The following is a 72089-nucleotide window of genomic DNA, read 5'->3' on the forward strand; positions in this document are numbered from 1 at the left end:
TTACCATGTGCCAGACCCTGTTCTAAACATCTTACACATATGGACACTTTAAACTTCGCAGCTACCCTATAACCAACCTGTTACTGTTTGGATTTTACAAGCCAGGACACAGGCAGACAGAGGGACGGAGGAATATGAAATACAGCCAGCATTTGATGTGGTGTCTGACTCAAGAGTCCATATTCTTTAACAACTCTATGGGTTAAATCATCTATGCTCCACCCATACTGAGGCATTCAATGCAACTGTTTAAAATGATGGTGTGGGGACGCCTGGGTGACTCCGTTGGTTAAGCAACAGACTCTTGATTTTGGCTCAGGTCACAAGTCATCTCAGGGTCATGAGATCAAGCCTTGTGTCTGGCTCTGAGCTGAGCGTGGAGCCCGCTTAAGATTCTCTACCCCCCTATCCGGCTCACATGTTCTGTCTCTAAAAAAATAAAATAAAATAAAATGATGCTGTAGACTAGGGATTTTTTGGTGGGGGTGGGGAGGATGGGCCCCCGAAATTACATACAAATTATGTGCTCATACACATTACTGGGAAGAAAACAGCTTTACCAGATTCTCAAAGATGTCTAAGAACTAGGGTTGTAGAATAATTTTTCTACATAAACAGATTCATGTGAATATAGCCCACACATGGGCTGTCAATATTGTTTTTAGCAGTCTTTCAAAAAAATTCTTTTTAGCTTCCCTCCTTCCACATAAGCTTTGTCTTTCTTGCCTCCAAACCATGTTAGCAATCTTGAATGTCACCAAGGAAGAATCTTGAATGACTTGTGAAGATCTTTGTGATATATACTTAACTGCAAAAGGCAGGTTTCTAAAAAGGGTATACATTATGACCACATTTTCATAACAATTTGTGCGTACATATATGCATACTAAAAGGACTCAAACAGATCATATGTTAACAGTTGTCATTTCTGGGTAATGGAATTATGAGTGTTTTAAAATTTATTTTCTGGTCTTGTTTATATTCTGTATAGTTTTTAGAAGAATATGAGTTATTTTTGTAATTAAGGAGATTTTTTTTAAAGGAAAAGACAGCTTTTGGGAAGATAATTGGGTAGTAGGTAACCAACGTTTTAGGAGTACACACCTTTTGAGCAATTCCATTTCCAGGAACGTACTCTATAGAAATCTTTGTGAGGCACCTAGGTGGCTCAGTGGTTGAGTGTCTGCCTATGGCTCAGGTTGTGATCCTGGGGCCCTGGGATAGAGTCCTGCCTATGTCTCTGCTTCTCTCTCTGTGTCTATCATTAATAAATAAAAATAAAATCTTTAAAATTTTTTTAAAAAAGAAAAAATTTGAAAGAAAAGGAAAAAAAAAGATATCTTTGCATGTGAGTCTGAATTCAGGTCCAGTGAAATTCACTACGCTGTTGTGAAAATTTCTTTTTTTTCTAATTTGAAGATTTTTTTTAAAGATTTATTTATTTATTCATGAGAGAAACAGATTGAGAGAGAGGCAGAGACATAGGCAGAGGGAGAGGCAGGCTCCATGTAGGAACTCTGATGTGAGACTCCATCCCGGGACTCTGGGATCATGTCCTGGGCTGAAAGTAGGTACCCAATCGCTGAGCCACCCAGGCGTCCCTGAAGATTTAATTAATTTATTTGATATATATATATATAGAGAGAGAGAGAGCACAAGCAGGGGGAGTGGTAGAGGGAGAAGCAGGGTCCCCGCTGAGCAGGGGGCCCATGTGGGGATCAGTTCCAAGACCCTGAGATGATGACCCGAGCTGAAGGCAGACGCTTAGCAGACCAATCCACCCAGATGCCCCTGTTGTGGTAATTTCTAAAAGCTTTCAGGGAAGGTGAGTGGTTAAATAAAATATGATTATTTTCATACTATAAAAGCTGCATAGCAGTTACAGAGAAAGGAAAAAAAGCCTAAGTCGACAGATCCCTGGAGGGAAGTAGTGGAACAGGATGTATAACGAGGTCCCCCCTAGATCGGGGCTGGGCAAGCAGCGTCAGGGTGCTGCCAAGGGCCTGGCAGGAAGCCAGCCGTTGGTTGGTGCGGGTGTCTCTGGGGAGGCCCCGGGCGCTGGCTGGGGGGTGGGAGCTGGTGGAGGAGGGGGCTCTGTTTTGTTCTGGATGATTTGAATCTTTCCCGAGTCCATATATGCACCAACGCGTATTATTTATGTAAAAAGCACACGGTGCTTTGACAAACTATGACATCGTTTTAAAATTTAAAAAGCTTCCAAGCCCCAAGATGCCTCACCACTGGCTGCTCCAGAGCTCCATTTCCCAGCTGACAGTCTCAGGAAGGGCTTGGGATCTTGGTTCCGCTCAGGACCAGAAACAGGCTCAGTCACCAGCAAGGGCAAGCGGTTTTATAAAAGGTGGGACGGGGGAGGCGGGGCGGAGACTGAGTGACAGGAGTCTAGTGAGACCCCGCAAGGCCCGGCGGCACGCAAGGCCCCGGAGAAGGGCGGAGGTGATCTAACACCTGTGGGACTAGAACCCTGCAGTGCCTCTGCTTGCAAAAGTAGGGAACTCCATGACTATTTGGGTTCAAAACCCCATTAATTTGTTTCTATCAGAGCAATCAAGGTGTCAGGCCTGATGCTCTGCATTGCTGTGGACAAGGCACTTTTTTTTTTTTTTTAAGTGAAGCTGTTCTATTTACAGGCAGAGCACTTTCTTTCCTAAAGGAGCCTTGTGGGGGCACCGGGGTGGCTCCGTCAGTTGGGTGTCTGCTTTTGGCTCACGTTCTGATTTCACGGTCCTGGGATTGAGACTTGCGTAGGGCTCCCTGCTCCACGGAGAGTCTGCTTCCCTCTCTCCCTCTGCCTGCTGCTCACCCTGCTTGTGCTCTCGCTTTGCTAAATAAATAAATAAATAAAAATTTTAAAAAATAAAAAAATAAAGGCCTCTTGGGGCTGAAGTCTTGGGCTGGTTCTTAACCCCATGATGGGTTTTCTTAGCAGGTAATCTGGCAACATTGGCTGCAGCTGGTCTTGAGCTGAGCTTGAACATAACATCATTTCCCTTCTGCCTTTTTTTTTTCCTTTTGCTTGATTTTTGTAACTTGAAACTGGTTAAGGGCTTCCAACCACCAGCAGCAAATGTTCATTCCTTTCACACCTCGTAAAAGTTTAAGCACCACCCCAGAGCCCCAGGAGGCCAAGTGTGAAGTTTCACTTGGCTATAGAGATGCATTTCTGTCTCTACCTTTGCACCTTGAAATCAGCTATACCCACATGAGCCCGACAGTGTCCTCCTTCCATGCAGGATGGGTGAGACCCGCTGGTGCACCGTGCCCACTGCACTTCTGTGTCTTAACACCGGAGCACCTTCTGGAACTGGACGGCTTGCAAGTCGGCCATTCAATAACAGAGCACTTACTGGGTGCAAGGTTCTGTGCTTCGTGTTCTGGGGGATCCGGTGGGTCTAGGGTAGGGCCTGAGAATTTTCATTTCCAGTGAATTCACAGGTGGTGCCAATCCTCTTAGTCAGGAACCACACTTTGAGAACCACTGCTAGGATTTTGCTTAAATGTCACTGCCCCGAGACACACACTGACTGGGGAGGGTCCTCGTGCCATAGGTTCTTAAGCAATCTATATAGCCTCTCCTGGGGTCTTGCTTGCGATGACTCAGTAATGTTCCCCCACCTTCTACCCATCAGCTCCATGCACGGGGTGGAGGTCTGTTGTATTTACCCCTCAAAGGATCTAGCCCCTATTTCCTACCCCTTGACTTCTTCCTACCTTCCCCTCTGTCACTCTCCTTTCTTGTCTTCCACACACCTGCCACCCAGGCCTCCTTTTCTTAGAATAGGCCAAGCTGCAGACCTCATCCTTTCCTGCACAGGACCTTGGTAATTGCTACATTTACTGCCTGGCACATTTTTCTCTGGGCTCTTCAGTTGGCAGGCTCCACATCCTTCCTCAGAGAGGCCTTCCATGAATGTACCATTTAAAGAAGCTCCCTCCAGCTCTTCCCTTTCACATGCCCCTTAATTCATGACAGGTCTTGTCACGGTTAGATATAATCCCCCACGAGCCAGCAGGGGTGAGCATTCCACTCCCTACTGTAGACCTGGTGTCTAGCACTGGCTCAGAGTGGATCCTCATCAGAGAAGCAAATGAATGGGGTTTCTGCTCTCAGTGAAATCCACATTGGAAGAGTCAGAAACCAGCCAGCCTTGCTCTGTGGGCTCTTCTTCCTGCAAACCTCCCTTCTAACAGACCAACCACCCAGCACTTTGTTTTGTTTGTTTGTTTTTTTAAAGATTTGTTTTTATTTATTTATGAGAGAGAGAGAGAGAGAGGCAGAGACACAGGCAGAGGGAGAAGCAGGCTCCATGCAGGGAGCCAGACACAGGACTCGATCCCGGGACTCCAGGATCGTGCCCTGGGCCAAAAGCAGGCACAAAACGGCTGAGCCACCCAGGGATCCCCCCCGAGCACTTTGTTTTGAGTGAGGGGTTGGGGTGGGAACAGAGAGGAAGGGAGGGGAGTTTTGGGAACAGCCAAAGTTGCAGATTAGACACATATAATCAAATCCAGAGGGCTGCACTGTGTTCTGCCAATTGAGATACCAAGGGCCCCTGGAGCAAGACGCCATGCAAAATATCTTCAAAAATAGCAGCTTCCAATCTCCAGAATGAGCATGAATTGTCAAAGACATGAGCAGTGTTTTGAAACAGAAAGAGGACTCCTTTTTTTTTTTTTTTTTTTTTTTTTGAGGACTCCTATTTATAGGAGTTGGGCCAATTTCCCCAAAGGCGATGCTTAGGAGTAGTAGCATGGTGATGCCTGCAGAACCTGTGTTGGAAGGACCACAGCTAAAGAACGAGACACCTGGTGGTGTGCTGGGAAGAGGGCTCTTCCCATGGCTCCTGGCCTGGCTCTGCGGCTCACTGCATAACACGGCAGAGCAGTGAAGAGTTCAACCTTCAGAGTCAACTGGACCTGGGTTCCAGCCCTGGGCTCAGCGTTTGCTACTGTGTGACACTGAGCAGTTACTTAACTTCACTGAGCCACTTTCCCAGGAAAATGAGGGGAAATAGTAATTTATCCCTCAGGGTTGTTGAGAAGAGTAAATGAGATAATGCATACAAAGCCCGTTCACAGTGCCTGGAACAGAGTAAGTGCTCAATAAATGACAGCTATTATTAGCTATGATATTTAAAATTTTTTAAAAATGTAAATTGTGGGGGCAGCCCTGGTGGCTCAGCAGTTTAGCGCTGCCCGCAGCCCAGGGTGTGATCCTGGAGACCGAGGATCGAGTCCCACATCAGGCTCCCTGCATGGATGGAGCCTGCTTCTCCCTCTGCCTGTGTCTCTGCTTCTCTCTCTCCTCTCTGTGTATTCTCATGAATAAATAAATAAAATCTTTAAAAAAAAACTTTAAAAAATGTAAATTGTGGTAAAAAATATATTTCATAAAACTTACCATATTAACCACTTTTACGTGTTAGTTCAGTAGTGTTATGTATATTCATTGTTGTGCAACCGATCTCCAGAACTTTTTAAACTTGAAAAATTGAAACTATACACCTGAACAACTCCCCATTTCTTCTGCCCTTGGCCCCTGACAACTACTACTCTACTTTCTGTTTCTAAGAGTTTGACTATTTTAAATACCTCATATAAGTATTTGTCTGTCTGTGACTGGCTTATTTCACTTACTATGATGTCCTCAAGGTCCATGGACATTGTAGCAGGGGTCAAAATTTCTTTTGTTTTTAAGACTGGATAGTATTCCACTGTATGCATTACTACATCTTGTTTACCCATTCATCCATCCATGGACACTTGAGTTGCCTCTAGGTCTTGGCTATTGTGAATAATGCTGTGATGAACATGAGTATGCAAATATTACTTCAAAATTGTGCTTTCAGTTCTTTTGGGTATATACTCAGAAGTAGGACTATTGGATCATGTGATAATTCCATTTTTAACTTTTTGAGGAAACGTCATACTGTTTTTCACAGTGGCTGGAAATTGTTGTTTTCTGTTTTGGGTTTTTTTGTTTTTGTTTTTGTTTTTTGATAGCAGCCATTCTAATGAGTGTGAGATAGTATCTCACTGTGGTTTTGATGAACATTTCCCTAATGATAAGGGATGTTGAGCATCTTTTCATGTTTATTGGCCATGTGTATGTCATCTTTAGAGAAATGTCTATACACTCCTTTGCTCAATTTTTAATCAGGTTGGTTTGTTGTTGAGTTGTAGGAGTTGGTTATATATTTGAACATTAACCTCATCTCAGATACATGATTTGCAAATATTTTCTCCCATTCCATGTTTTCTTTTTCATGTTATTTCCTTTGCTGTCCAGAAGTGCTTACTCCCATTTAAGTATTTTTACTTCTGTCGCCTAGGCTTTTGGTGTCAGGTTCAAGAATTCATTACCAAATCCAAAATCACGAATATTTTCCCTATTTTTTTAGGAGTTTTATACTTTTAGGTCTTATGTTTAGATTTTTAATCCATTTTGAGTTAAATTTTGTATATGGTGTTAGGTAAGGGTCCAACTTTGTTCTTCCACAGTAACATGTTTGTATTGAGGAGTTCCTATCACCTCTTTGTGCCTATTCTCTCTTCAATTAAAAAAGTAGGTTAAGAATTTTTCTATCCATCAACAGATACAACAAAGAAAATTAAATAACAAGCAACAAACTGGGAGATATTTTTGCAACATGGAAAATCAACAAAGGATTGGTATCCAGGATAGTCCAATAGATCAGTAAGGAGAAGACAAAAGCCTACTAGAAAAACAGGCAAGACACATAAAAAGACATTTCAGAGAAGAGGAAGCATGAACATCCAGTAAACATATAAAAAAAATCAGCTTCATTAGTGTTGAGCAAAATGCAAATTAGCATCACAATGAGTTATTTCATACTCATTAAATGGGCAAAAGTTAAGAACTCTAATAACGAGGACTTTTAAACATAGCTGATCAGAGAGCAGATTGGTACCCTTCAGCACTATCTTGTGAGGTCAAGCACCCACAGAACCTACCAGCCAGCAATTTCACTCTTGGGTGAAACTCACCCCAGAGAAGCTCTCAAATAAATGACCCAGATGTGTCAAAGAATGTGCGCAGTGATAATGTTTGTGATAGGAAAAAAGACTGGATGTGAACCAAATGTCCAGCAATGAGAGAAGGCTTAGAAATTGTGACATATTCCCATAGTAGGATAATGTTCAGCAGTAAAAAGGAGCTACAATAGGGTGGTTGGAAGTTAAAACATAAAATTGAGTAAAAGAGGCAAGGTGCATGCAGCATGGTATTTGACAAAGTTTGAAACCAAACCAAAATAATATATTCATTAGACATATAAAGCAAGAGAGTCATATGTGTAAAATCCAAGATAATGGTTACTCTGGGGGTAGGAGGCAACAGGGAAACCATGCATAAAGAACCAAGAAGCATTGATTATGTTCTAGAACTTAAATGAGCGGAAGTTGATGGGGTTTCATGTTGTAATGCTTCGTAATCTAAAGATAAAGTACAGATTCTTTCATGTGTATTTACATGTAAATATAACTCGATAAAAAGTATTTTTTATGGGGTGCCTGGCTGGCTCAGTCAGCCAATGTGACTGTTGATCTCAGGGTCATGAGTTTGAGCCCCATGTTGGGTGTAGAGATTACTTTTTTAAAAAGAAGTATTTTTTACAACCTGTACTAGTTAATCCTCCTGGGTCCCTTCAGCTCTAAGCTATTGTATCACAGCTACCAGTTTAGGGAGACCTCATAACAAACACTCCATTATTCTAACATCTGCTTATTTGGGGAGGAATTTGGAAAAAGCAGGCGTGTCACTGCCTCCAAAACAAATTCTGGGCATAGAACCCAGAGTGGTGGCTGGAGGCTGGTGAGAGGAGGCATCAGGAAAGACCCTGTGGACAGGAGGAAAGAGCCAGATGGTGAACTGTGCCTGACCCAACTCCCCCACCAGCCCCAGGACAGTGAGAACTCTTTAGCCTATACCTTCCTGCACTGTGGCCCAAGTCAGACACAGAATGCGTGTCTAGAAAGGACAGGAATGGAATCACTAAACAAAGGTGTCCCACAGAGAATACAAACAAGAAGTCATCCCTACATTAGTTCTCTTTCTTTGGCTTTCCAGAATTAATGACCACATCAGGGGCCTGAAGACATGACCTCTTTCCTGAGAGATCTGTTATATGGTACAGGTCCTCATGGAAGTTTGCTGCATCCCGTGGATGACACTGAGGAGGTGGGCATGCCTCAAGCTGTAAATAAGCAAGGTAAGACCATCATCTCCATGTAACTCAGCTACACTGTTTCTTTGACAAAAACAGATACATAACTTGACACATTTTTTTTTTCTTATGCTTTCTCTGTTTTATTGCAGTGGCAGGGAAGCCTTTTAAAATCACAACAGTCAATGGAGCTAACAGTCTTTCAAAATGGAGTGATGTTGGTCAGTTTTGGCTAATGTCTTTTGAAAATGCCTTAAAATTGCAGAACTTGATTTTCATTGCTGGCCATACAGAAACATGGCTGCATCATGTTATATGGACAGCTCCCCTTAAAGATATTTGAAATGATCTGGACAGTCAGCCAGGAGAATCCTCCAAAATGTGGTTCAAGGCCTGAGCTGGCTTAAAACCCAAGAAAAACCTCTCCTGGGCTTCCCAATGATTTGAAAAGAGGCACATTACTTAATATTTATCTGGAATCTTAGATAAAGACATGAGCACGAAATGCTAAATTAGAAAATGACAGTGTCTTTTGAAAAGTTTTGTAAGTGTTTTGCTCCTGAGCCTATAAGATAGCCGACTTGTTTCCGTTTAACATAAGGTCACTCTCTGGGAACAACTGTTGTCACCTTTCCCATCCTACGGTTCTGGCAAATGCCGACTCTAATTACAGGTTTGTCTCTAGTCTTCAAGCATCAACATGCATCTTCACCACACGTTCTCTTCAATGAATCACACCCCCCTCATCTCTGACCTGTCTCACTGGTTGCACTTGAATCTGTATTCCTTAGCCACTCATTTGCTTTTCTGTATCCAAAGCAAAGAAACTGTCCTCAGGGAAGAATTTTCATTGCACAAAGGGAATGATGGAAATTATGTGAGAATCAAATAAACTCTCAAGGGTGATATAGGAGCAAAGAATGTCATAAAGATTTAAAACTCTGGGACTTTTTTTTTTTTTTTTTCAGTTGGGCATAGGTGGGAGATATCTGCCAGGATTAGCTGGTTCTGTGTGCTCCCTTTATGGATTCTGAAACACTAGCAGTTCCCAGGCACTATTTTCAGAGCTGTCCTGACACTTGTTAATAATGTTGGTGTATAAAGCTGTGCTCTTTTTAAACTCATTTAGACACAAAGAAAATTAGCTAGTATGCACCAGAAGGGAAAGGAGAGAAAATTATGTTATTGCTGTCGAGAGAGAATGCTAAAATTTTAAGTAAAATCAGAGGCCTTTCCCCATCAGATCCAAATATTAGGGAGTAAAATTTTCAGGTGAAAAGCAGATACTCTGCCTTCTTGATGAGCTGACCAGCAGCTTGCTCTTGGACAAGGCCTAACAGGCCCCTACTTGGCCGCCCTTACCTGTATCAATGCAATGAAATGTTTCTAATATGCTAAACTCCTGAAACTAATGTAGGGGAAGAGTCTGATGTTCTTTTTTGCTTTCAAAAATGACTGCCCCCTAAATGCAAGAGAATTCTAAAATTGCATACTAGAACAGGAAAAGGATATTAGTGGGAAAACTGGTGAAATGTGAATAAAGCCTGTGGCTTAGTTAACAGTGTTTAATAAATGCACATGGTTACATAAGATGTGGGGGAACGCTGGGGGAAGGATAGGGCGCCTCTCCATGCTGCCTCCACAACTGTCGTATAAATCTACAACTATTCCCAAATAAAAGAGGTTTTAATGGAATGATGCCCCTTTAGCCGACTTGACTCTGATCTCGGAAGACACACAAGGTGACTTCTGGCTTCTGGGGGCAGCCCCACTGGTACCTTCCCCTAGACCCAGCACAGGCAACAGAAGAGTGTACCCCGAAAGGAGAATGCTCTTCCTAAGTAAGGCTGCCAGGCAACAAGCTGGGTCTCAGTGTCTCTGAGTTAGACAGAAATGCACAAGCCTGGAAAAATCAACAAAATGAGCTCAAACAAAAGCTGGCTGGGCCCATCACCTTTGTTAATAATTTGCTCGAAGTAAGAGAGTGTGGTTATACATTGTCTCAGGCTTACCCTTGATTCATATGGAGGCTTACTGCTCAGTCAAAATAGTAGTATCAAGAGTGAGCAAGAGAACTCCAAATTTAGACACCTGTCTTTAGGTTAAGGGTATTTAATGGTCTTTTAGAAATTATCAGTGTGTATCCAATATAAAAAAATTTCAGTTTGCCCATACTAGGTAAATGTTGTAAAATTAAGGTTCTTATAGTTAAGCATCTATCCGACATTTTGTTCAACCAGTTACTTCAAGTATAGATTTTTTCTCTTAAATACAAAGATATCTACTTTCAGAAACATATGGCCTCTGCATAGTCATTTTCCTTTGCTAAAATGTGTAAAATACTAATTTTCATTTAAGCACAACTGTTTCAAGCATAAAGGTGAAAAAAGCACTTTTGGGGATTTCTTGAAGGATGGGCAGGGGACTGAAGAGAACAGATAGACTCACAGTGCTTGAGCACATCACTCAGTACTTCTGCATTCTGATTTCACTACTTCAGGTGCAGCGTTCCAGAAACTTTTCAGGTCCAGTGGTGCTGAGACAGTAATGAGAAACTCTCTAAGATACTAAAAAATTTCTTAGGCAGAATGTGAAATTTTTATTTAAAATAAATTAGGGCAGCCCGGGTGGCTCAGCAGTTTAGCACCTGCCTTCAGCCCAGGGCATGATCCTGGAGACCCGGGATCCAGTCCCACGTTGGGCTCCCTGCATGGAGCCTGCTTCTCCCTCTGCCAGTATCTCTGCCTCTCTATGTATGTGTCTCTCATGAATAAATAAAATCTTTAAAACAAAAACAAAAACAAACCAAAAAAAAAATTACTTCTGCTACACCAGAGGTGTCTGGTATAGGTGGTTAAGCATCAACTCTTTATTTTGGCTCAGATCATGATCTCAGTGTCCTGAGATTGAGCCCTGCATGGGGGCGAGGTGTGGGGGCATGGTGTCCCTGCTCAGTGGGGAATCTGCTTGAGAGTCTCTTCCTCTGCCCCTCCTCCTGCTCACCCTCTCTCTCTCAAATAAATAAATCTTTCAAAAAGCAGATTAAAAACAATTTCTACACCAGATCACTGGGGTTACGTGAACTTTTTAACAAAAGGGATTGGGATGATGGAATGACCTTTTTCTCAGAGATAGGGTTTTGAGCTGAGAATGAGTAAGATCTGATTTATTTTTGAATAAGACCATTCTGGCCGCTATGGTGAGGTCTCAAGGTGGGGAAGACATGGTCAGGTTGTGCAAGTGATTTGAAGGTAGATCCAAAAGACACAGAGAGTAAGGAAAGGGCCAAGGAAGTACTTGGGTTTTGTCCCCTGCAACAGGGAAGGATGGCCTTATAGTCAGAAACAGGGAAGAGAAAGATTATAGGAGGAGCAGATGGAGGAAGACTAGCTCAATTCCAGCGATGTTAGGTCAGATGTTTAAGTAGAAATGTCAGGCAGGTGGCTGGATGCAAAATCTGGAGTGGGAGGGAGGGGTCTGAGCTGGAGATAAAATTTTGGGCAGTCAACAGCACATAGATGGTATTTAAAGCTTGAGATGGGATGAGATGCCCTCGGAGATGAGAACCACTAGGGGAGACCCAGGACTGAGCCTGGGGCTCTCTAAAGTTCAGAGGTCAAGGGACTGACCCAGGAGGCCAAGACTTCCCCCACTCCCTCTGCAGCCCAGATGGTCTCAGGGAAAAAAAACTGAATATGGTGAGGTCTTTGTACTTAAGGCCAGTTACCTGGGAACAAAGCCTTAAGGGGAAAGGACATAGATTTCCCCCACTCCTTGATCTTAAGAGTAATTTGCTATGTGAATCATTTTGGACTCTTTTTGAAATAGTGATCTATAAGCCTGATTTGGGAAGGACTGCAGGGAAGCAGGGTGGTAATTGAAAGGCTTGAAGGCAAACTTGTGACTGGAAATAGGTTTCAAAAGCTATTTGTTATAATCTGTTCAAAACGTAAAACAGGGAAAAAATTCTGCACATGCATCCTCACATAGCCCTGGCATGTGACTCTGGTGCATTTGTTTTTCCAGTAAGAGGAAAAAAAATGGCAGCTGCCTTTGGCCAGACTTTAAATACAAAGCTATCTGTGAAAATAGTGACTCCAAAAATGAAATGATATGCTCTTCTTACTCTATGAATCCTCTCCAGGGCCCTGGCTATATGTAAATGCTGTGCTAGCAATGAAGTCCCACCTTTCTGGGACACGTCTTGTTCCTACAGAGAACGTACACGAGTCTGGTGCAAACAAAAGAGGAATCACTGACACACAGGTTTAATTGGGCATTACTGTTGAATTTGATCAAAGACAAAATTCTCTGATCACTTTGATCGTCTGTAGTACTCAAGTTACAGAAATAATACTTGTACAAAATGTATTCATGTGCAAAATAGATCATTTATTTAGCATCAAAATTAAATTATAAAAACATTGGTTTCATTTTCAAACATGCATTTAAAAAGCCATTGTGGCATTCTAAATTTGCAGGGAGATGTGCACAATCTGGATACCCAAACCCCTTTATAATTTCTAATGACAAAGACAACTATCACTCGTGGGAGGCTGGTGGCAGCACAACTACCCTTCACATGCTGGCCTGCAGGGAATGAGGCCTCTTCCTGAGCCCGCGTTTCTGCCTTGATCTTCGGAGGAAGAGCTTTGTGCTTGCTTAAACAGATCCTTGGTAAATGGTCTGGAATCCTCTAGGTAGTCAAGCTGCTGAATTTACTAAAGAGGAGAAACATAGTCACGGCCTCTTGCCCACTTAAATTTGTCATGTTAAGCTTCTCAAACGGGGCTCTTCCTAACCAGCAACCCTAAAAGTCCAGCTTTCAATGTAGTAATAAGGGCTGGCTAACAGCCTTTAATAACTACTTTGCAATTCCAAATGACTCCCTGTTGGCTCTTCTAGGGAGGGAACTGATTGTTGTGCAGGTGGTTCTGAAGCTCTCAAGCCAAAAGACAGGCGCAGGTTAATCCCCCCCCCCCCCCCCCCCCCCCCCCCCCCCCCCCCCCCCCCGGCTGACTGCTGAGTTCTGAGACAGACGCTCAGTCCCTGCCCTGATGACAGAGGAGGAAAGCACTGCCTTCTCTTTAGAAGCCCTGCCATTCATCTGCCTTTTCCTTTTTCTCCTTTATTCGTGGCAACTGTTTTTGGAAATTGGTAACTCCTCAGAGGCAGGAGATACAGGTAAGGCTGGTGTCTTGGGGGTGCCGTCCTCTGGGCAAACACAAGGAAGATGGGGCAGTTAGGCTTGAGAGAATATTTATGAGAAGGCTAAGATGGCCCATTTGTACCTGCGCTTTGGAGCCACTGAAAGTGGACACGGGAGGCTGTGACACTCCCAAGCATGAGGGATCCCAGGTCCAACTGTATTGCAATGCATTAACTACCCCTATTTCTGGAGGACTTAGGTTTCTCCCTGGCTGTGGATAAATGGGTTAGGTAGGCCTGGGCTATGGGTCAGCAGGATAGGATAGTTTTGTAAGCCTTACAGGCCAGGGACATCCTTCAGCATGTCCCCACCAGATGGTCCCACTCCTGGGACTGCTGCCAGGAATAAGCCATGACATGGGACACGGTTCTGGTCCTAGACAAGGCCAGCGAGGCTCCTTTCAAGGACACACAGTGATAACTCCACCAGGAGCACTTCTGTGTTCTCCTGGCCTTCAGCCTTCCATGTCAGTGAGTTTTCTCTTCTTATAGTTCTGAACAAGGCTGGAAGCTGTGATCTGAGAAGCCTGGCCCTTCTCCCAACACTGGAAGTCATTTAGTCCTTTCTGTCCTGTTTGAAACAAGCCCCTCTCCATCTCGTCGAGCCTGGCTACCAGGGCTGAAGTGTCTTCATTGTAAGCGTTCTGGGAGGAGTCCATGATGCGGCGAAATCGTCCAATGAATGTCTGGAGAAGGGAGTAAGAGAAATCAGATCCATCTTTATGGCTAACATTTTCTTTTTAAAGATTTTGTATCTAAGTAATCTCTACACTGAGTTCAAGTGGGGCTCGATCTCACAACCCTGAGTTGCATGCTCTACTGACTGAGCCAACCTGGTGGCCCCATCCCTGAACGTTTCAAAGTCACGGAGGGAAAGAGTTTGGTCTCAGACTCAGTCGGAAGGAGGTCTGAGGCAACTTTACCATTCGAGGAAGTTATATGACATTGCTACATCTCAATTTCCCCATCTGTGAAATGGACTGTTAGGAAAATCCAATGGGTTGTCAGGAAACCAGTGAAGGAACACATGTAGAGCACCTAGCAAATGGCTAGGAAGAGTAAGCTCCTTGAAAAGCCTTACCCATTACTGTTATTAGTGACAAAGGCCATAATAATGTCCTGTGACACATGATGACAGGTTTTAACCAGAAACTGATCTAACTGAATACATTTTCTATTTTTTTTCAGTCTGAGAGCAGGATAGAGACACGTGTGATCTAGGGGTGTCATTCTACCCTAGGGCTGAGGCCAAAACCATAAGCCCCTGCTGAAGTTTCATCAACTGCCTCATGGCAATGTCACCTCCTATATAAGCAACTTTATAGGACTTCAGAGCAGTGTTGGGAAAAGAAAACACAGAACTCACTAACAAAGGGCAGTGTTCCTGGTCAAGAACATGTTTTGGTGACATTGTTAGACTTCCTTATTTTTAGTTTCCTGTTCAAGTTTCCTAAGCTCCAACTATCTATAGTCTAGGTATTATCTGAATGGATTGCAACAAAGTTTTTCTTTCCTATCCACACTAAAAACAGCACCTGTACATATTAGGCCAAACAACCCTTGAGCCTGATGGATGGCATGTGCACAGCCCAGGGAGAAAATGTGTCTTCAGCCTCCAGTTCTTCTAAAGCTAGAAATGAGGAAGTAAAACAGGAGGTAGGAAGGATGGTTTCTTCTAATATTAGCAGGATAAAAAGTAATTATGGAAAGTTAAAATAAGGTCATATAGTAAGGATGGTAATATACATAAAACATTACTTTATCTGTAACCTGACAGTAATAGGCACCATTTATGAAATAGCACGACATCATCTCACTGCGATGTGATAGTTTTAGCACTATTATATTTCCATTTAGCAGGTAAAAGTTGAGAAGCCTAGAGAGGTTAAGTGGCTTGACCAAATTACACAGTGAGTACATGGCAGGACTACATCTTTTTTTTTTTTTTTTAATTTTTTAAATTTATTTATTCATGATAGTCACACACACAGAGAGAGAGAGAGAGAGAGAGAGAGAGAGGCAGAGACACAGGCAGAGGGAGAAGCAGGCTCCATGCACCGGGAGCCCGATGTGGGATTCGATCCCGGGTCTCCAGGATCGCGCCCTGGGCCAAAGGCAGGTGCCAAACCGCTGCGCCACCCAGGGATCCCCAGGACCACATCTTAACCCCAGAACAAGGGAAGTGAACAAGAACACATGCATTCCTGCCAGTCCTGGGGCTGGGCTGGGCTGGGGTGCATTTGAGTGCTTGTCATGTGTGCTCAACCACCATCCCTTTCTTATTTCCAGGACTTCCTGCTGGTCCCAATTCTTAATAAACAAGTATGAAGAGCCCAGGCCAATCACTTTTAAGTATGTATATCATTGGAAAACACAGTCTGTTGGTTGACATGGAATGACAAATACACTAACTGTATAAATGATGCAAGTCTGGGGCTTTTGCCATGCCAGCTCCTGGGGCATGTGCAGTGTCCTGGCTTTTCACATTAATTACTTGCCTGCAGGAGAGACTCGGAAATGTCTGCATTCTCTGGACTGTCGAAATGCAGGAGCTGGGAGCCAAACCCGTAGAAATGTGGCCCCAGCTTGTGGAGGTCCACCACATTGGCATCGGCACTGAACACTGTCCTCCAACCTTGCTGGTAGATCTTGGGAAGTTCCACAGAAATGATCCGCCGCTTGTTGTCAAAAAGTCCCTTCGCCAGCCACAAGGGGAGTTCAAGCTTGGAGCCCTGCCTCAGACAAGAATGGAGATTTTTAAGAGCAAATACCATAGTAAATGTGTGTGGCAGAAAGGAAATATACACAGCTTGAGCACTATCAGTGCTGCCTATTCTCTTTGGGGGCAGAGCTACCAAACACAGAAGATCTGGATGTGACCTGAAAAACTGAGCTGCACGGGCTGAAGTTTCATAAATGTCATGATGAAACGGTGAGAGAAATGGATTTAGTCCACAAAAGCACAGAACAGAATGGGGTAAAGGGAAAGTTTTCTAACTCACAAAGAAAAACTTCTAATTGCAGATACTTCAGAAGTATAATAAAACATTTCTGCTTCCTATGAATATCTATTGCTCATATATGTGATTAGCCTACTGTGTGCTAATCACCAGCCTGGGTGCTGGGGGCTCCCAGGAAAAGTGGCATCAGCCTGAGCTCAGGCCACAGCGCCTCTCTGTCCCGCTTCACAGCTTCAGAGGTGACAGAAAAGATAAAGGTCTATATTTTTAAAGCATTAAGAGAACTGGGAAATATGGTGAGGTGGCCATGATAGACCAGAAATGAAGAGAAATGTCCAAAAAAATAAAAGTCAAACATAACTGAATCAAAGGAGGCAGCAACAGCATAAAACTGCTGCAAAAGGTAGGAATGGCTCTGTGGTGTGTGTGAGCAGAGCTTTCTGCCAACCTCACAGGGCCGGAGTGACAAATCTTGAGTTCAAGGCTGCCAAAGCAGCCAGTACATAAGGGACCAAGATTTGAGAAAAAAAGGAGAGAGAGAGAAATAAGTCCAATATCTGGTACCGAATATTAAGACTAATTAGGCACCAACTTTAAATAAAGTTTTAAAAATCAAATGGAAATTCCAGATCTGAGAAATGCAAGAATTGAACTTTAAGAACTCAGTACGGAGGGACGCCTGGGTAGCTCAGCAGTCAACCATCTGCTCAGCGTGTGATCCCAGTCCAGGGATCAAGTCCCACATCCGGCTCCCTGCATGGAGCCTGCTTCTCCCTCTGTCTGTGTTTCTGCCTATCTCTGTGTGTCTCTCATGAATAAAAACAAATAAACAAACTCAGTAGGGAGCGCCTAGGTGGCTCAGTCCATTAGGCTTCTGACTCTTATTTTGGCTCAGATCACTATCTCAGGGATGGGAGATTGAGCCCTGCATCAGGATTCTCCCTGAGCACTATCAGAGAGAGTAGTGCTCCGTCTGCCCCTCCACCCCTTAAGAAAAAGAAAAGAAAATAGATTAAGTCACATTAACTAGCTTACCAGATTTGACACAAATAGAGTCATGAGTTGAAAAAAGGGTAAATAGAAACTAACTGAAGCATAAAAGGAAAATAGAGAAAAGAGCATAAGAGACATATGGAATATGGTGGAAGGAAAGGAAGGGAGAAAGAAAAAGAAAAAGAAAAAGAAAAAGAAAAAGAAAAAGAAAAAGAAAAAGAAAAAGAAAAAGAAAAAGAAAAAGAAAAAGAGAAAGAGAAAGAGAAAGAGAAAGAGAAAGAGAAAGAAAGAAAGAAGAGAAAAAGAAAGAAAGAAGAAAGAAGAAAGAAGAAAGAGAAAAAGAGAGAAAGAAAGAGAAAAAGAAAGAGAAAGAAAGAAAGAAAGAAAGAAAGAAAGAAAGAAAGAAAGAAAGAAAGAGAAAGAGAGAAAGGAGAAAAAAAAAGGAAGAAAGAAAGAAGTCTAACTTGCATGGAATTTGAAGCCCGGAAAGAGAGGAGTACATTGAAGCAAAGAAAGTATCAAAAGCCATGGATTTTCCAAACTAAAAAGAGATATTAAATCACAGATTCCAGGAACATTATGAACACCAAGTAGGATAAATACTAATAAAATCACAATTAGGCACATCTTATATTGCTGAAAAAATGAAGACCTACAGAAAATCTCAGAAGGTCCTGCTGGTGGGAGTGAGGAACACATCTCTCTTACAAAAGGAGCAAAAAGAGTCAAAGTCACCTTCTCAACAGATGGAAGCCACAAAATAATGAAAATAGAATGACATCTTATTTTTTAAAGATTTTATTTATTCATTCATGAGAGACACACACAGAGAGAGAGAGGCAGAGACACAGGCAGAGGGAGAAGCAGGCCCCATAAGGGGAGCCCGATGTGGGACTTGATCCCAGGACTCCAGGATCACGCCCTGGGCTGAAGGCTGGGCCACCCAGGGATCCCGAATGACATCTTCTTAAAAAGGCCTGAAATAACCACAAATCTAAAATTCTATGCCTAGTGAAAATAACCTTTAAAAGCAAAGGTGAAATAATGACATTTCCAGATAGGAAGTGTACAGAAAGTTAACATAGCCTGAGACTGCCCTCCTTAGAAGGGCCTGCTTACAAGGTTGGTCTTTGGTGGGTGTCCTAGAACTTGGGTTTCAGGAGGGTTCCCAGTATTCTCAGGAGGGATATGAGTGAGTCACTGTGCTTAAACAGTTTATGCAATGTGCTTTATGCTGAATACCTGCTTTCCCTCTGGGAGCCTGGAATCTTGATATGTTAGGTAGAGTGCCTATGTAACTAGCCTTCAATTAAACCTTGGGTAGTGAGCCTCTAACGAGCTTCCCTGGTCATGATATTTCATGCACGTTGTCATAATGCATTATCAGAGAAATTCAGTGCATCCTGTGTGACTCCACTGGGGCAGGACTCTTGGAAGCTTGTGTCCAGCTTCTTGCAAACTTCATCCCACACACTCTTTCCCTTTGCTGATTTTGCTCTGTATCCTTTTATTATATTAAAATTTAGGGGATCCCTGGGTGGCGCAGCGGTTTGGCGCCTGCCCTTGGCCCAGGGCGCGATCCTGGAGACCTGGGATCGAATCCCACATCGGGCTCCCGGTGCATGGAGCCTGCTTCTCCCTCTGCCTGTGTCTCTGCCTCTCTCTCTCTGTGACTATCACTAAAAAAATAAAAAATAAAAAAATAAAAAAATAAAATTTAAACATTAGAATGACTGTATGCTGAGTCCTACGAGTTCTCTTAGTGAATCATCAAACCCGGGGTTGGTCCTGGGGATCCTTGTACAGACAGAAATGGAGACAGACCAGAAGACACAGAGTAAGGAAATCTTGAAAGGAGAATGAAAATGATCCCAGAAAGAAACATGGAAATGCAAGACACAAAGTAAATAGTAGGAAGGCAAAAATAAACACAAACATATCAATAATTAAATATAAACAAATTAAGTACACCAATTGGAAAACTGTCAAACCAAAGAAAAACAAAACCCAACTATACGCTGTTTAAAAGAGATATATCTTAATTATAAAGACACAGAAAGGTTGAAAAAATGCCATGCAAATAGTAGTCAAACGAAATAAGCATACTAAAGATAAAAAGGACATCTGACAAGAATAAAAGGATCATCATAGCCACAAGAAAAAGAGGTGGGTAGCCCGGGTGGCTCAGCAGTTTAGCACCGCCTTCAGCCCAGGGCATGATCCTAGAGACCGGGGATCGAGTCCCACGTCGGGCTCCCTGCATGGAGGAGCCTGCTTCTTCCTCTGCCTGTGTCTCTGCCTCTCATGAATAAATAAATTTAAAAAAAGACAGGTATCTTTAAAGATACCTTTAAAGACAGATACCTGTCTTTTTTTGCCTATCTTCTGGTCTGTCTCCATTTCTGTCTGTACAAGGATCCCCAGGACCAACCCCGGGTTTGATGATTCACTAAGAGAACTCACAGGACTCAGCATACAGTCATTCTAATGTTTAAATTTTATTTTTTATATATATCTCTTTTAAAGAGAGACAGAAAGGAGAAACATGCAAATCTATAATCTGAGTGGGAGACTTTGGCATATCTCTTTAGATAAATAACAGCCAAAAGGTAAGAATATAAAAGATCTCAACAAAACAAACAGCAAACTTGACCTTACATTATTTATCACACACCATGACTTCATAATACACACCTGGTTCAAGTGCATATAGAATGGTTAAGTTGATTTTATGTTGGAGTATAAAGCAAGCCTTAACTTTCAAAAGAGTGAAATCATTCAGATTACATTCTTTGGCTACAGTGGAATGAATTAAGCTTAAAATCGAAAGCAAAAAATAAAGAACAAAATCCCAACATGTTTAGAATTAAGCACTTGTCTTCTAAATAACCCATGAGTCAAAGAAGAAATTACAAGGGAAATTAGAAATTATTTTGAACTCGTTGATATGAAAATAAAATACAACAAATCAAAACTTGTGGAATGCAATTAAAGGTGTGCTCTGAAGAAATGTAGAGCTAGAAAATGCATAAAGGCAGGCAGAAATCAATAACCTGGGGACCCATCTCAAAATGCATTGTTAGTGCTGTAGGGTGGTGGTGGTAGGAAACAATGAAAATTAAGTCCAAAGAAAGTAGAAGGAAAGAACTAATTAAGAACTTAATGAGATAGAAAACAAAGGTACAAAGGAGAAAATTAACAGAGCTGTAAGTTCTTTTAAAACACTAATAAAACAGGGGCACTGGGGTGGTTCAGTAGGTTAAGTGTCTGCCTTTGGCTCAGGTCATGATGGGGGGGGGGGGGTTGTCCTGGGATTGAGGCTCACATCAGGTTCCCTGCTCAGCAGGGGAGTCTGCTTCTCCCTCTCCCTTTGCCCCTGCTCTGAACCCTCTCTCTCCCAGATAAATAAAATCTTAAAAAACAAAAGGCTAAGAAAACAGATGAACACATGGGAGAGGGGAAAAAAGAGAGACAGAAGGAAACAAACCATAAAAGGCTCCTAACAATAGCAAACAAAACAAGGGTTGATGGAGTTAGGTGGGTGGGGGATGGGCTAGATGAGTGATAGGGATTAAGGAGGACACCTATTATGATGAGAACTGGGTGTTATGTGTAAGTAATGAATCACTGAATTCTACTCCTGAATTAATATTTCATTGTATGTTAACTGGAATTTAAATAAAAAATTTGAAGAAAAAAAAAAAAAGACTAATGTAATTGATAAACACCTAGCAAGACTAATGAAGGGGGCATACCTTCTTATCAAGAATAAAAAACCAAGACACCAACATAATCCTACAGATGTCAAAAAGACAGTAAAAGGAGATTTCGAATATTGTACCACTCCATCTGAAAATGGAAATGAAATTGTCAAATTCCTAGGGGAGAAAACAATATACCAAGAGTAACACAGGAAGAAATAGAAAATGTGAATAGTTCTATATCTACAAATGAAATTAAACATGTCCTTAAAAACCTTCCTACACAAAGCTCCCATGCAGAAGAATTCTAAATAATTTATATAGACACTCTGCCCTAAAAGAAGTACGTAACTCCCTATTCCTTAAGTGAAGCTGCGCATGACTCCCCCCCAAAAAGAACAGTATGGAGGGTGGAAAAAAGTAGCTTTATGGTAAAGAATCCTGAGAAACACTACTTCAGCTGGGTGATCAAGGTTCTATCAATGTGATAAGTCATGCTGACAGCATGAGCTCTTGATATGATACAATAAAAGCAGCACTTTACCTCTGTTTTCTTCCTCCTCAAAACCTGTCACTACAGCCTAACCATGAGGGAGACGTCAGACAAATCCCAATTGAGGAACATTCCACAAATTATCTGCCTGGCACTCCACAAAACTGTCAGTTATTAAAAACAAGGAAAAGCTGATAAACTGTCACAGCCAAGAGTGGCCTAAGGAGACAGATATTAAATGCAATGGGGAATCCTAGATGGAATCCTGGAACACAAAGTGAGATTAGGTAAAAGAAGGCAATATGAATAAAGTATGGGCAGTGATGCACCTGCACCCCAATGTTCATAGCTGCAATGTCCAGAGCTATTGTGGATGTATAGCCAAACTATGTTGAGAGCTCAAATGTCCATCAACAGATGAAGGGATAAAGATGTGGAATATATATGCAATGGAATACCACTCTGCCATCAAAAAATGAAAAGTCTGGGCAGTCCGGGTGGCTCATTGGTTTAGTGCCTCCTTCAGCCAGGGTGTGATCCTGGAGACCCGGGATCGAGTCCCACGATGGGCTCCCTGCATGGAGCCTGCTTCTCCCTCTGCCTGTGTCTCTGCCTCTCTCTCTTTCTGTGTCTCATGAATACATAAATAATATCTTAAAAAAAAAAAAGTTTGCCATTTGTGATGACATGGATGGAATCAGAGTATTATGCTAAGTCAAATAACTCAATTAGAGAAAGATAATTATCATATGATCTCATTCCTTTGTGGAATTTAAGAAATAAAACAGGATCATAGGGGAAGAGAAGAAGAAATAAAACGAGAGGAAAAAAATAAAATGAAATCAGAGTGAGACAAATCATAATGGACTCCTCACAGGAAACAAGAGGAGGGGTTGCCTTAGGGGAGGTGGTGGGGTAACCCAGTGATGGGCCTTAAGGAGGGCACGTGATGTAATGAGCACTGGGTGTTATTATGCAAGTGATGAATCACTGACATCTACCTCTGAAACTAATAATACATTATATGTTAATTAATTAAATCTAAAGTAAAAAAGGGCAGTGCATCTCAGTTTACCAGTGTGTAGGAGAACAAAATCCTTTTATATACTAAAACGCAAAGCCAAGAAATATTTTTTTACAAATCAAGAAAACAAGCTTAAGACTCTTATTTAAAAACAGAAGTGGAGCACCGAGGTGGCTCAGGCCTAGGATGAGCATGTGCCTTGGGCTGAGGTCGTGACCGGGGGCCTGGGATCTAGCCCCACGCTGAGCTCCCCGCTCGGCAGAGGTTCTGCTCCTCCCCCCTCCCTCTGCCTGCGGCTCCTACTACTTGTCCTGTTATCTCTGTCAAATAAAATCTTAAAAAAAAGAAAAGAAAAGAAAAGAAAAGGCGAATCATGAAGAAACTATTTAAAAAGTCTCCAGAGAGCGAGGGAAAGCAAGGCAGAACCTACTACTACTTTCTGACATAAATTTTGTTGGTACCCTCTGACCTTTAAAACGCTGTATATGCATTACTTCGATAAAAAAACAAAACAAATATGCCGAAGTAACACACCCTTCCAAACAAAATGTAGATGAAAAAGAAAATAACAAAATAACGCCGACGAGCCCTTCCCGGGACAGACTTGCGTGCGCAGCCACAGCTCCGGGCAGCGGGGCCCTGAGCAGGTGCAGGTGCAGGTGCACAGCCCGTCCTGGCTCGATCCCTAGCGTGCGGCCGCGTCCGAGCACAGGGTCGCAGGATCAAAGGCGTCGTGGAGGGATCCTCTCCCTCGCTCCACCCACTCCCGCGTGGCCCGTGGACGCTCGCGGAGGAGCCCTCGTCCTTGCGCAGGAACGAACCTCGCCGCGTGCGGCTCCGACACGTATCACGCCCTCCTACGGAACCAAAGCTTTGGTTTAAGGACAGACGTGATCAGAACCCCGGTCCCGAAACGGCCAGCAGTAGCCGACTCTACAGCCTTCGACACACGGGGGTGGGGCGGGCACTGCTCCACTAGGACAGCTTCAAAAGTGAAAGCAGCGGCCTGGCCACGTGGGACCAACCCGGTTCCACTCAGAGGGCGAACGCTCAGAAACCGGCCGAGCGCGCGGAGGCCCGCTTCCCCGCACCGCGGCAGCGCGGCAAATCCCAGGGAGGGCAGCGCCCTGCGACGTGGCCGCGCGGCCCCCTGGGAACTGTAGTCTTTCCGGCGGATGCTGCGCCGCAAGGCTCACCTGAGGGATCGCGTGGTCAGTCTCGGCCCCTCCGCTCCGCTCCAGGAGGAAGGCGCCGAGGCGGGGCATGGCGGTCTCTGTGCGCACTGGGAGCTTCTCGTGGGACATCAGGATGTCGTCCAAGGACAGAAAGTTTTCCTCGGGCCCCAGCGCACCCGACTCCACCCGGAAATAAGCCTCGGACATGACGGCGACTGCGGCTGGAGCGTCTCCGCTCCCACTCGTGCGATGCCGGGAGCCCGGGACGGAAAAGCAGGAGGAAGCGCGGGCAGCTCAGGGACGTGGAGGGCGTGGCGGTCTCGGCGGCCGCGCGGCGGGATTGGAAGTTTTCCCGCGCCAGGGACGAGCCAGACCGGAGCAGTCGACTCGGCGGCTCTGCCCAGGCAGAAGCAATCGATAGTATGCGGACTTGGTCCCACGTGATCAGGGGCGGGAAGCAGTAGAACCCCCACCCCACCCCGCCCCGGGGCAGATTTCTACCCTGCACAGTGTGAGCCCAGTGTGGGAAACTTAAAAAGGAGCTGGAAACGCCCATTGCTGGATGCGTTGTACTAGCCTGTGTTTATGTGATCCTCGTTAAATGTTTACATAAAATTAAAAACACTTTGCAACACGTTTGGGGGCGTGTAGAAAGGCATCCTTGTGGCCTCCGTCTCGGGCTTGATCAAGTCAGACCTGTTTACCCCCGTTTTGTCACTGTACCTGTTATTCTTCGTCCTTGAAAGAAACATTAAAACAAAAAATCTCCAGCACCAGCCCAAGATAATTTATGCGCTATTTGTAGTATTTTGGCATTAGTAAGGGATGGAGTAGAAGGAGGGGTGGAGCACTAGACCATCCCTGGCTTAAAGGTCCTGCCTGAGTTGACTTCAGGGCCTTCCAGTTCACTTTACCATCCACTGGAAATCTCTTGTCGGCTCTTAATTTGAAAAGAGGACATCTGATTGGCCCAGTTTGTCTTTTGGGGAGGGTCTTAACAGTCCCATGTTGCCAGCCACCCCTGTAGATTGGATGGGTACTTGTGTCAGATGCAATCACTTGTTAAGTCGGGGGTGGGGGTGGGGGTGGAGATAGAGAAGGGATCATGGTTATTGTGAAAATTATTAAAGAGAAACTTCATTAAAATGCAGTCAGGAGATTCAGCAGGGGGAGCTCTCATGCCCTACCAGTCTTCGCTAGTTGCAAATCCAACAGGGAGAGTAGGACCTTGCACTGGGATATAATCTTACTACCTTAGCAAAAGGAAGAAAGGCTTTCCTCGAACGGCCCAGCCAAATGAGAAGCAGTCGCAACTGAGCCAATGAGAAGCCACTGTCCATTTTACTCCAATGGACTTCTTGTTTATTTATTTTTTATTTTTATTTTTAAAAGATTTTATTTATTCATGAGAGACAGAGAGAGAGAGAGAGAGGCAGAGACACAGGCAGAGGGGGAAGCAGGCTCCCTGCAGGGAGCCTGATGCGGGACTCAATTCCAGGACTCCAGGATCACACCCTGGGTGGAAGGCAGAGGCTCAACCCCAGAGCCACCCAGGCATCCCATGACTTCTTGTTTATAACAGCTTTCCCAACTGCCCCCACGCCCCACAAATGAGCCAACTCTGGTTTGCTCTCTGGTCATATCTTTGGTTTTGCCATAAGTTGCTTGCCCTGGATTGTAATTCTCTGCTATTCTCGAATAAACATATTTTTGCTGGGAAAATAACGCATTTTTATTTTTAAGGTTAACAGTTACGTGCTACCAGACTTGGGGTGCTATTCATCACAGCTATGGGCAGTGGTGGTGTTGAGAGATGCACTGTAGTACTTCATACAGAAAGGCGTTTTCTGGGGTGACTAGAGCTATGAGCCAAAGGTTCATGGGAAGGGAGATATGTATTAGTTATGTTTCTTATTCCCTGCATTTTAAAATGCTGTGACATCTTGGGGACTCAGGCCCCCTCCACTCCCAGGAGCTGTCCCTCCTAAAGTGAGCTAACTTGCCAGTGCACACAGCTTCCACTAACCAAACAATTGAAAGTCTGTATCCCCAACTACTTCCTTTAACTCTCACGTACCAAGCCAATAGTTCCCTTGCCCCAAATCACCCCAGGGCTGAGTACTGGACACCTTTTTTTATTACAGAGTGCACTGACATTATTCAAAGTATCCCATCCTAAGCTCACTCAAATTTGCCTACTCTATGTCACCCGTTTCTTCCCACAGAAACCACAATAAAGGCTCTGGATCATGCTCTCCTTTCACTCCTTTTGTTTTCCTTCCTGACCCTAATACCTCCCTGTGTGGCTTTTTTTTTTTTAAGATTATTTATTTATGAGAGAGAGAGAGATTGGCAGAGACACAGGCAGAGGGAGAAAGCAGGCTCCATGCAGGGAGCCCGATGTGGGACTTGATCCCAGGACCCCGGGATCACACCCTGGGCCGAAGGCAGGCTCTAAACCACTGAGCCACCCAGGCGTCCCTCCCTATGTGGTTTTGAATAGCATAATGTGCCCCCTTCTTTTGAGATATGTGAGCAATAAAACTTCTTTCAATGGCACTGACCACTCTGTCATTACTCAGTCACCCTTACAAATTAAATCCTGTTGTAATCAAAACAAGAGGTGGTGGGGAAAATGGGGCCAAATTGTGGAAAGCCCCGGGTGCTAAAGAGTTTAGGCTATTCCACAGGGAATAGGGAAGAGTAAGATTTTTGAGCAAGTGACCACATAAATCTGAGCTTTAAGGAGAGAATTCTGGCAGTGGGGTGAAGAAGGTAGAGATTCGATACAGGGAAGTCAGTTTGGAAGTTCAGTGAACCGTATCTGGCAATTAATTAGATAAAAGAAGTGAAGGGCAGTGAGAGGCCAAAGATAATTCAGGTTTTTAGCCTGGTTGACCAGGTGGATGGAGATGTCATTAACGGATATGCAGAACACAGGAATATGGGCAATTTGGGGTAAGAGATGAGTTTGGTCATGGAGTCCAGGAGCCACTAGACTGGTAGATTTCCAGCCCTATAGAGAAACCAGTCTTGAACATTTAGTTAGGCATCTGTTTAGAGGTAGTTACAGGAGAGTCTTTAATTTTATCATATTTTAAATGTTCCATTTGCTAGACTACCCAATATAAAAGTAAACAATTCATAGTCAAATTTTATAATTTGATGAAATGGCTGTAGGGTCTGGATACAGTGACTAGAAATATGGTAATTTGTCTAACTGAAAGCAATGCGGGTTATTTACTGACAAGGCTAGTAAGCCATTTTTTATGTTGAAACCATTAAGATAGATGTTTAATGATTTATCAGTGCCAAAAAAAGGCTTTATTTTTCTACAAATTGTCTCTATACTCAAATGCCACAGCTATTTTAATACTAAAGTAATAGGCCAGTGTTTAAGATAAAATCAGATTACCTTGTTTTTCTTTTGTGGTATCTTGGTTCGGCATGAAACTTATTCACTGCTTGAGTATTTTTGCTTTATTTAATGTCTTCTTGAACTAATGAGTAAGCCAGGAAACGTGAAAATAAAGTTTGAACTTATGATGCTAAACAATTGCATTTTTTTGATGCACAAAAGTGGTACACAGTTTATCAAGTATAGGTCTGTTTATACCCTAACTTTTAAGAGCCAGGAATGTTTCTTTTCTCTCTGAAAGCTTGTGTTCCTTACTACCCAGCTAATCAACCTATGTACCAGAATTGTGGTAGACAGAATTTCAGCATATTTATGATATTCAGATGTGGGCACTATATTTACCATATATAGAATTTCAGTATTCCAAAGGTGTCTACAGAATCCCTGAAAAAAGCACTAATTTTCCCAGTGTCATCATTTCAAGATTGCAGAATCCTAGAACTGTGGGACAGACACAGACTTTAGATCACCAAAACCACAAGCAGCTTTAAATCTGTTCTTTTGAATACTGGTGCTTTCTAAATTTCTTCCACTGAGTGGGGAGGCTGTGATGCAAGTCACAGAAATCCAGCAGAAATCCAGATCTGGGGGACGGGGGAGGATCTATGGAGGGATTTAAAAAAGAAGATGAAACGTATTGAACTCCATCCTTCCAGTTGCTTCCTAGGCCAAAAGTTCTAGGGTTTTTCTTCATTCATCTCCCCTTGTACTCTATAACTAGTCCATCAGCAAATGTTGGCTCTGCCTTCATAGTATTTCTAGAATTTGATTATTTCTTGCCACCAACCAACATCATCTCTTGCTTGGATTTTTGCAATAGCTTCCTGTATAGTCTTGCTTCTGTCCATGACCTCCTTTTTGTTGAAAGCACCAGGCATGCTCATTTCTCAGGACTTGGCACTGTCTGTTCTCACTCACTAGATTGCCTTTGTCTTGGATTTTCATATGTGTGGTCCCTTTCAGGTCTTTATTCAAAAGTCACCATTTCAATGAGGCCTTCCCTTGCCATTCTATCCAAAATTTTAACCCTCCCCAACTGACCCCCTATTTTTTTTCCTTAGTACCATCACTCTCTTATGTTCTATATATTTTACTTAAAAAATTATTTATTTAAGAGAGAGAGAACACAAGCAGTGGGGAGGAGAGAGAGTAGAGGGAGAAGCACACTCCCTGCTGAGCAGGGATCTTGACACAGGGCTCCATCCCAGGACCTGGGGATCATGACCTGAGCCAAAGGCAGATGCTTAAATGACTGAACCACCAGGCACCCCTATATTTTACTTTTTAACCTTGTGTATTGTCTGTCACCCCTACGTGAACATTAGCTCCATGAGGTCAGGGATTCTTTTTGGTGTATTTTTCATTCCTATATTCCCACTTCCTCGTGCATGTTAGGCACTTCATAAATATTTGTTGAATGAATTAGTTCATCCCCTTTAGTTATAGTAGGGATATTATTTTCCTTTAAAACATTAAGCAAAAAACAAGGAATCAATTTTAAGTAAATAATAGGACAAGTTGTGTACACATATTACAAACAGTCACAATGGGTAGTAGTGAAACACTGAAAACCCTGAATTAAAGTGCTAAAAAATAGAGGTGCCTGGGTGGCTCGGCAGTGAAGCATCTGACCCTTGATTTTGGCTCAGGTCATGATCTCAGAGTTGTGAGATCAAGCCCCACATTGGGCTCCATGCTCTCAGCGGGGAGTGTGGTTGAGATTCTCTCTCTCCCTCTCCCTCTGCCTCTCTCCCCACTCATGCACACACACAGTCTCTTTGAAATAAATAAACCAATATTTTTAAAAAGTGGTAAAAATAGTTTGCCAACGTAAAAATAGTATGCAACAGATTAGGTTGCATAATCTTTCGGGTCCATGAACTTAAGTCATTGATAATGCTCTGATGAAAACTCATTGATTGGGCTCCACTAATTTAAAGTTATTGAAGTTTTGGTACAACTATCTTGAATTTTACCTTCATGCCAACTGTAAATATGGAATTTGTAAGCAAAAGGAGTGAATAGGATTTAAAATGGCTTAGCTCCCTACCCATGGAACATTTCTAGCAGCCATTTATATTCAACTGCTGTGTGACTTCTAGAATCCAATAGGCCTAGATAGAGTCCTATTTGCACTACTTCAGTTGGCTTTGTGATGTTGGAGGGTTACCTATCTAAAACTCAGTTTTTGCACCTGTAAAATGGGAACAATCATGGTATGAATGGAATGAATGAGCCAATATATGCAGAGCACTTAGCTCAGGGTCTGGCCCATGCAAGGGCTCAGGGAATGTCTTTCTTACCATTATTATTCAGATGTATCTGTTTACTGCTGTGTCCTCTGCACCTCAAATAACATCTGGCACAAAGCAAGGACTCTGAATCTTTTTAAATGGCTATCATCATTCATTATTATCCATTCATTATTATCATCATCAAACTAGGTGTGGCTATACTTGCCTCGCTAGCAATTCACATTTCCAAATGGACTTGAGGGGACAAACTGGTATTCTTCAACTTTTTCCTGCAAAGATTCAGATAGAACTTATCTCCTCTGAGTTCAAATCATTAAAGGTTTTTTTTTTTTCATATTTTGAAATTACAGTACTATGTTTGAAATTTTATTATGTAAGGTTAATGGATTTAAATCACTAGAGTTCATTTTTACCTAATTTAAATTTAAATGTTCTTTTGGTTGAGCTATTTCTTGAGCACTGCTCCAAAACGCCTTCAATGATATCAAAATAAATTGATAGGCATGATGCGACCTTATGTGTGGGTAGTGCCGATTTTAGATTCTTCCCACAGTCTTCAGCAGTACTAGGAGACATTGTAAACCCATCTCATACATCCAGAGAGATTCAGTGTGTGTGTCACCCTCATAATTTGGCAAAGGAACAGCAATCACATCATTATAATCAAGGTACTCATTTGATCCAACTTTTCTTTTTCTGTGTTCCCAGCTCCATAAAAATACCCCTTCCTTTTGTTCCTATATTTTCATCTTTTTTTGAGTAATCTTTATATAATTTAATCCATGATCTGATAGCCAGAGTTTACCTCAGTCCAAAGTGGGTGGAGTGGCAAGGAATTTCATTAGTATGAGAAGAATATGGGGGAAGAATAGCTATCATTTATTCAAGATGCTCAAATGCTGCAGGGCTATGGTGTGGACATGATGAATATGACATGTTCTGGACTGTTTAGGAGGTTGGTGCTCAGTGGAGGAAATAGTAACATGAAATGATAAAAGGTATAATAGAACTGTGTCCAAAATATTACGGAAGTTACGAAAGAGTGGTAATCTCTGACCTGGACCTAATAGGGATTCACAAAGGCTTTACAAAGGAAGGTGCATAAGAATGGGGCCTCTGGGTATGAGGAGGACTTTGTTAGCAGGCCCAAAAACGTAAGGAGAGGGTCGTTCCAGACCCAAGAATCAACTTTGAGCAAAGAGGTGGGATTGTGAAAGTTCAAGGTGAAATTTCTTTCCTTTCAAACCAGCCCCTCCTTTTCCCTGCATATGCCAGTTAATGGCTCCACAATTCACCTGATTATCTGTATCTATCTTTCAAGTAATAGGGAAATTCAATTCAAACCAGCTTAAACATCAGGGGATTTCTAGACTCCATGACTGGGGCGTCCAGGACTTCATGGTCAGTTGATCCAACAGCCCGAAGGTGTCTCTGGGGATCTATCTTTGCTCTGCTCAGCACATGGTCAGCTCTAGTCTATGGCTCATTCCCCTGGGGTCACAAGATGTTTGCCAGTTAAGTTCCTTGTTCTTGTCCAGTGGGGGAGAACATTCAGTTGAGAGTTCTGACACTCACCTCCATTGCATGTTTAGATCACATGCTCACTCCTGAACCAAAAACTACCCAGAGCAATGGCATGTGCTAATTAGTGTACGTCAGTAAAAGCCTGCCATTAATGTTGAGATAGGGTGAGCTTCCCCAAAGCACAAGGGCTGCACAATAGGGAAGATTTGGGGTCAATTCTAGAGTGTTTTTGGGATGGAGGAAGCTAGGTGGGAAACATAAATGTGCACTACAATCACTATCCAATCAAGAAGCTGGCAGGATTCTGTATTGCTTCCTTTCACAGCTCCCCATGTCCAGCTGGTCAATACACTGCTGATTCTACCTTCTTACCATTCTTTTGTCTGTCCAGTTGCCTTTGTTTGAACCCTCATCATTTCCCACCCATACTCTTAAAATCCCTCCCGGCCGGTTTTTCTCTGTCTCTACCTCTCCTTGCTCCAAAGTTCCTTTGTACTTCTCTGGCAGTGATCCTCTTTTTTTTTTTTTTTTTTTTTTCTATTTGAAAGTAGTCATTTATTAACTGACTAGATTACAAAAATAATCATGGTAGATACCTTAGTTCATCCTTCTAATAAGCCTATTGATCTGGTCTTCCCTGTTGCCAGCATCTCCACCTTCTACAAAATGGGTGGTCTTTTTCTTCATTCCGCCGCGTGGAGAAGATAATTTGAAGGGCCATAAAAAGTTGTTGGCTTCTTTGAAACCTTTTCCAACGGTATAGATCTCGTGAATCAGATCCTCCATGCAGATGATGCCATATTTACCAAGAGATCGAGCAATCAATGTGTTATCTGTCAGGGCAATTCGCTTCTTGTTGATCTTGCCATAACCACGCTTGTAGATCAATTCATTCACTGACTTCAGGTTTGGGTACCCCCATGCTATATATGGTTCCACAATCCTTAGCATGTTAACTGAAGCCTTGTTGAGCTTAACAAAGGTGCCATTGAAGATCTGGCGAAGGCGAAGAAGCTGCAACACCTTTCGAACCTTTGGGCTCACACCATTGATACCTCTGATCCTGATGACAAATGCCAACTTGGGTTCTGCAGGCACATAGAAGTTGCCGGCTTTTCTTGCCATCCTCGCCATGCGAATCTCAGTTCTGTACATCTGCCTGTATTCCTTGTGGTAATGCTTAGCCTTTTCATAGATAAGCTTCCTCCTTGCCTTTCGAAGCATCTTTTGGGCAAACTTTTTTCTCAGACGCTTGATCTTCAACTCCGCGAAGTTCCTTCGCTTTTTCTTAAGGGTTCCCGGCACAGCAGGAACCTTCTTCTTCTCTTCTGCACCCTCCATGGTTCCAGCCAGAAAAAGAGGTGGCAGTGATCCTCCTGTTCCTGTTATTCCTCCTCCTCCTCTGATCCTGTTACTCCCAGCTTTCAACCCAAATCACCCCCTACTGGTTACAGAATAAATTCTAAACTCCTCAGTAAATCTTAGATGTTTTCCAAGACCTGTATTAGTTTGCCAGGGCCACCATAACAACATACTGCAGACTGGGTGTCTTAACCAAGAGATAATTTTCTCATAGTTCTGGAGGTTGAAAGTGCAGGAACAAGGTGTCAGCAGGGTTGGTTTCTTCCAAGGTTCTTCTCCTTGGCTTGCAGATGGCCACCTTCTTGCTGTGTCCTCAAATGGCCTTTCCTCTCCGCATGCACATCCTTGCTGTCTCCTCCTCCTCCTCTTCTTCTTCTTTAATTAATTAATTAATTAGAGAGAGATTGAGAGTATAGGGGGAAGAACAGGGAGAGAGAAAAGAAGCCTCCATGCTAAGCACAGAGCCCGATGCAGAGCTCAATCTCACAACTCAGATCACGACCTGAGCTGAAGTCAAGAGTCAGATGCTTAACCCACTGAACCACCCAGGTGCCCCTATTTTCCTTTTCTTTTAAATATTTTATTTATTTATTTATGAGAGAGAGAGAGAGAGAGAGAGAGGCAGAGACACAGGCAGAGGGAGAAGTAGGCTCCATGCAGGGATCCTGACGTGGAACTCGATGCCGGGACTCCAGGATCAGGCCCTGGGCTGAAGGTGGCACTAAACCGCTGGGCCACCAAGGCTGCCCCTCTCTTCCTTTTCTTATAAGGATACCAGTACTATGACCACTCCTATGACCTCATTTAATCTTAAAGGCCAGGGCTTGCTGGCCTTTACATAGCACAGAGTAAAATTGGGAGGGTGTCAGATTAGCATGGATCCTCACAAGGATGACATGGATTTGTGAAGCATTCCGTATTTTTCATAGTATCACCCTACAGATGACATGCTGATCACAAAGAGGAAAGTGAACTTTTACAGTGGAGAGATCTGCTAGTCACCACCATATGGAAGTGATCAAATCTAATGCACTAACCGCGGAACAGTTTCTGTGCCTGTAGAGAGGCAATATGTGTGTTGACTCATCTAGGCTTCCAACCTGAATCCAATCAAGCCTCTAGACTTTGCAGGAAATATGGCAGTTGGGTTGGTGGGGTGGGGGGGTGGGTGCTAAGAGAAAAAGTTAAAAAGACACCAAGAGAAAACAAGTAGATACAAAAAAAGAATGTGGACCATTTTACAAGGGCATCAACTAATAAAACATGGTTTGGGTGGGGGGGAATCTGGTACCTAAATGTAAGATGTATGTTTATGACCTCAGAAAGACAAGATAGTTCTTCATAATCTGCTCAGGTACACAAACAGCTCTCTGAGAATCTTAAAGGCATGCTTTATAGCTCCTCTCAGTTAGACAACAGTACTTTTGATTCAGGTATACCTCATTTTATTGTGCTTTGCAGAGATTGCTTTTTTTTTTTTTTTCCAAATTGAAGGTTTATGGCAACTCTGCATTGAGCAAGTCTATTGGTGCCATTTTGCTCACTTCATGTCTCTGTGCCACATATTGGTAATTATCACAATATTTCAAAATTTTTCCTTATTATCATATTTGTTACAGTGATCTCTGATCAATGATTGTGACTTGTTGAAAGCTCAGATGATGATTAGCATTTTTTTAGCAATAAAATATTTTAAAATTAAGGTAGTATGTTTTTTAGACAATGCTATTACACACTTAACAGACTACAGTATAGTGTTTTTTGTTTTTTTTACAGGGGCTGAGTATAGTGTTAATATAAATGTTACACGCACTATGAAACCAAAAAAATTCATTTGACTTGCTCTATTGGGGTGGTCTGGAACTGAACCTCTAATGGCTCTGAGGTATGCTTGTACTCCTAAGGATGTGGTCCAACAGAAGTTCCACAAGGAACCTAGGTAAGGAAAGTAATTTCTTGAAGAGCCTGATCGTGATATCATAATGGGATGAGATTTTAAAGAAATCCTGGAAAAGAGTGTATTTTGCGAGTGAAAGAAAAGCAAATAATTTGTGGCTGCTGGAAGGCACAGTGATCTCATGGCAAATTTTTTTTTTTCTCATGGCAATTTTTAAGGCATAGCTCCAAATTCCTTAAATCTCGGTGGGCTTTGTGACTAGTTCCACACAGCATGATGGAAATGATGCTTTGTGACTCTGAGCCAAGATCATAAAAAGTAAAGCAGTGGCACCTGGGTGGCTCAGTGATTGAATGTCTGCCTTTGGCTTGGGATGTGATCCTGGGGTCCTGGAATCGAGTTCCACATCTGGCTCCCTACAGGGAGCCTGCTTCTCCCTCTGCCTGTGTCTCTGCCTCTCTTTCTGTCTCTCATGAATAAATAAAATCTTTTTTTAAAAAGTAATGCAGCTTCTGTCCTGTTTACCTAAACACTTGTTCCTGGATGGATGAGCCATCATACCAGAAAATTGACCACTTTGAGGCCACCATGCTAGAGAGGCTCCATGGACACACTCTGGTGGGCATTCTCAGAGCTGAGTTCAGCCTTTCAGCCACCCCAACCAAGGTGCTCAGCAAAAATGAACATGAAGCCTACCTGGAACCTCCAGTCCAGTCCATCTGTCAACTGAATACCAGCAAATGGCTTCTGTCAATGTTATAGGAAACAGAAGAATTCCTTGACTGAGCCCTGCCTAAATTCAGGATTCACAGAATTGTGAGATACAAATAGTTGTCTTAAGAGACACCTGGGACTTTGATCTCAGGGTTTTGAGTTCAAGCCCCATGTTGGATGTAGAGATTACTTAGAAATAAAATATTTTGAAAATTAAAATTAAAAAATTAAAAAATAGTTGTTTTAAGCTACTAAAGTTATAGAAGACTTTGGGGAATATAAAAAATAGTGAAAGGGAATAAAGGGGAAAGGAGAAAAAATGAGTGGGAAATATCAGAAGGGGAGACAGAACATGAGAGACTCCTAACTCTGGGAAATGAACTAGGGGTGGTGGAAGGGGAGGTGGGTGGGCGGTGGGGGTGGCTGGGTGATGGGCACTGAGGGGGGCACTTGATGGGATGAGCGCTGGGTGTTATTCTATATGTTGGCAAATTGAACACCAATAAAAAAATAAATTTATAAATAAAATAAATAAAATAAAATTCTCTATATAGATGGCTAGAACAGAATTTGGCTCTTTGAAAAGTCAATGTGATATGGGGAGAAAGATGGGTGGATTTAAAGGACTATAGCAACCAAAGGCAATAAGTCAGCCCTGACTGGCTTCTGGTTCAAAAAACTAATTTACAAATGCTTTTGGGACAGCTGGGGAGACTTGAACATGGGCTATTAGACAATATTTTTAGAAAATTATTGTTAATTTTGTTAGATACAATCATGGTATTGTGGCTATGTAGAAAAATGTTGTGATTTCTAAGAGATACTTCCAGAAGTAGTTATGAATCGAGTGTCATTATGATTGCAATTTACCATACAATGCATCAGCAAAATAATCACACACACACATTCATACACACACACCCAGAGCAGATATAGCAGAAGGTTAACAATTACTTGAATCTGGGTACTAGGTATATGGTTGGTTGTTCATTATACAATTCTTTTAACTCTTCTGTGTGTGAATATTTTGCAATAAAAAGCCAAGAAAAAAGTATCAGGGAAAATTAACTTATGAATCAGAGTATGTGGCAAAGTGATTAGCACATGGCAAGTATTCAATAAATGTTGGATAAAGCACTTAGGGTAGTGAAATTCATAGAGAAAGCAAGTCAAATGGTGGTGGCCAGGGGCTGAGGGCATGAGGAGGCTGAGGGGGGAAGGGAGAGGAGGGGGCATTAATGTTTAATGGGGACAGAGTTTCAGTTTGAAAAGATAAAAACATTCTGGAACTGGATGGTGGTGATGGTTGTACAACAACATGAATGTACTTAATTTCACTGACTGTATTCTGAAAAATGGTAAATTTTATGTTATGTCTCATTTACCACAATTTGAATAAAAAATTTTAATCTTGGATGGCTGGCATGGTAAGCAGAATACTGGCCCCCACAAAACACATCAAGGACCTAGTCCTTAGAAACTGGAAATATGTTCCATAGCAAAGGGGAATTAAGGTTGTTGATCAACTGACCTTGAGATGGGGAGATTATGCTGGATGATTTGGGTCAACCCAGTGTAAACACCAGGATCTTTGTAAGTGATGTAGTGAAGCCACAGAGAGAGTCAGGGGTTTCAAGATGCTGCTCTGTTGGATCTAAAGATGGAGAAGGGACGATGAACTAAGGAACGCAGGAGCTGGAAACACAAGAAAACAGATTCTACCTTAGAGCCTCCAGAAGTAACAAGGCCACACTTACATCTTGACTTTAACCCTATGAGACCCATTTCAGACTTGTGACCTCCAGAACTGAAACATTAACAAACTTGGTGCAGTTGTAAGCTGCTAAGTTTGTGGTAGTTATTAATACAAACGGCAAGGACATAATTAGATGAAATTTTAATGTATAACCACATTTGGTCTTTATTACTACGAAGTATTTTAGGCACACCAAAAGGGCATAACTATCTAAGTACTTGTATATCCAAGCTTGCACAATTCGGAAGAAGTAAGCAATTAAAATGCAAATCTGATCACTTTCTCCTCACAACCATCAATGATTCCTATAGCCTGTAGGAGAAAGCTTAAATTTTTGCTTCTAACTGGGCTCCTGCTTGAAGTTGTGGCTGAGTCCTCTGCCTGGCCCTCTAGAAATACTGAATTTCTGGTATTCTTACTCCACAAGCTTATTTGCTTATGCCTCAATGCCTTTGCCTTTTTAATCTGAACTATAGAGAGAGTATCCATGGAAGACAGTGATACCTACCATGTTACAAATAACTATTTGTACCCTGTGGCTGGACCACACACTCCTTAAAGACATAGCTTGATTCATTGGCATATACCATCTGCTCAAGTCTCTCAGTTAAAGCTCCCTCCATATACATGAGAGAAATGTGTAATGAGCCCTTCGTTGTTTCAAAAATACAGCCTGTGAGGGTGACAAAACATGAGAGACACCTAACTCTGGGAAATGAACAGGGGATAGTGGAAGGGGAAGTGAGCAGAGAGTTAGGGTGACTGGGTGAAGGGGTCACTTGGCAGGATGAGCATTGAGTGTTATGCTATATGTTGGCAAATTGAACTCCAATAAAAAAATTTTTTTAAAAAGAAAAAAAATAAAAAATACAGCCTGGGGAATTGGCTTGAATAAAAAATAGTAATACTATCTGACTATATGAAAAGATCATGTAGTACTCTTCTATTTTTGGTAAGTCACTTTTCAGTTGTATAAATTTGATTTCATTTTTAAAAAATATTTGATTTATTTGAGAGAGAGAAAGAGCACAAGAGAGAGCGTGAGTTGGGAGTGGGGTAGAGCGAGAGGAAGAAGCAGACTCCTTACTGAGCAGGGAGCTCAATCCCAGGATCCTGAGATCATGATCCAAGCCAAAGGCAGATGCTTGGCTGACTGAGCCACCTAGGCTCCCCTAAATTTGATATCATTTTAAAAGTCATCTTAAAAGTCAGCAACTACTCTGTGAAATAAGTTGATGGTATTTTGGTAGGGATAGTATTGAATGTATAGATTGTTCTAGATAGCATAGACATTTTAATAATATTTGTTCTTCCAACCCATGAGCGTGGAATATCTTTCCATTTGTTTGTGTTTTCCTCAATTTCTTGCATAAATGTTCTATAATTTTCTGAGTAAAGATCCATAACCTCTTTAATTTATTCCTAGGTGTCAAAATACCATCAACTTATTTCACAGAGTTGGAACAAATAATACTAAAATTTGGAACCAGGAAAGATCCCAAGTAGTCAAAGGAATGTTGGAAAAGAAAACCAAAACTGGTGGTATCATAATTCCCGACTTCAAGCTCTATTACAAAGCTGTACTCATCAAGACAGTATGGTACTGGCACAAAAACAGAAACATAGACTAATGGGACAGAATAAAGAACCAAGAAATGGAACATCAACTCTATGGTCAACTAATCTTTGACAAAGCAGGAAAGAATATTCAATAGAAAAAAGGCAATCTCTTCAACAAATGGTGTTGGGAAAATTGGACAGCCACATGCAGAAGAATGAAACTGAGCAATTTCCTCACACCATACACAGAAATAGACTCAAAATAAATGAAAGACCTAAATGTGAGACAGGAATTTATCAAAATCCTACAGGAGAAAACAGGCAGCAAACTTTGTGACCTTGACCGCCGCAACTTCTTACCAGACACATCTCCAAAGGTAAGGGAAACAAAGACAAAAGTGAACTCTTGGGAACTTCATCAAGATAAAAAGCTTTGCACAGCAAAGGAAATGGTCAATGAAACAAAAAAACAGCCAACAGAATGGGAGAAGATGTTTGTAAATAACATACTAGATAAAGGGCTAGTATCCAAAATCTATAGAGAACATATCAAACTCAACATCCAAAGAACAAATAATCCAATAAAGAAATGGGCAAAAGACACAAACAGACATTTCTCCAAAGAAGACCTACAAATGGCCAACAGACACATGAAACAACGCTCATCACTTGGGATCAGGGAAATGCAAATCAAAACCACAATGAGATAACACCTCATACCAATTAGAATGGCTAAAATTAACAATCCAGAAAATGACAAATGTTGGTGAAAAGGGGAACTTTCTTACACTGTTGGTAGGAATGTAAGCTGGTGCAGCCACTCTGGAAAATAGTATGGAGTTTCCTCAAAAAGTTCAAAATAGAGCTACTTTATGACCCAGCAATTGTACTACTGGTATTTACTCCAAAGATACAAATGTAGTGATCTGAAGGGGCACCTGCACCCCAATGTTCATAGCAGTAATGTCCACAATAGCCAAACTATGGAAAGAGATCAGATGCCAATTGACAGATGAAGAGATAAAGATATGGGATATATATATATATATATATATATATATATATATATATATAATATACTGTATTATATATAATATACTATATATATATATATATACTGGAATACTACTCAGCCATTAAAAAAAAAGAAATCTTGCCATTTGCAATGATGTGGTTGGAACTAGAGGATATTATGCTAAGCAAAATAAGTCAATCAGAGAAAGACAATTATCACATGATCTCACCCATATGTCAAATTTAAGAAACAAAAGAGGATCATGGGGAAGAGAGGAAAAAATAAAACAAGACAAAATCAGAGAGGGAGACAAACCATAAGAGACTCTTAATCTGGAAATAAACTGAGGGTTGCTGGAGGAGAGAGGTGTGGTGGGATTGGGTAACTGGGTGATGGGCATTAAGGAGGGCACGTGATGGAATGAACACTGGGTATTATATAAGACTGATAAATCATTGAACTCTACCTCTGAAACCAATAATCCATTTTATGTTAATTATTTGAATTTAAATAAAATTTAAAAATATATAAAAGTAAATAAAAATTTAAAAAAATCAGCTACTACGATAACAAAATCCTTTTTTAACCTATTGGATTGGCAAAATTTTTAAAAATTTGAGAAGACACTGTGTTGAATATGACTGTAAATTGGTTCAACCTCTTTGGAAGATAATTCAGCCACTATCAAGATATAAAGTGAACATACTTTTTGATACAATAATTATATTTCTAGGTCTTTTTCCTCTAATTTCTTGTTCATGTGTGAAAAGATATGTGCAGGTATATTTATTGAATATTGTTCCTAATAGCAAAAGATTAGAATCGAATAAAAGCCTACTGATAGGACACTGGTAAAATAAATTAAGGCAATTTTACTATGGATACTATGAAACCATTAAAAAGAATGAGCCAGATTCATATTACTGATTGATAGGACATCTAAGTTATATTCTTTTTAAAAAATCATGATAATTTAAAAAAATATTTTATTTATTTATTTGACAGAGGGACAGAGCCAGAGAATCCAAGCAGCAGGGGAGGGCCAGAGGAAGAAGGAGAAGCAGACTCCCTGCTGAGCAGAGTCTGATGCAGGGCTCCATCCCAGGACTCAGATCATGACCTGAGCCAAAGGCAGACTCTTAATGGACTGAGCCACCCAGTGGCCCAACCATCAGTAATTTTATTGATAGAGATAATGCTAATTGATAAAGAATGCAAGCCAAAGGTATACTTCTGAAACTATTAACTTTAAATTTTATTTATTCAGCACTAATTCTAGGTAAGAGATTAAGTAAAGTTAGTGATAATAGTCAAATGATGCAGGAATCAAATTCAGTGTGCATAATGCTCTTTTTTTTTTTGCATAATGCTCTTGATAGCATGAAAGGAATTAAGAAATTCTTTGAAGAAAACCAGTGATAATGTTTATCAAACACTGGTTACTGATACTAAAGATTTGCAGAACCTCTTGATTTTGTCACCAACTTTTCCCCCATCAAAAAAAAAAAAAAGTAAAAAAGAAAAAGGAGGAAGATCCTCAACTGAAAAATCTCATGACCTGAAAGTTATGTTCTTTAGTGAAGCAACAACAATGACGAAACTGGGAGAAGGCAAGAAAAAGAAATAGAAGACATACAGCTTAGAAAGGAAGAAATAAAACTACCTCGTGCAGAAAAAGTAATGACAAACACCAAATACTGGCAAGGATGCAAGGAAACTGGGTTGTCAGTGGGAATGCAAAGTGGTTAAAATGGAAGTTTTCCAATTTCTTATAAAAATTAAACATATAATTACCATATGGCCCAGCAATTATACTCTTGGGCATTTACCCAAAAGAAATACAAACTTCTGTTGACACCAAAACTTGTACATGAACATTCATAGCGGTTTGATTCATAAGAGCCCCACACTGAAAACAACCCAGATATCTTCCAACAGGCTAATAGATAAATAAACTGTGGTGTATCCATATTGGGGGAGACTGCCCAGCAATAGAATAGGAACAAACAGGGGCACGTGCTTAAGCATCCCTCTCAATTTTGTCTCAGGTCACGATCTCAGGGTCGTAAGATCGAACCCCATGTCGGGCTTCATGCTAGGCATGGACTCTGCTTGTTCCTCTCCCTCTGCTCCGCCCCCTGTTCTCTCTCACTCTCATAAATAAATAAATAAATAAATAAATAAATAAACAAAATCTTAAAACAACAACAACAACAAAAGGAATGAACTGCTGAGACATATAACAGTTTAGATGAATCTCCAGGAAATTGTGCTTAGGAAAAAAGAACCAATACCAAAAGGTTACTTACCATATGCTTCCAGTTATTTTTTTTTAAGATTTTATATTTATTCATGAGAGACACACAGAGAGAGGCAGAGACACAGGCAGAGGGAGAAGCAGGCTCCATGCAGGGAGCCCAATGCGGGACTCGATCCCAGGATCTGGGATCACACCCTGAGCCAAAGGCAGACACTCAACCGCTGGGCCACCCAGGCATCCCTAAAATTTTTTTTAAATTAAAATTAAGGCAAGATAGGACAACATTTTAGAAATGCCAGGGGTTCAGGATGAGGAAGGGGCTGGGAGGCAGTCAGGTATGGTTATAAGTGGCCCCAGGAGAGATGCTTGTGGTGATGCAGATGTTTTATGTCTTGATTGTGGTGGGAATACAGGAACCTGCACAGGCGATAAAATTGTTCAGAGCTAAATACACATAAGGGAGTACAAGGAAAAGCGGGGAATCTGAACTATGTGGCTGGAATGTATCGATATCAACATCTTGGTCGTGATAGTGTAGAACAGTTTTGCAAGATGTTACCATCGAGAACTGGATAAAGAGTATGTTGATCTCTCTGCACTATTTCTTATAATTGTATGTACATCTACAATTATCTTTAAAAAGCTCAATTAAGGGATCCCTGGGTGGCGCAGTGGTTTGGCGCTTGCCTTTGGCCCAGGGCGCGATCCTGGAGACCCGGGATCGAATCCCACATCAGGCTCCCGGTGCATGGAGCCTGCTTCTCCCTCTGCCTATGTCTCTGCCTTTCTCTCTCTCTCTCTCTCTCTCTCTCTCTCTCTCTCTCTCTGTGACTATCATAAATAAATAAAAATTAAAAAAAAATTTTTTTAAAAATAAAAAGCTCAATTAAAAAAAAGCAAGATGCAGGACAAAATGTATAACATGCTACCATTTTTGTAAAACGGGGGCTCTCAATTTATAGGTATGCTTATCTTTGCATAGACTATTTCTGGAAAGATATTCATCAAGATGGTAACTGGTCTCCTCTAGGAAGGCGAAGTGGGGTCAGAGGGCCAGGGGAGAAGGGAGACTTGCTTTTCACTGTATAATCTTTTGCACAGTTGGACATTTTAAACTTGTGCATGTCTTGAGGCACCTGGGTGGCTCAGTAGTTGTGCGTAGTTGCGTGTTTGCCTTCAGCTCAGGGCGTGATCCCCAGGTCCTGGGATCCACTACTGCATCAGGCTCCCTCCAGGGAGCCTGCTTCTCCCTCTGCCTATGTTTCTGCCTCTCTCTCTCTCTCTCTCTCTCTCTCTCTCTCTGTCTCTTTTGAATAAATAAATAAAATCTTTTAAAAAAACCTTGTGCGTGTCTTACTTTTACATTAAAAACTCTAAGAAATTAAAAAATAAAGCACGTTTGAATATTAAGTATATATTTTTGTAGTGAAAGCCAAAGATGAGCACTTACAAGCCACCACTTTACGTATGATAAGGATCCTATGCCCCTTTTAATGGGGGAATCAGGACTTTTACTGGGAGAAGGGAAACAACTTCTGGGCAAGCTCCAGCAGCATGTACCCCTGCCAGAGGCCACTTGTATCTCCTAATTTATAAATTCTGGGTGAGAGAGTTGTCCCTGCACCCCTTATACTGACAAAAGCATTTGCCAACATTCTGCTGCTGGCTATACAGACAGTACTGTGACTCCACTTTTAAGCCCCCATGGTTCAGTCCCAGGGGAAGCTTTTATCCTCTGAAATATCATTACACATAATTTAACATTTAAAATCAATCATCAGTCCCAGGTATGTAGGTGTTCTTATGTATTAACATTCTGAGTTGGAAGGTGTGCTGGAGGTAAAGATGGCCCACGCTTCCAGCAGTAACCAGGAACAGCCCTTGATGATTCTGATCCTTGTAGGGAAGTTACTTGTGGCTGTTTGATCTTTAGAAAGGGACTCAGGTGCCCATCACTCAGTTTACCATGGTCAACACCATATCAGCATTACTGAGTCCTTTTGAATTCTTTTTACCACTGATCGTGTTCACCTAAAATTCGTTGGTGAATCTTTTTTTTTTTTTTTTAGTAGGTAAAGATTTTTATTTAGCAAAAATAGAAAAATTAGCTGAACAGTCTGTAAAATATACCCTAAAAAAATCCTGCATCCCACACTACCAATAGACAAAAGCCAGTATCTCACAGTTGAAATTTAAAATGCGAGATTTAAGGTACAACTAGTATGATTTGATTCTGTGATGAGTGGATCAAGTACTTATTTCTTTAAAATGTCTCTTTCCCTTCTGCCACCTCCAATGCCATCAAAGACCTAAAATATTTCAGACCTGAAAGATGCTCAAATCTGTCAGTGTTTAACAATTGGGAAACCCATGCAAATAGAACATGACACCTCCCCAAAACCTACTGTTCCTATTCCTACCACACAACAAGTCACGTTACAGACCCTGACAAACAGAGGCAGTGTTGGTTAGACTGACAGTAATACCAAAGAACATGTTTAATGCCAGAAACTGAGCATTCAGTTTTTACACTGCACAACCAATGCAGTGTGAAAGAAATATATAGAAAAAGGATGCCTTTGGCAGCTATGTGTTTAAGAAACAATGCACAAAAGCACAAAGGAAGAAACAGATCTTGGGTTTACTGAAAATGCATGATTGCAATAAAGTTTCTTATTAATGGAAAATGCTCTTAGCTTTATAAGAGTTAGGTCTTTGAAGAGCTTCGTTTGTCAATAAGGCCAGGTTTATGCAAAACTGAATCCTGTCGTGTGAATGTGTGAGAGAGAGTGATCTTTAGTGTCCCCTTTGGACATGGATTCTGTCACTGAGACCTAGACAGTCCACTGGAGGCCTCTGAGAGCCACCTCTCTTTAGTCTGCTCTGTCCTCTAGTCTTCCGAGGCTGTGTGGGAGGGGCCACCTTTCCTGGAGCACAAGGTGATGCTCTCACTTGCTCATGCTGAGGTCCTGGCTTCCAGTGTGTTTGCTGGGTTCCTGTCTACAGTGGGTTCATGTCCCAGTTTGTCCTGGACTGAGGGGTTTCTTGGGGCACAGAACTTATAGTGGTAAAACTAAGCACTAAAGATGAAAGACTTAGGACATAAGACTGAAGGGACGCCTGGGTGGCTCAGTGGTTGAGCATCTGCCTTTGGCTCAGGGTGCGATCCTGGGGTCCTGGGATTGAGTCCTGCATTGGGCTCCCTGCAGGGATCCTGCTTCTCCCTCTGCTGTGTCTCTGCCTCTCTCTCTCTGTGTCTCTCGTGAATACATAAATAAAGTCTTTATTAAAAAGAGAACTTAAGATTGGGAACTGTAAAACTCCTAGATGAAAACATGAGGGAAAGCTTCATGACATTGGTTCTGGCAATGATTTCATGATAGGACACCAAAAATCCAGGCAACAAAAGCAAAAATAGACAAGTGGGACTGTATCAAACTAAAAGATTTTGCACAGCAAAGGAAACAATCAACAGAAAGAAATGGCAACCCGTGAAATGGGAGACAATATTTGCAAACCACATGAACACAACGGGGATATCACACCACCCCTGTTAGAATGGCTGTTATCAAAAGGTAACAAGTGTTGGCAAGGATGCTGGAAAATTGGAACCTCGTACACTGTTGGCTGGAGTGCCAAATGGTGCAGCTGCTATGAAAAACAGTATAGAGTTTCCTCAAAAAATTAAAAAATAGAATTACCATATGATCCAGCAATTCCACTGCTGGGTATATATCCAAAAAATTTAAATCAGGGTCTTGAGGAGATAATCTGTAATCCTATGCTCATTGCAGCATTATTCATAATAGCCAAGATGTGGAAACAACCGAAATGTCCATCAACAGATAAATATACAAAGAAAGTGAGTTATATACATGCAAAGGAATATTATTCAGCCTTTAAAAAAGGAAGAAACTCCTACAATTTGCAACAACATGGGTGGACCTGGAAAACCTTATTCTAAGTGAAATAAGTCACCACAAGACAAATACTACATGATTCCATCTACATGAGTATATAGAAGAATCAAACGTATAGAAGCAGAAAATAGAAGGGTGGTTGTCAGGGAATAGGTGGATGGGGATATGGGAAGTTGTTATTCAGTAGGTATAAAGTTACAATTTTACAAGATGAGTAAGTTCTAGAGACAAACTGTACAACATGATGCCTATAGTTAACAATGGGGTGTTATGCGCTTATAAAGTCAAGAGGGTGGATCTCATGTTGAATATTCTGAACACACACATACACATATAAACACACATACATAAAAGCAAGAGGACACAAGGAAACTTCTCGAGGTGACAGATACATTTATTTCCTTTATTGTGCTGGTGCTGATATCATAGAAGTTATTCTAACTCATTAAAATGTGTATATTAAATACATAATGATTTTTTGTATATCAATTATACGTTAATAAAGCTATGAAAAAAAAGGGGCACCTGGTTGGCTCAGTCAGAGGAGTGTGTGACTCTTGATCTTGGGTTCGTGAGTTTGAACCCCACATGGTGTATAGAGACTACTTACCTAAATAAAACTTAAAGAAAAAGCTATAAAAAGAAGATACAATATATAATTTTATGAATGCTCTTTGGTCAGTGTCCTGCAGCAGTTCTGTAAAATCTTGATGCTTTTGATATGGAAATTTGTTTAATGAAATCTTCAGTCCCTATTTTAAGATTAAAATATTAGAGTTTCTTTTTTTTTTTTAAGATTTTTATTTATTTATATAACAGAGAGAGAGAGAGAGAGCACAAGCAGGGGCAGAAAGAGAAGCAGGCTCCCTGCTGAGGACCCTGGGATCATGACCCAAGCTGAAAGCAGACGCTTAACTGACTGAGCCACCCAGGCACCTCCTAAATTATTAGAGTTTCTTTTAAAAAAGAATCAGTCCCATTGACAATAGCCAAAAGGTAGACGCAACCCAAGTATCCACCAACAAATAAATGGTTCAACGAAATGTAATACGTCCATAGAATGTAACACTTCTGCCTTCAAAAGAAATGAAATTCTGACACCTGTTACAATATGGATGAACCTTGAGGATATCATTCTGAATGAAACAAGCCAGACACAAAAGAACATATATGGTATGACCCACTTTCATGTGGCACCTACAATAGTCAGATTTAGAGAGATGGAAAGTAGAGTGGTGATTCCCAGGGGCTTGGGGACTGAGGAGTTGAGTTTCTGTTAGGGAAGATGGAAATGTTCTGGAGATGGTTGGTAGTGATGGTTGCACAACCATGTACCATAGTATACTTACCATAGTACCAATGCCATAGTATCACTTACTATACATACTATATACAGATTGTACTTAACGTCACTCTACACTCAAACTGGTTAAAATAATAAATTCTCTTATATGTTTTACCACTGTAAAACCTTTTTTAGTTAAAAAAAAGAAAACTGAGCCACTGCTAGACAAACTGGGACAGTGGGCCATCCCTGTCTTGCACCTTTGTATTCTTCCCTTCCACCCCTCTGTCATATGGCAAATGTATTTTGATTCACCTGCTCACTCGAACCATGATCCCATCGGTGGAGGATTCCCTGGCTTCAGCCCCTGTTGTTCAAAAGGGCAGGTTCTGAAGAATCAGATCCCATTTTCCCTCCAGCCCTGGATATAGGTGATTAGATGGGTTGACCCTTGGTCCAAACAGAGCATGACTCCTGATGTGGCTAGAAAAGATGATTTGTACCAGTCAGATCTGTCCCATGACTATTTGTACTAATTGGCACAAAGTACAGATGCAATTGGCACCAGACTCTGGAATGAGAAATAGAGAAACAGAGTGAAACACAGAAGGGTCTGAGGGACTCTTCCTTGAAGCTTGCCGATTCAGCCTTCTTTGGATTGCAAGAAGACTTTATTCTCATGATAGCCTTTCACTTGAGCTACTTGGACAGGATTTCCTCCCCCAACTCCCCAAAAGTGGTGGTACTCCCTGAGAAGCCTTTTGTGCACTTCTGTAGTTAGAATCACTTGATAAAACTGGATTTTATCTGAATAATTATAATAAAAATAAGCCAGGAAAATCACATAGCCTAGAGCAGTAGTCTTCAACAGGAGGTGATTTTGCTTCCCAGGGGATATTTGTTAATTTTGAGAAACATTTCTGGTTGTCAGAACAGAAGGGAGAAGGTAGGTAGGTGTTACTGGCTTCTAGTGGGTGCAGGCCAGGATCTGCTAAAGATCCTACAATGCACATGACAGTGGTCCACAACAATGCATTATCTGTCTCAAAATGTCAATAGTGATGACTTTGAAAACTCTGCTAAAGAGGATTGGAGCCTTCAAAATATATGCACAAGAATTTATTCAGATCCTGGGGCACCTGGGTGGCTCAATCGATTGAACATCTGTCTTAGACTCAGGTCATGATCTCAGGGTCCTGGGGAAGAGCCCCATGTTGGGTTCCCTGCTCAGCTGGGAGCCTGCTTCTCCCTCTGCCTGCCACTCCCCCTGCTTGTGCTCATTCTCTTGCGCTCTCTCTTTCTCTGTCATATCTATCATCTATCTATCTATCTATCTATCTATCTATCTATCTATCTATCTATCTATCATCTTCTAGTCTATCATCTATCCTTAAAAAAAGAATTAATTCAGATCCTAATGTACTAATATTAAATCATTTTAAAGCATTTCCAACCACCAAGACAGAGGCAATGGAGGACACAAGCTGTTTTTGTTTGTTCAGAATCTATTCACTTGCAGTAATCCCTCCTCACCTCAGTCCTCACTCTCTGCTCTCAGGTCCTGTGGATTCTGTGAGGTTGACCCGAATGGTCATGGATCTCAGGCTAGCCAATCAGAAAATTGATACCTTTTTCAAAAGTGATCAGGGTAAAGAGTTGGGTTTGTGACCAAACCAGACCAATTCTGGCACCAAGAGCATTGTCTTCTAGTGGGGGATGCTGTGAAGGTAACTGAACTGCTGGCCACCTAGAAGGGAGCACCTGCCTAGCCTGGGAGCCCACAGAGGCAAGTGAGCAGTGAGGGGGTGAGGCTTGGTTCTCTTGAAGGCAGTAGATCTAGTGATACCAGAGCCATGCCCTCTGCAGTTTGCAGTGCTATGAGCTGGTACAATACAATTTTGACTTATGCTACTTGAAGTTGGGTTTCTGTCACTTAATAGTGAGAGACAGAGAAGCTCAAATAATATCTCAGTCATTGGTTTAGCAAAGTATAGGAAAGATGTTCCTCGGATGACATGTAGAGTGTATGTGTGAGTGTATGTGTGTATACAATTGTATATAATATACATCTTGGTGCTGAGTCCTGCATACACATGGCCTCATTTGATGGGCAACAAAACCCTCTGTGTTGATACTATTACTCTTCTCATTCTACAAATCAGGAATTTGTTCATGACCTCACAGCTCATAAGAGGTTGACTTGGGATTCAGATTCCAGGTGGGGTGGGTCCCACTGCTGTGGTCTTCACCATTATTCCACACTGCCACCTAGTCACTTAGAAAGATTAATTACTTGAGCCAGGAATAAAAATGTTCTATGGAATCGAATCAATACATTTTTTTTTTGAATCAATACATTTCTGAGAGACATTTTGTCCTACATAGGCTTCGATATGAAGAAAGTTACAACTTTTGTATATCTATGGATTGGCATTCATAATCTCAAGGCATTTTCTTTTTTTTTTTTTAAGATTTTATTTATTCATGAGAGACAAAGAGAGAGAGGCAGAGACACAGGCAGAAGGAGAAGCAGGCTCCCTGCGGGGAGCCCAGTGTGGAACTCAACCCCAGGACCCCGGGATTATGACCTGAGCCAAAGGCAGATGCTCAACCACTGAGCCACCCAGGTGCCCCCTCAAGGCATTTTCAAATTAAATACAGGCTCCCAAAGTTTCCACAAAAGGAAATGTAACTTCCATAGTTCTGGTCTGGTCTGCCAGCTGTATACCACGATGCAAGCTTTTAAATCACTGTTTGATAATGCATAGGCGATGCTTAGTAATATATGGTGTCACGTGGCTCTGTGTCTGCATTTCTGAGTCATGGCCAGGTACCCATAACAGTCAAGTGACATAAGCTCTAATGGGGTCTGACTCACTTCTGTAAGCTCATTAAGTTGACAATTTGATTTTATAAAATTGAGGAGGACTGTCCAAACTTTGATTTTTTCATATTTATATATAATCATAATAGGAGTTTAAAATTATCCCTATAACCTCAGGTGACTTCGGTTTAGTCATTGCTTAATTGCTCTCCTTTCATCTTGAGTGAAACCTTTCAAAAGTATAGTATACCCTGCTGTGCCCATCATTTTCTCCCCAGCTACATTTTTTTTAGCTTTGCAAATATTTTAATTTTTTTTTTCTTAAATTCAATTTAGTTAACATAGAGTGTATTATTAGTTTGAGGGGTAGAGTTTAGTGATTCATCAGTTGCATCTAACACCGAGTGCTCATTACAACAAGTACCTTCCTTAATGCCCATCACCCAGTTACCCCATCCCCCTCACCCACTTTCCCTCCAGCAGCTCTCAGTTTGTTTCCCAGAGTTTAGAGTCTCTTGTGGTTTGGCTTCCTCTGTTTTTATCTTATTTTTCCTGCCCTTCCCCTATGTTCATCAGTTTTGTTTCTTAAATTCCACTAAGTCATTTCTTTACCCTTTACAGCCTGGCTCTCTGGCTTTTGTCCCCTCCATGTCACTGAACTTACCCATGATCTCCTAGACCCAATGGACCCTTTTCAGATCTTACCTGGCTTTGGCTTCTCTGCAGCATACTATTTGCCACTCCACTCTTCTTGACATATTCTCTCCTCTTGCATTTCAAGATAGCATGCTCCCTTGATACATCTCTTGCCTTTCAGCACTAATTTTTAGTCTCTCTTGCTGGCTTCATTTCTTACCCTCCTCTCTTTCCATAGTCCTTACTCCCCTTTTCCTTTCTAGTCTAATAACCGTCTTCCATAAATATACCCCTCACCCTACTGCCCCAGAAATCTTCCTATTATAACTTGAATAAATCTTGGGGTCTCTACTGCCCCTTTCAGCTTGGCATGGAATTCAAAGAAACACACCCCAGTGAACAAAGGAAATTAAAAATACTTCCAATGTTCTCTTCTACATCTTAAAGAACATCATAAAGAACGTCTTATGTTTAATCCTAGACACTACCTCCCCAAATCTTCTTTCCCTATTTTGCAGACATTTAAAGAATAAGGTAAATTTATATGCACTAGCCTGGAAAGCTAAAATGATTAGTACACTCTTAAGTTAAAACAAAACAAAACAAAACAAAAAACCCCACAAGTTATGGGGAAAAATGTAGACTACAATTCCATCTATGTTTACAGAAGGTATATGTGAGTATATTATAGGGAAAGTTCAGCATGAAATACACAAAACAATTAGTAGGTGGTGACTTCAGGGCAAGGTGATGGTAGAGGGAGGGAGTAAGATAAGAGTGGAGGGTTTTTGTAGGCACACACAGGTAATATGGATCATTTAAACTATTTTTTAAAAATTCTCTGAGAGACTGGAAGCTTTCCCACTAAGATCCAGAATGAGGAAAGGATGTCCCCCCCCGCCCCGTCACTTCTTTTCAGCATTATATCCTAGTTAATACAATAAGACTAGAAAAATAAATAAAAGAGAAGAAAGAAATAAAACTGTCTCCATTTGCAGATGACATGATTGTTTATGTAGAAAATCTGAAATAGTCCACAAAAAAACCCTCCTGGAACTAATAAGAAAATTACAGGTTACAGGTTACAAAGCTAATATACAAAAGCCAATTGCTTTCCTCAGTTACTTTCCATTCATATCAGCAATGAACAAATGGAATTCAAAACTAAAAACAGTACCATTCACATTGCCAACTCCAAAAATAAAATATTTAGGTATAAATCAAGCAAAATATTTACAGGATCAATACACGAAAAACTATAAAACTGTGATGGAAAGAATTAAAGAACTAAATCAATGGAGAGATATTCCATATTCATGGATAAAAAGACTCAATATTGTCAAGATGTCAGTTATTCCCAACTTGATCTACAGATGTAATGTAACCCCAATTAAAATCCGAGCAATTTATTTTCTGGTTATTGACAAACTGATTCTAAAGTTTTTATGGAGAGGCAAAGGACCCAGAATGGCAAACACAATATTGAAGGAGAGGAACAAAGTCAGAGGGCTGACACTACCTGATTTCAAGACCTACTATAAATCTATAGTAATAAAAACAGTGGATATTGGCAAAAGAATAGACAGATCAATGGAACAGAATAGGGAGCCCAGAAATAGACCCACATAAATATATTCAATCAATCTTTGACAAAGGAGCAAAGACAATACAATGGAGCAAAGGTAGCCTTTTCAACAAATGGTGCTGGAACAAGTAGACATCCATATGTAAAAAATATGAGTTGAGACACAGACCTTACATCCTTCACAAAAATTAACTCAAAATGGGTACATTTATGTCAAATACGTAACTATAAAACTCCTAGCAGATAGGATAGGAGAAAACCTAGATGACCTTGGGTATGGTGATGATGTTTTAGGATACCGCAGCAAAGGCATTATCCATGAAACAGAGAATTGATTAGCTGGGCTTCATTTTAAAAACTTCTGCTCTGTAAAAAACATAGAATTAGAAGACAAGCCACAGACTGGGAGAAATTATCTTCAAAAGACAAGACTGGTGTCCAAAATACATAAAGAACTCTTAAAGCTCGGCAGCCTGGGTCGCTCAGCAGTTTAGCGCTGCCTTCAAGCCCAGGGCCTGATCCTGGAGACCCGGGATCGAATCCCATGTCAGGCTCCTTGCATGTAGCCTGCTTCTCCCTCTGCCTGTGTCTCTGCCTCTCTCTCTCTGTCTCTCATGAATAAATAAAATCTTTTTAAAAAAAGAACTCTTAAAGCTAAACAATAAAACAAATAACCCAATTTAAAAATAGGCCAAAGATCTGACATCTCACTAAAGAAAATATACAAATTTTTAAAGAAGCACATGATAAGATGCTCAACATCATACACCATCAAAAAACGCAAATTAAAGTAACAATGAGATACCACTACACATCTATTAGAATGACCAAAATAAAAACCACAAATACCGTCAAATGCTGGCAAGGATGTGGAATAATAGGAACTCTCATTCACTGCTGGTGGGAATACAAAATGGTACAGCTACATTGGATGACAGTTTCTTACAAGACTTAAAATACTCTTACCATATGATCCAGCAATTGCATTCTTTGGTATTTACCCAAAAGAGCTGAAAACTTACGTCCACACAAAAACCTGCATACGAGTCTTTATAACAGCTTTATTCATAACTGCTAAAAGCATGGAAGCAACCAAGATGTCTTTCAGTAGGGGAATGGATAAACTGTGGTACATCCAGACAATGGAATATTATTCAGTGCTAAAAAGAAATGGGCTATCAAATCATAAGAAGGCATAGAGGAACTTTAAATGCATATTACTAAGTGTGAGAAGCTAATCTGAAAGGCTGCATACTAATAACTCCAACTGTAAGACATTCTAGAAAAGGCAAAACTATGGAGACAATGAAAGGATCAGTGGTTCCTGGGGGTTCCAGGAAAGGAAGGATGAATAGGCAGAGGAGTTCTAGGGCAGTGAAACTGCTCTGTAGGATAGTGTAATGATTAATTCATATCATTGTACATTTTTGCAAACCCATAAGATGTACAACATCAGGAATGAACCCTAATGTAAACTATGGTGATAATGAGGTGCCAGTGTAGGTTCATTAGTGGTAATAAACATACCACTCTGGTGGGGGATTTTGATAGTTGGGGAGGCCATGCAGTGTGTCCGGGCAAGTGGTATGGGAATTATCTGGACCTTCCATTTGATTTTGCTGTGAACCTAAAATTGTTCTCTTTAAAAAATATATATTTATTTATTTATTTGAGAGAAAGAGAGAGCACGAGCAGTAGGGGCAGAGGTAGAGGGAGAGTGAGACAGAATCCTAAGCAGATTCTGCACTGAGCATGGAGTCCAACATGGAGCTGATCCCACAACCCCATTTGAAACCAGGAATCAGACTCTCAACTGACTGTACCACCCAGATGCCCCAAGTGTAAAACTGTTGTAAAAAAATGAATTTAAAAAATCCCTGTGTACCATTCATATTGTTCTCTACCTACCTCCCTCACCCCCAACACACACACTCTTTTCCCCTTTTTCTGCCTCTATTATTTTGGTCTTTGTAAGTAAATTGCACATCTGTAGACCTCACCACCGGAGCATTCACCCCAGAATGGGAAGGGAAGTAGAAACATTCCTTCATTAACATTGTTGCCCTGGTTATACCAAAGTATTGCACCCTGCTTTAAAGCTCTCCAGTAGACACAGAACACTCATGACATTGAAGACTCCCCTTGATCTTGTCCTTCTCCACTGCACTTTTCTTTAGACCATGCTGCCATTCTACCAGGCTCCCAGAGCATCTCCTCTCAACATCTCTATGAAGATGAAACTTACGTGCCATATGAAACTTACGTGCTTCCCTCACTGGGTTGGGGAGCTCAGGGAGTCAGGTATTTATTCTATCCTGTTCACTTCTTGGTGTCCAACACAGTCACTGAAACACGTACATGGATGGTCTAAGGATAAGAGCAAACACAGGTGGAGTGCCTATGTGTATATGTGGGCTTTGAACTAGGCTAAGATGGTACCCATCCTCCTCTCTTAAAAAACAGCTGTGCCCTAGTCATACAGAGGGAATAGCCACAGGTGGCCACTTCCTACATCATGAAACCTTACTCCTGGACCACAGACGTCCAAACCAGGCAGGAGGAGCTGGCTCAGACCAGTCCACCCAGAGAGGAGAGCACCCTATGAAGGGCTCAACTGAAAAAACCCTACCCAAAAAGGGTGGGGGTGATTAGCTATGCCCACCACATTCTCTCCTGAGAACTGCAGCTGGGTTGCAGTCCTCCTACCACAAAGGACGTCAGTGTCCATCAGGCCAGTCACTTGGTGGCTATTTCTGTGAGCTCCTGCAGGGGGCAGTGCCTGGGTGAGCATCCAATCTTCCCTGCTGCTGAGGCCTTCATGATATGCCCCAATTACCTGCCTATATCTGTGTTCTTCCAAAGCCTGCGTAGTAGGGATGCTCTACGTTGCCACTTGGGTTAATTTTTTATAAGAACATGGAGCCTCTGAGAGGTGAAGTGACCTCTGCTCCAAAGTGGTGGAGCCGGGCTATGAATTCAGGTTCACTGACTCCCAAGTTCATGGTGGTACAGCTCTTACCTGGCATTCTAATGTCTAATGCCTTCATTGATGAGGCAATGAATAAAGCGGAGTCAACTCCAGTCTCTTCCCAGGCTATGCAATGCAGACTCTTATTCAACACAGGCTTAGCTTTTATAAGTCATGTGTTTCCGTTTGCAAAAGCCTGCACCTCATTAATCTTCACGATGACTGTACCAGATGGTATCCCAAGCTCTGTGGGTATGTAGCCAGCTGAGTTTCAGTTTGGTAACAGTGATAACAGGAGGGAACTAGGAAAGACAACACTAGATCATAATTATGATGGTTGAATATTGGAATATTCAGTTATTTTTTTTGTCTGCCCTGAACCTCCTTTCCCACTCTTTTCTAGAACTTGCTTCTCTGCCCATTCCAGCAGTATGGTGCGGATGAAAACTGGCCATGACAGATTCCCCATCCCTGGATAGAGTGAATTGGGTCAGGGATGGGTATGTGATCTTTCCTTCTCTCCTGAAGCCTGAGAAAATCATATTGCCCCCATCCTGTCCACCTCTGATTGGTTTACACATGGGCATTTCCAAAGCCAAACCAATCAGAGAGCCCTTTTTGGGGTTTTTCAGTCTGGGATAAACTAAGACGGGCATTGAAATTCATGGAAAAGTTTTACTTTCTCTCAACCACAAATGAGGTGAACACTATATTTTTTTTTATTGTGGTAAAATACACATAATATAAAATTTACCGTCCTAACCATTTTAAGTGTACAGTTCAGTAGTGTTAAGTAACACAAATTGCTGTGTAACTAATCTCCAGAACTCTTTCCAGTTTGCAAAATGGAAACTCTTGTATCCATTAAACAATAACTTCCTACTTCTCCTTTCCCCCAACTGACAACCACTCTTGTCCTTTCTATGTACTTGACTACTCTAGGTAGCTTAGATGAGTGGAATCATACAAACACTAGTTTTGTTGTTGTTGTTTACACTAAAATAATGATTTATTTTTTTTTTTTAATTTTTTTTTTTAATTTTTATTTATTTATGATAGTCAGAGATAGAGAGAGAGGCAGAGACACAGGCAGAGGGAGAAGCAGGCTCCATGCACCGGGAGCCCGACGTGGGATTCGATCCCGGGTCTCCAGGATCGCGCCCTGGGCCAAAGGCAGGCGCCAAACCGCTGCGCCACCCAGGGATCCCTAAAATAATGATTTAAAGAAAAGGAACTTTACTGAGCTGAAATCACTTACAGTTTATAAACACTAAATATATTATAGTCTGATTATTTAACCACTGTGGGATTATCAGCCCATATTTTACTTTTTGGAATTTCCCAAGTGAGCCACAGTAGATAGCTTCTTCATTAATCTTCATAATAACTGCACCAGATGGTAGCCCAAGCCTTGTGGGTAACCAGTTCAGTTTCAATTCAGTGACAGGTTTTTAGTGGCTGAAACTGTACACCCATGGTCCTCCACTGGGGAGCAATTTCCCCCTCACGGGACATTGGCAATGTCTGGACACATTTTTGGTTCTCATAGTTGGGGATGGGTGTTCCTGGTATCTGGTGGGTAGAGAATGCTGGTAAACATCCTACAATGGACAGGACAGCTATCGACAACAAGGAGTTATCTGGCCCTAAATCTCCATAGTATTGAACTTAAGAAATCCTGATCTACACAGTGGTGGCATTTCCCTGCTCTACACTGACCATAATTTTCCAACGAAGGACTCATGGTGAACATAATGGAATTGAAAAGTGCCTCCTTTCCCTAAAGGAGACATGGAAGGTTCTGACAGCTTTAGTCTACTATCAGCAAAAATGTTTCTGAACAGTAACTTATGTTTAAAAAGGCTTCCCCTGCTTAATTGTTCCAAAATCTGACCTTACATGAAGCTTTTACCACTTCTTCCTATATCTTACTTTACATTATTGGCATTTTGTAGTGCAAACCATAAATCAAACCAGTATTCTAGCTTTTTGGAGAGGTGATGGTCAGGACCCCCTCCTTTTAGCTATTGAGTAAGAGCACTTTCAAATTCTTCACTCTCAGGTGGTCTGGAAAATGGATATAATCCACAAATTTGTTTGCAGCAAATATCCCCATATTAGCACTCCCATGTAGCAATGAATCTGAAATATACAGGAACCAGGTCATTGTCTCCAGTTGGCAGCCACCATCCTAGGACAGAAATCCTCAAAATTCCAAGAAACGGTATTTCACTGATTTCCTGAGAGCAAAGGAGGAAGTGAAACTAGACACTTCAGACATTATTTAAGAGAGTTCTAATTCAGAGGTAAACAAGAATTTGTGGGATAGTCAGTGACCAAAGAATCCCTGCATTTGAGATACTCTGTGATGTAGTGAGCTTCCCTGTATGAAGCTGTTGGGTACCTTGTGCCAAGTTATTAAGCAAGTGTCTTGTCAGGATTCTTGTTATAGCAAGTTTCAGAAGACCCAACCCCACCTGGGAATGTGCTGAAATAAGTGAGGGTCCTGGGGGATCTGGGTTTGGGACTTAAAGTGATGTGCTCAGGCCTCCACCTCTTGGTGTATTGGCTGTGTTCTCTCTGGGTGTTGGCTTCATTCCCAGCTTTCATGTTGAGTCAAGGTGGCTGCAGTTGTACCCTCTCATTTTTCCACGTTCAAGTCCAGCAGGAAAAGAGAAGAAAGGACTTTCATCACTCCCCTAAAACCCCAGTCAAAGCTACAAGCCCCCCCCCCCCCCCGCCCCCGCACTGGGCACATGCCATCCTGTGAACAGACCAGCTCCTGCTTTGGTGGGGAAGGTGGGGTCAAGTGTACCTGAGCAGAGGACTGAGAGTGGGAGAGGTGGCCCTAGGGCAAACTTGCTGACTGTTATCAGCAAAGGAGAAGTTGATGTTAGGTCATCATCAAGAGAGCAAATGACCACTACTAGCATAAAAACATAGCCAATCATGAAACAGAACAAAAGGAACCCTTATGCCACCTAACTTTTTAGTGTTTTAAAAACTTCGGAGTGTGTTTATGGTGGTTTTCCTAGTTGTCCTTAGCAATATTCCCATGACTCAGTTACAGCAAGCACAGCTACTCCCTCTTCCTGCGGCAGGAAACTCAAGCCTCACCTGGCTTGTGTGATGTCCTTGGTCACCCAGGGGGCAGTGACCTGACTAGAAAGCAGGTCTGGGGAACCCTAGCATTGCCTTCTATTAATTCTGAGGTGCTCTGTGTATAGATAATTATGTGGGATTTTTTTATAACTAAAAAAATGTCTAGTAGCAGTGGCTAAGTTTCTATTTCAGGTAGGTGAAAGAATCTACAACCCAGAAGCCTCAAGTGCTTTTGGGAATCATTTCATTTCCAGAGTCTGGGCTAGAAGACCTCAGAGAGCATGATACAGATGTAAGCAATATGTCTTAGGCTTTCAGATTGTCTGTGAAATCATGAACATCTCAGTAAATCAAAGAAACACTTAAGTCTTTCCAGAAATACTCAGTCGCCCCTTGGTTTTCATTTGAGCTGTCTGTCAAGGGCGCCCTCTATGGAGAGGTGGTCCTGGACACAGAGACCATCAGGGATAGGGCAAGAACAGCCATGAAGTGGTCATGCTGGCAGTAGGTCTTTGCCTTGCATTGTTTCAGGGGTTAAAATCCAAAGAGATGCCGGGTGGATTGTGCCTTTGTTTGGTGGTGTTCTGAAAATTTCTTCTCTGCTCCTAATTTTAGAGCTAGCAGCTGTCACTGCTTTGTTCTAACAAGTCAGTAATTTTCCATTCCTCTTGCTTACTGTATCCCCTTTATATATCTCATCATTCATCTTGCCAAAACTTCCAACTTGGTCTTATCCACTTTTTTAGCCGCAAGGAAGGAAATGGATGTCATAAATTCTGTCACTCAATATTTCTGTAACTTAGTCATCGCTTAAAAAAAGAAGTTTCTCTCCTTCAGACCTATATTTCACCTGCATGCTCAATGTATGTAATAAAAACATTCTTACATTTTTGACAGATGGAGTTATATCACCCCATGTTTTATAGGATATGACATTCAATGCTTCTTCATCTTCGTAGTAGGGAGTTTGCTTTTGTTGGTTTCTTACTTGTCCATAGGATTCCATGCATGCTACTAGAATTCCTTGGCGGTGTTTTAAAGGTGGTACCATGACTTTATTTTTCTATTTTAATTTTTCGTTGTCTGAGATTTGCTTCAAAATAAATCCAGATGGTGGGAGGTGCCTGCTTGACTCAGTGAGAACAGCATGGGACTCTTGGTCTTGGGATCCTGAGTTCAAGTCCCACATTGGGTATAGAGATTACTTAAACAAACAAACAAACAAACAAACAAACTCTAAAAAAAAAAAATCTAGGTGGTGGAGAAGGGGATCTGGTCCAATAAAACAAGACTGATGATGGTAACTGTTGAAATGGCTGGTGAGAACACGGTGGTTCATGATATTACTCTCTACACTTTTATTTCTGCTCAACATTTTCATAATTAAAGAGTTCTAAAAATTTTTGCAAAAAGATGATTTCTAGATATTTCTAATAATCTGCCTTTTAATAAAGAGGATGCTAATAGTACAAATATTGCCACCTATAGGTGGAAAATATATTACACTTGTTTTTCTTTGACTTGGGTAGGTGGCAACATCAGAGACAGGAAAAATGTATCATAATCTTCATCTCCAACTTAGTAATAACTCTAAAATGTTACTGCCATTATTATTATTTTCCCAAAACTCCCCATTAATATGAGTTGCTAGGTAAAACTCACATAAATTTTATTTTATGACATTCTCTCTTTTATATATCAGTAAGCCCAGTATTTGAAAAAGGTCAACTTACATTTTAATATAAAGACTCATGATTGTTAAAACTTTTAAAATTCCAAACCAGAATATAATTAAGAATGTATTTTTGACACTTCCAATATTTTTTGGTGACTTGAGAATGAGTCTATATTTTAAGTTCTCATAATCATGTAAGGTTGATATTTTCATGTGAGCCTTCATAAATAAAATATTTATTTTTAATAAATAAAGACAAGTGCTTGTTTTCAAATTTGAGGAAAATGTAGGAGAAACTTTTAAGAATCCTTTAGAGTAAGGGTGCCTGGGTGGCTCAGTAGGTTGGGTCATGATCTCAGGTTCATAGGATCAAGCCCCACATGGGGGTGGGGGGCTCTGCCATCAGCAGTGGAGTTGACTTGAGATTCTCTCTCTTTCTCTCCCTCACTCTCTGCCCCTCCCCACTCCTATAGAGTAGATAACTTTATGGATACTGTAAATGAGTGACAAAAATAAATTCTTTGGGGGTTAAGCAGAATGTTGTGGAAATTGTACTTGAAGCTTTGGGTGTTTTTTTTTGTGTGTGTATCAACCAGAGTAAGCAGAGTAAGCAGAAGTAAGCATAAAGTTGCCATCAGAGCATATTTCAAGCCTCTCTTCCTCTCCTATGATGAAAGTTACATGTTCACTCAATCCTCCTTTGTTTTCTGAGGTATAATTTTTATTCTACATAGTTGTCATATATATGCTTTTCAGATAAAATTTATAATAATACTTGGCCAGTTAAAATTCCAAGAGTTGGGGCACCTGGGTGGCTCAATGGTTGAGTATCTGCCTTTGGCTCAGATCATGATCTTGGGTCCTGGGATCAAGTCCCACATCAGGCCCTCTCAGGGATCCTGCTTCTCCTTCTGTCTATGTCTCTGTCAATCTCTCTATGTCTCTCATGAATAAATAAAGTCTTAAAAAAATTCCAAGAGTAACAATCTTTTCTGAGATGCCTGACATTTTTTCCTCATTAATTATGTCTATATAAAAAAATAATTATGTCTATAAGACCATGTCTGTACCCTCTCTTCTTCCAGGTATTCTAAGGACAGAGATTCACCCAGTAGTGAAGACATGTTACATTGATCCTGTAAGCCAAGCCTACTGATGAAGAGAGTCAGGATACTTTAGCAGTGGCTGCCTCAGGCTCTCTTATTACTCATCAGGGCACAACACAAAAATAATATTCAAACATTCTCAGTAATGGCAACACAATCCCTAATCAAAATGATACTAATTCAATTCACTTGTAATTTTATTTTTTTTAAGTAGGCTCCATGTCCAGTGACTCTCAGATCCAGACCTGAGCCTACCTCAAGAGTTGGACACTCAACCAACTAAGCCACTCAAGTGCCCCCACCTGCATTTTATATAAATGAAATAATGAAATTCCCTGCTTGAACTGATGTCGAATTTCTAATATTTTAGGGTTAGAAACCATTTGGGGAGACTTCATAGCACTATCAAATTGTTAGCTTATTCTTGGATAAGACATTAAAAGCATAGGTAGTGAAAGAAAAGTAGACAAATTGAGACTATATCAAAATTGAAAACTTTTGTGCATCAGAGGACACCATCAAGAGTGGAAAGGCAACTCATGAAATGTGATACAATATTTGTAAGTCATACATATCCAGATTATTTAAACAACTTCTACAATTCAACAAAAAAAACCCAAATAACTTGATTTTAAAATGTGCAAAGAATGAATAGATATTTCTCTAAAGAAAATATAAAAATGGCCAGTTAGTACACAAAAAGGTGCTCAACATCACTAATCATTAAGGAAATGCAAATTAAAACCACAATGAGATACCACTTCACAGTCATTAGGATGACCACCATAAACAAAAACATAAACAATAGAAAATAACAAATGTTGGCAAGGATATGGAGAAATTGGAACTCTAGTGTACTGCTGGCAGGAGTGTAGAATGGTATAGCGACTATGGAAAACAGTATGGAAGTTCCTCAAGAAATTAAAAATGGAATTATCAAATAATCCAGAAATTATATTTCTGAGTATATACTCAAATAAATTAAAAACAGGGACTAGAACTGATATTTGTATACCCATGTTCATACCAGCATTAATCACAATAGCCAAGAGGCAAAATCAACCCAAGTGTCCATTGATGGATGAATGGATAAACAAAATGTGGCACTATTATATAATGGAATATTATTCAGCCTTAAAAAGAAAGGAAATTCTGACATATGCTATGTGGATAATACTTGAAGACATTACACGAAGTGAAACAAGCCAGTCACAAAAATTCAAATACTGTATAATTCCACTAACATAAAGCACTAGAGTAGTCAAATTTATAGAGTTGGTTGGAAGATAGAATGGTGCTTACCAGGAGCTGGGGGGAAGGGAGAAGAGGGAGTTACTGTTTAATGCATACAGAGTTTGAGGTTTGCAAGATGAGAAAAGTCCAAAATGAATGTACAATATGAATGTACTCTCTACCACCGAACTGTACACTTCAATGTGGTTAAGATGGTAAATTTTGTGTTATGGAAATTTCACAAGTAAAACTAAATCATATGAATTTAAAAAATTATTCTGAGGGCAGCCCGGTGGCGCAGCGGTTTAGCGCCACCTGCAGCCCGGGGTTTGATCCTGAGGACCCTGGATCGAGTCCCGCGTCTGGCTCCCTGCATGGAGCCTGCTTCTCTCTCTGCCTGTGCCTCTGCGCCCCGCCCCGCCCCCCCGTGTGTCTCTATGAATAAATAAATAAAATCTTTTTTAAAAATTCTAAAAAAATATTCTGAATAAAAATAGAAAATTAAAAACTTATGTTGTTGAAAAAACAATTTTTGAATTAAAAAAAGGAATAATTAAAAAACGGAATAATTTCTGAGAGAGAACTTTAAAAAATGCTATCTAAAAGCATCATGTTGGGATGCCTGGGTGGCTCAGTGGTTGAGCATCTGCCTTCTGTTCAGGTCGTGATCCCAGGTCCTGGGATCGAGTCCCTCATCGGGCTCCCCACAGGGAGCGTGCTTCTTCTCTGCCTATGTCTCTCTGCCTCTATGTATCTCATGAATAAATAAAATCTTTTTAAAAAGCATCATGTAAATTCTTACCAATTCAGAAACCGTTCTTTTCGATAGTCTTTGGAATTTGTCTATGGGTCTAGCTCACTACCACATACTGACTTGCACACTGGAGCATAGGAAACATTAGCCTGGCCTTTGAAGACAACCTTGGTGGAAAAATATGTTATATATGAAGCAAGTAACAGGAAATGGCTATTCATGACAAGACTTCCAGTGACTGTCACAGAGAAAAAGTTTGAGAGAAAAGGAGAACTTGCAGGAGGCCTGGTCATGGGGAGAAAAACACCTATAAATGAGAGGTGTGAAAAATCCTGCCATTGCTTTGAGTTTTTAAATCTAGTCTTTAGGGATGCTGGGTGGCTCAGTGGTTGAGTGTCTGCCTTTGGCTGAGTCCATGATCCTGGAGTCCTGGGATTGAGTCCCACATCGGGTTCTCTGCATGGAGCCTGCTTCTCCCTCTGCCTGTATCTCTGCCTCTCTCTGTGTGTCTCTCATGAATAAAATCTTAAATAAAATCTTTAAAAATATAAATAAATAAATAAATAAATAAATAAATAAATAAATAAATCCAATCTTTAATTCAGAGCCATCTCAGTTCAATCAAACAATGAATACTTCTTGGACATGAACTGTGAGTAGAGAGGGAATTACAGAATTTACAGGAATGGACATAAAACTTTCTCCACCCTCAAAGAACTTATACTCTCATAAAGGAGCCAGGATATATATACAAAGAATTATTTTTTAAAAAGTTCTTTTATGAAGATATGGTTTATGTATACATGGAATATTACTCAGCCATTAGAAACGACAAATACCCACCATTTGCTTTGACGTGGATGGAACTGGAGGGTATTATGCTGAGTGAAAGAAGTCAATCGGAGGACAAACATTGTATGGTCTCATTCATTTGGGGAATATAAAGGATAGTGAAAGGGAATAAAGGGGAAAGGAGAAAAAATGAGTGGGAAATATCAGAAAGGGAGACAGAACATGGAAGACTCCTAGCTCTGGGAAACGAACTAGGGGTGGTGGAAGGGGAGGAGGGCAGGGGGTGGGGGTGACTGGGTGGCAGGCACTGAGGGGGGCACTTGATGGGATGAGCACTAGGTGTTATTCTGTATGTTGGCAAATTGAACACCAATAAAAAAATAAATTTATTATTAGAAAAAAAGTTATTTTATTCATCAGATTATGGCCATTAAAAAACCCCCACAAAATGTTCTGCAGCCTGACCATTCCTTGGATTTTTACATCATGGGAGCTAAGTTCTGTCAGTGGCCCAAAGAGAACTCTCTCGGGGACTTGGTCATGAGATGTCCCAAAGTAATTTTTGATGAGTAAAATCCCCTTGACCTAGTCTTAGGCACTTGGGACTCAGTGGAAAACACTCCTAACTAGACATCAGATCTGCTGCCTCCAGCCAAGTTGTATGTAACCCAAGGAGACTCAGGCAAGTCACTAGCCCCCACTTCTACAAACAAGGGAGTGGGACAATCCGAGTTCTGTCCTTTCCAACTCCACAATTACCTATGGTGGTTCTTTACCTTTACCATTTGCCAGAACAAAAAGACAGCCACTGTGGTTTTCTCTGAGGTCAAAGTTAGGGGGAAGGCAAAGGCAGGAGAGAAGTCTCCCCCAAGCAGTGGGGAAAAGTCCACCCTGCCAGCTAGGTGAGGACAGAATCCTCTCCCAGGAGAAAGGTCTGAGACAGGAAGATGCTCCAATCAGGTGTTTCTTCTTGCCCAATACTTATTCCTGACTTCGAGGATGTCATACAATTGCATTTCCAGATGAGCTTCCAGAAAAACTCATCTGTGTTCTGAGTAGTGATGCCTATTTCCATCTTTCCAAACAAAAGATTTTGGAACACCTCTAACGTGCAAATCCAAAAGGGTTGTGTGTTGATCATCTTTTCAAAAATAATTTGGATCACAGTTTTCTACTTGGAAGCTTGGATTTTTTGAGCTTTCGTTTACAGTTCACGCTTAGAAACACTAAGCTCTGTGACTCTATTCAAACTGACCACAACCAGGTTTAAACACCATTTCTGTAAAGAGCTTTGTCTTTCCCAATCTTGAAGTATAATCCCCACTGCCTCTGTGTGCCCCTGGGTCTTTGCGACATTACTTTTTTTTTTTTAATTTTATTATTTATTCATGAGAGACACAGAGAAAGACGCAGAGACATGGAGAGGGAGAAAGAAGCAGGCTTCATGCAGGGAGCCTAGTGTGGGACTTGATCCCAAGACCCGGGATCACGACCTGAGCCAAAGGCAGACGCTCAACTGCCTTTGAGCCACCCAAGTGCCCTGATGTTACTGGTTTTTTTTTTTTTTTTTTTTTATGTTACTGGTTTTTGAAGGTGTTTTGTTTTGGCAGCAAGAGAGAATTTCTATCAAAAAGAACCTTAGCCTCCATCTCCAATACAAAAACAGGGGCCCTTCTCAGTCTCCTGGATTCACAGCCTGTCCATGAGATTCTGTGGGGGAAGGCAAAAAGCAGCTGAGACCCCAAGTTTCACTAAAGTAGTGATAATGTTCTAAACCCAGGGAGGGTGACAGCCACAGACAGACATTCTCCTGCAAGGCCAATCCACCTGTTCAGCCTCTACTTTGAGAATTCATTTAAAAGAAAGTCCGGATGCTAAGCTGCCTTGGAAAATGAGGCAAATTCAGGCTACTTGACATCAGTGAAAACACCCTAACCTGCCAAGCTTGTAATTAAAATTTTAATGAGTTTATTTTATTTTTTATTTTTTTTAAGATTTTATTTATTTTTTCATAGAGACAGAGAGAGAGAGAGGCAGAGACACAGGCAGAGGGAGAAGCAGGCTCCATGCAAGGAGCCTGATGGGGGACTGGATCCTGGATCCCGGGATCATGCCCTGAACCAAAGGCAGAAGCTCAACCCCTGAGCCCTGGCTGCAGGCAGGTGCTAAACCACTGAACCATCCGGGCTGCCCAATTTTAATGTAATAATAAAATTTCAGTAAGTTGACAAAAGCAAGCAATTGTTTCCTTTTTTAAAAAGCAGTTCCTTCTTAAAAAACAAAACAAAACAAAAACAACAACAACAAAAAAAAACAATGATCACAGACCAGAGAAGGTGCATTTCCTTTGGACACTTTCTTTCACTGTTGTGAATACCAGCTTCTCTGCCAAGGAGTCCTCCGCATAGAGACCTTTTCAGTTAACTTGCTGGAGTGTCGCATCTGGCTGCCCTTCGGAGAAACCTGGAAGGTGGAATGTCTCAGGCAAGATCGCCGCCTGCTGGCTGAAGTGACCACCACACACAAGTGCCAGGGTGGCATTTGGTTGGCCAGGTGGCTTGTGGGTGGAGACATTTAGCCACAGGAGCTCCCTGGCTGGAGAGCTTTCTTGGACAATGGATGAGAGATAATATGTATGTGGTAACTTCCAGAAAGAATGAGAGCCCAGAACCTACCCACTTGCGGAAGGAGTGTTCTTATTCTGTTGCCACTCTGGGAACCCTCTTTACCTAACAACTGGCGTTGTCTAAAATGAATAATGTCTTAGAAAGTCACCTTGTGGAACAGAAGCTCTAAAAAGATGTAACCTAATGGATTTATAAGTTATTAAATTTGAAAGAGCAATCTAAGATCAAGTGGAACATCACCAGATCTTACCCAGCAGAGCTCACATCCTCTACTGGGCCAGGCGTTGGAAACTAGGGATATTCACCAGGTCCGTGCCTCCCACAGACTGCACAGTCTAGCACTTAGCTTACATCATGTTCTATTTTTTAAACACGCCCAGAGGATATCCTTTTTAAATCCTTCTTACCACTCTGAGTGGGTGCAGCATCTGTGCAGAGCAGTAGGTCATTCCTTTCCCAAAATACAATTTTCAAGAGAATATTTGTAATTTAGAGCATATACTGTGAAGTCAGATCTGGGCTTGCATCCCAGCTCCATTACTTAATAGCTGTGTGACCTCGGGCAAGTTGCTTATACTCTCTGAGCTTCAATCTCCTCATCTTTAAAATGTAGATAATAAGTTCTACTTCCTGGGATGCCTGGGTGGCTCAGGGGTTGAGTATCTGTCTTCAGCCCCAGGGCATGATCCTGGAGCCCCAGTATCAAGTCCCACATCGGGCTCCCTGTGTAGAACCTGCTTCTCCCTCTGCCTATGTCTCTGCCTCTCTCTCTCTCTGTGTGTGTGTCTCTCATGAATAAATAAAATCTTTTTTAAAAAACTGTCAAAAAAATAAATTCTACCTCACATGGCAGTTGTGAGGATTAAATAAGATATGTGTTAATGCATTGAGCAAAGTGGCCTATTGTAAAAGTAGATGTTATAAGCATTTCCACATGTAGATTAAATATATTAAGGTGGTTTTGCTCTTTGACTTATAGAGTGGGACTTGGTTGACATGCAAGCATTTTCAAATTTTTGTCTTGTAATGCTCAAGCTCTTTAGAGCTGCTTTGACCCTTGCATTGAGGCAAACAAGTCTGTTTCTCTGGTTTTCCAGTTCTCAGGCTGCCTTACCTGCAGGAGATCACACCAGGTATGTTTGTAAATACTCACAGAGTCCCCATGATGTCCTTGGATTTGATGCTGGTGCCAGAACCCATATAATTTTGGTTTATTTAAATAACTGGTACTCATGGACTTCAAATTTTCTGAAGCTGGAGAAGTGCTTTTTCTAAGTGGTCAGTTTTCTGTCTCTGAAGATTGTGATCACTTTTGGAGCAGCTTCCTTTGCTTGGAGATAATCTCCAGGATGGGACTTTTAGTGACACTAATGTAAAAGATTCTTGGTGACAACTGTGTGGTCGTCTGTAACCAAAATGTCGATGCTTTGGACCAGGATATCCCATGAATGAGACATGTGACTGGTGGGGGCATCGCTAGGCCAAATACATCTTTAAAGAGTCAGAGGGCTCTAGGCCATAAAGATCAATCCAGATTGCACCATCTCTAAATGTGATGATTTGTTCTTGGGGAATAAGCGTGCCCAAGAGGCTCCCACAGGAGATCAGGAGCAGAGGTCCGGGCAGGAAGGATGAGCAGCATCCCCTCCTTACCTGGAGTGGGTCCCAGAAAAACCAGCTCCAGGGCACTGGGCTGGGGAAGTGAGGGACCTCCCTTGGAGGGGAAGGGTTGTTCCTGCACTGGATAAGATGTACGTTGTCAGAAGCACTCCTGAGGCTAATAGGTACGCTGGCCTGTCGACAAGGAGGAAGGAGATGCCACACAGAGAGGAGGCCAGAAAGAGAGATTCCTTGAGCCACTAAATTAGACTGTCCAGAGGAAGGCCCGGGAATCTATTAAGCCAGAACCAGGTGCACATGGGTGGCTCAGTCAGCTAAGCATCTCACTCATGTTTTCAGTTCAAGTCATGGTATCAGGGACACGAGATCCAGCCCCCATAGGGCTCCTTGCTCAGTGCAGGATCTGCTTGAGGTTCTTTCCCCCTCTCCCTCACTCCCCCTCTTCTCCTCCCCCCACCTTGTACTCACCCACATGCGTGCTCTCTCCCTCTCAAATAAATACATAAGTACGTACATAAATAAAATCTTTAAGCCAGAACCACATTTTGGGACCACTGTTCCAAATCTATGGTTTACAACCTTAGATTACAACCTTGCCAACATATTAGAATCTTTGGGGAGCTTTTAAAAACTACAGATGTCCAGTATATACCCATAAAGGATTGAAAAATAGATGTCAAATTTTTGTGTTACATGAATAGCAGCACTATTCACAATAGTCACACGGAGGAAACAAACCATATGTCCATTGATGGGTGAGTGGATAAACAAATTATGGAATATCCATATGAAGAATATAAGCTAGCCTAAAAAGGGATGACGTGCTGACACCTGCCACAACAAAGAGCGTTCTTGAAAACATGCTGAAAGACGGTAGATCGAAAAGGTCCCATTTTGCACGATTCCCGTTATGTGAAATATCTAGAAAAGTTAAATCTGTAAAGATGGAAAGCAGATTTATGGTTGCCAGGGGCTTGGGTAAGGGTGGAATGGGGAGTGACTATTTAATGCATACAGGATTTTATTTTAGGGCAGTGAAAATGTTTTGGAACCAAATGGAGGTGGTGGTTTCATGACAAAGTGAATGCCCTAAATGGTGCTGAATTGTTCGCTTTAAAATTAATTTTGTATCATATGAATTCCACCTCGATGAAAAATGATGACATTGAGAAAATATACAAGTGCCCTGCCCCCACTGCAGACTAATTAAGCCAGAGCCTCTGGAGGTGGGACGAGAGGTGAACATGCTTAGAAGCTCCCCAGTGGCTCCAGGGCACCCAGGCTGAGAACACGCTCACGGGGGATTTGCTATTTCTCAGAAGTGTAGCGCTTGGCTCATACCTGGTCCCACTCCATGTCTCCAGTCAGACGTCTCCTCCTTCAGAAAGTTGTCTTCAGGAACATGAGAGACTCCTAACTCTGGGAAACGAACTAGGGGGGTGGAAGGGGAGGAGGGTGGGGGGTGGGGTGACTGGGTGGCAGGCACTGAGGAGGGCACTTGATGGGATGAGCACGGGTGCTGTTCTATATGTTGGCAAACTGAACACCAATAAAAAATAAATTTATATAAAAAAAAAAGAATGTTGTCTTCAAGGGTGCCCCCTCCACCTGCCTAGGTGGTCTAGGTGACACGCTCCTTCCCCTGAGTGCTCCACGACACCCAGGGCTTCTTCCAGAACATGTTTGGTCCTCGGTTGCCAGATTCTGAGCTTTCTGGGGGAGGCACCCGGCCTCCCTTCTGGCTCGGTTTCCCCAGGGCCCAGCCTAAGAACTGTTGAGTGAATGAGTGAGTGAACAAATGGATACTAAGTGGGTGAGGGAGTGAATGGAAACCTGGCTCATCTGTGTCTTCTCCACCTGCCCAGCATGTCCAGAGCTTTCCAGGAGAACTGCTGCCGGGCTCCTTTGGGAGCGGGACTTCTGTTCCTCCTACAGGTTATTCCTACAAAGTCGAAGAGGCTCTTACATTGGGACCACCTGGGGAGCCAAGTCCCGCCCCTGCCCAGTCCCCAGCATCTGACTCAGTTGGTCTGGGTGGGACCAGGGAGGGCATAGAGGTGTTTGAAAGCTGCCAGATGGTTCTAATGTGTAGCCAACCTCACAAACCACTGTGCTTTGTTGCAGTATTCTTCAACAATTTTTACCCCTAAAATCCCAAGCCAGGGGCACCTGGGTGGCTCAGCGATTGAGTGGCTGCCTTTGTCTCAGGTTGTGATCCCAAGGTCTTGGGACCGAGTCCCCAGTTGGTCTCCCCGCAAGGAGCCTGCTTCTCCTTTTGCCTATGTCTCTGCCTCTTTCTGTGTCTCTCATGAATAAAATAAAATCTTTTTAAAAAAATAAACAAAATCCCAAACCATTCAGAAACTGACTGTCATGTTCCCTTACATGGAAACAGAAGAACGTTTGGCACGACCATGGTGCATACCTTGAATTTGCTCTAGAATGTGATGCCATTTCTTTGAGCCTAATCACCTTCAGGATCAGACAGGCTCTGGGGGAGATGATGGCCCCCTGTGCGCTGGCTGAGTCAGGCCGTCCCAAGGGGAGAGGGAAGAGGCGGGGCAGCCCCTACAGAAGGAATACCTTCTCCTGTCCACGCAGCCTTCATGCTGCTCAAGCGAGAAATCTCCCGGGACTTGAGAAGCTGGAGGATTGGGCAGCCCTGATGGCCCGGAGGTTTGGTGCCACCTTCGGCCTGGGGCATGATCCTGGAGACCCGAGATCGAGTCCCACATCGGGCTCCCTGCATGGAGCCTGCTTCTCCCTCTGCCTGTGTCTCTGCCTCTCTCTCTTTCTCTGTGTCTGTCATGAATAAATAAATAGAATCTTAAAAAACAAAAACAAAAACAAAAAAAAGAGAAGCTGGAGGATTATCCACCTTCCCCAACCTGCAAATAAAGAGGAGTGGGGGGAAGCCAGCCTCATAACCTGACGTTGCAAGTGGTCCTTTCCCATTCACTCAGCACGGTCTGTGGAAATACAACGACAGCACGTTTCATATTTATAGTGAAAACAGTTTTTAACTCCTTATGTTTGTTTTGTTAAAATTATTGTACCTTGCTGTTGAAGAAACAAAATGCTAAGCTCCTTCTTTTTGTTAAATATGCTTCAATATTTGTTATTTTGGGTGATAATTCGCTGGTAGTGATTTGTTGTTTCTCTTAATACAATGTGACAAAAAAGAATTCACTTAAATATTCATGACTAATTCTTAAATTAGATACAATCCTGTTGGGCAGCCCAGGTGGCTCAGTGGTTTAGCGCCGCCTTCAGCCCAGGGCCTGATCCTGGAGTCCTGGGAACGAGTCCCACGTCAGGCTCCCTGCATGGAGCCTGCTTCTCCCTCTGCCTGTGTCTCTGCCTCTCTCTCTCTCTGTGTCTCTCATGAATAAATAAATATTTAAAAAATAAAATGGTTAAAATAGCCAAGTTTATATTATGTCTGCTTTACTACAATAGTAATTTAAAAAATCCAAAGTGGTATTTGTGAAGTCATTAGACAGGATCATATATTGTATTTTTTAAAGATTTAATTTATTTATTCATGAGAGACACAGAGCGAGACAGAGACACAGGTAGAGGGAGAAGCAGGCTCCCCCTGGGGGAGCCCAATGTGGCACTGACTCCAGGATCACACCTGAGCCACCCAGGTGTCCCCATTTTAACCATTTTATTTTTTTTAAGATTGTATTTATTTATTCATGAGAGAGAGGCAGAGGGACAAGTGGGCTCCAATGCAGGGAGCCTGATGTGGGACTCAATCCCAGGGTTCCAGGATCAGGCCCTGGGCCGAAGGCGGCGCTAAACCACTGAGCCCCCCGGGCTGCCCCAATTTTAACCATTTTAAAGTATGATTCAGGGGGTACGTGGGTGGCTCAGTCGGTGAAGCACCTGCCTTCTGCTCAGGTCATGATCTCAGGGTCCTGAGATTGAGCCCTTGTGGGGCTCCCTACTGGGCAGGGAGTCTGCTTCTCCCTCTCTTTCTGTCTCTCCCCCTGCTCATGCTCTCTCTCAAATAAATAAAATCTTAAAGTATGATTCAGTGGCATTCAATAGATGCAGTGTCGTGCAACCACCTAGTTCCACCTGGTTGGAAGCATTGTGTTCCAGAGCTTTCGTATCAGCCATTTAGTGGTCACTCCTCATTCCCTCTTTCCCCACATGTTAAATGGTTCTATTTATACGAACTATCCAGAATAGGCAAATCCAGAGACAGAGAGCAGAATAGCGACTGCCAGGCACTGGGGCAGGGGTGTTGGGGAGAAATGGAAAGTGACTATCAAAGTGTATGTTTTTTTTAAATGGTAATGAAAATGTTCTAAAATTGATTGTGTTGGTAGGTGCACAAATCTATGACTATGCTAAAAGCCACTGAATTTTAAACTTTAGGTGGGTGACTTGGATGGTATGTGAATTATATCTCAATATAATAAGAAAAAAAAA

General features: G+C 41.7%; 1 protein-coding gene and 1 pseudogene across 1 annotated transcript; both read right to left on the reverse strand.

Moving 5' to 3' along the window:
* Positions 1–12575: 12575 nt before the first annotated feature.
* Positions 12576–24075, reverse strand: GINS3 (GINS complex subunit 3). The gene is made up of 3 exons (XM_026011842.2): positions 23780–24075; positions 15911–16144; positions 12576–14098 (listed from the first exon to the last, which is right to left on the reverse strand). The coding sequence occupies exons 1-3, from the start codon at positions 23963–23965 to the stop codon at positions 13868–13870; spliced, it is 651 nt and encodes a 216-aa protein (XP_025867627.1). The 5' UTR covers positions 23966–24075; the 3' UTR covers positions 12576–13867.
* A 7401-nt stretch (positions 24076–31476) lies between these two features.
* Positions 31477–32311, reverse strand: LOC112929578 (large ribosomal subunit protein uL30 pseudogene; annotated as a pseudogene).
* Positions 32312–72089: the final 39778 nt, after the last annotated feature.

Source organism: Vulpes vulpes, chromosome 2 (genome assembly GCF_048418805.1).
Source record: "Vulpes vulpes isolate BD-2025 chromosome 2, VulVul3, whole genome shotgun sequence".
Classification (NCBI taxonomy): domain Eukaryota; kingdom Metazoa; phylum Chordata; class Mammalia; order Carnivora; family Canidae; genus Vulpes; species Vulpes vulpes.

Bases quoted from the DNA above. Each gene is read 5' to 3' on its own strand.
- GINS3 (XM_026011842.2), bottom strand. From the start codon at position 23,965: ATGTCCGAGGCTTATTTCCGGGTGGAGTCGGGTGCGCTGGGGCCCGAG. The intron at 16,145-23,779 runs GTGAGCCTTGCG...TGTCTGAGGCAG, and splicing joins CTGACCACGCGATCCCTCAG to GGCTCCAAGCTTGAACTCCC. The intron at 14,099-15,910 runs GCAAGTAATTAA...TCCCTTCTCCAG, and splicing joins TTTCCGAGTCTCTCCTGCAG to ACATTCATTGGACGATTTCG.